This window comes from Vicia villosa, linkage group LG2, assembly GCF_029867415.1.
Source record: "Vicia villosa cultivar HV-30 ecotype Madison, WI linkage group LG2, Vvil1.0, whole genome shotgun sequence".
Lineage (NCBI taxonomy): Eukaryota > Viridiplantae > Streptophyta > Magnoliopsida > Fabales > Fabaceae > Vicia > Vicia villosa.
The window spans coordinates 165,861,295-165,933,383 of NC_081181.1; the positions used below are offsets into that span (position 1 = coordinate 165,861,295).

Genomic DNA, 72,089 nt, shown 5'->3' on the forward strand with positions numbered 1-72,089 from the left:
AAAATTTCTTTTATATGAGAAACATAATGAAGGCACGAATAGAGGGAATCAAGACATATAGAGTGATGTTGAATATTGGATGTCATATAGACCTAAAAAGTTGTCTTTATATACCTAGATGTGCTAAGAGTTTAGTTTCTACTACAAAATTGGATGAATTGAATTTTAATTTTAGGATCGAAAACAATGAATTTTCTCTATTTAGAAATATGTACTATTATGTTTCTAGTAAGCGAATCACACATAATGAGAGTTCTTCTTATTTGTGGCATCCAAGGTTAGATCATATATTCAAAGAAAGATTACCTCAATTGAATTTTGGTGACTAGAATAGATGTTTGGATTACATTGAAGGAAAACACACCAAACAAATATTAAAAAAAATTGGTCTACAAGATGCAGTGAATTCTCTGAATTGAAACACACTTATATTTGAGGTCCCTCGACGTCCCTTCTTGGGGGTGGAGAAAAGTATTTTATCACTTTCGTTGATGACTCCTCACGTTATTGTTACTTGTATTTATTGTTAGACACGTGACTCCATACACAAGAGATGGTGAATTGTGGAGGTTTGAAAAACGATAATTTAAAATAAAATCATTTTTTAGATCAGAGTTTAAAAATATTTTATTAAAACATTTGAATATGCAATGGAAAATTAAAACAGAAAAGCTAAGTAGAAAGTAAAAGAGACAAGGGAAGAGAGAACGACACCAAATATTTATATAGGTCCGGTCTTAAAGAAGTGACATACTCCTCTTCCTAAGAACTGATCTAAAGAAGTTTCTCTCTAATGAATTTGAAATGAAAAATATGAATGAGACATCATATTTGATAGGAATAGAAATATTTCATAAAAGATCATAAAGACTCTTAGGATTGTCTCAGAAAGGCTATATAAATAAAATATTAGAGAGATTTAGAAAGGATAAATGCTCCGCAAGGATAGTTCCTAAAGGGGACAATTTTAGTCAAACATAATGTCCCAAAAAAGAATTGAAACTAAAAGAAAGGAAGTTTATTCCCTATGCGTCAGTGGTTAGAAGTTTGATGTATGCCCAAACATGTACTCAATTGGATATTAGGTTTGACGGTGGTATGTTTGGACGATATCAAAGTAATCCTTGAATGAATCACTGAAAAGCTGCAAAGAAGGTTATTAGGTACTTTCAAGGCACCAAAGATTATATGTTCACATACAGAAGGTCGGATCACCTTGAAATGGTTGACGATTCAAATTCAGACTTTGCAGAATGTGTGGACTCAAAAAGTCCACATTTGGGTATGTTTTCTTCTGGAGGAAGGAGCAATATCATGGAAGAATGGAAAGAAATATATAATTGCTACTTCAACTATGGAAACATAATTTGTGGCATGCTTTGTGGCCACAATTCAACTATTTTGGTTATGGAACTTTACCTTAGAGCTTGGTATTTTTGATAGTATAGCTAAATCGTTAAGGATTTATTGTGATAATTTTGCAATTGTCTTATTCTCTAAGAATGATATGTATTTAAAATGTGATAAACACTTGAAATTGAAATACTTATCGATAAAAGTGCAGAAACAAAAATTATCATTTAAACACATTGGTACAAATTTAATGATAAAAGATCTGTTATTTCATTTTCATTCCAACTAATAAATTTAAAAGAATATAAATTTAATATTTTTCACACAATTTCTTTTAACAATTTTTAAAAATAGATTTAGTATTTTCAATTTTTTTTGGAAATATCAAAATATTAATTTTATTGTGCCTAAAAAAACATTTTTCTACCAATCGTTAGTTGGTCTAGTGGTGATTAGCGCTAGACTTGGTAGAACCACGGTTTGATCCCCGCAACTGCGATCGGGAGGGGGCTGAAATTACTTGATGCCAGAACTGACCCCCGAACTAGACTAAACCGGTGGTGATAAACCAAAAAAAAAAAAACATTTTTCTTAACTTGTATTTCATCTTCCCTCTATCATAATTCTTTACTACACGAGTCTTCTATCCAATCTCCATGTTAAGAATTTAAAATAAATATTAATTTTTTAAAAACTCTGTTGCGATGATGGTTAGGTGAGTGTATGTTGTGGGCTTAGGCTAGTTTGTTTTTTTTTTAATAATGTTTTTATAAAATGTTTTTTATTTAATTTTTAAATATTAATTGTTTTTTAAATTTAAATATTTTTTGAAATTTAATAATGTAACTATACGTTAATAAAAATATACTTAAAATCACATAATTTTTAAAAAATTATATTTAAAAAATAGTTTTTTTAATGAAAAGTTGTACAAAATAGCTTTAAATTTAAGTGAACTTTTGAATTTTTTTAAAATTAAAAAATTTTATGACAAAAGAATGAAATTCTTAAAATAACATCTATTTAAATTAATTTTTATATGAATTTTTTAAAAATATTTCATAAAGTTTTTTAAATAAAAATATATAACACTACAATTTTTTTTAAATTCTAAAACAAATTTACTCTATATTTCTTCAACATTATTAACTGATATTTTTAAATTCTCTTTTGATTCTTTTTTAACTTTTGTGAAGAAGGAGTGGGGAGATCTAAAGGTAGAAGGAAGAGGGGATTTTGTCTTGAAAGAAAAACTCCGGCTTCTTAAAGGAAGACTTAATTGGTGGAACAAAGAGGTGTTTGGTAGAATCGATTTGGAGATTGAGGAGGGCGTTAGGGATATTAATTGTGGGGATGAGTTGTTGAATGAGATGGAGGGAGATTTTCAACCCGAATTTCTTCAAAATAGGAAGGAGGCTACTAGTCGGTTTTGGACCAAGTTGAGAATTAAAGAGAATATGTTGTTACAAAAATTTAGATTGAAGTGGCTAAATGAAGGGGATTCAAATAGCGGTTTTTTCCACAAAGTTTTGAAAGATAAGAGGAGACATAATCATATTGGGCCGTTAAACACTCCGTGCGGGTCCTTGAATTCCGTGATGGAGATTAAAGATGAAGTTGTTCGTCATTTTTCTAGTAAACTCGAAGATGAGGGGAACTTTGGTATGACGTTAGAGGGGATACCGTTTGATTTTATAAGTGGGGAGAACAAAAGGTGGATTGAAAGGCCTTTTCAAGAAGAAGAGGTAAAGGAAGCTTTAGCTTGTTGTGGGGGATCCAAGAGCCCGGGGCCCGACGGTTACACTTTTCATTTCATCAAGAAATGTTGGTCTTTTCTTAGTGCCGATTTCATGCGATTCCTTGATCATTTTTATGCGGGGGGAGAGTTGTCCAAGGCGGTGGCATCTTCTTTTTTGGCTCTTATTCCGAAATCTTCTAACCCGTTAGATCTTGATGACTATAGGCCTATTTGTTTGGTGGGGTGTATGTACAAGGTGATAGCAAAAATTTTGGCGGGAAGATTGAAACTTGTTTTGGATTCTATAGTCTCTCATTGTCAAAGTGCTTTTGTTCCGGGAAGGCAATTACTCGACGACGCACTTGTTGCTAATGAAGTGGTAGATTATGCTCGAAAAGAAGTAATTCTTGTCTTCTTTTCAAAGTTGATTTTGAGAAAGCTTATGACAAGGTTTCATGGAATTTTCTCCGGTTTTGTTGGTTAAAATGGGGTTTGGAGATAAATGGAGGAAATAGATGGAGTTATTAATTTTCAATAGCAACATGTCGGTGGTGGTTAACGGTAGTCCAATCAAGGAATTTGTTGTCAAACGGGGGCTTAGACAAGGTGACCCTTTATCACCTTTTCTTTTTGTTTTGGTAGCGGAAGCACTTGCTCGGTTGGTTAGAAAATACGTGGAATTAGGGGTTTTTGAGATGTTTGATATTAATCGAAGGTGTAGTGTGGATATTCTCCAATTTGCGGATGACACTTTGTTGGTCGGAAAGGGGACGTGGAAACATGTTAAAGCGATGAAGTTAGTGTTGAGAGCTTTTGAGTTGGTGTCGGGTCTTGGAATTAATTTCCATAAAAGCAAGTTGATTGGAATTAATGTGTCGCATAACTTTTTGGAGGCCGCCGCTTGTTTTCTTTCTTGAAAAATGGAAGAAAGTAACTTTTTATTTCTTGGGATTCATATTGGTATAAATCCTAGGAAGGCTTCTTCTTGGAAGCCGCTTTTGGAGAAGGTGAAAAAGCGTTTGGCGGGTTGGAAGAATCGTTTTCTCAATCTTGGAGGTAGAATCACTCTCTTGAAATCTATATTGTGTTCTCTTTCTATCTTCACTTTATCTTTCTACAAGATGCCGGTTAAAGTGGTCAAAGAATTCAATAAGATTCAAAGCAATTTCTTATGGGGAGGGGTGGCGTAAAAAAGGAAAATTCATTGGATTAGTTGGAAGGTTGTGACTTTACCCTTTTTAAAGGGGGGTATAGCTATCAAGAATATTTTCGACTTCAATTTAGCTCTTTTAAACAAGTGGAGATGGAAGATTATTAATGGCTCTAATTCTTTGTGGTATGAGATCTTGAAAGCCCGTTACGGAGATTTATCCTTGCATATCCTATGCGGAGGCGATGCTCACGTTTTCACTTCTTCATCCTATTGGTGGCGGGATATTTTAAAGGTTGGTTTTTTTCCTTTATCTATTTCATCCATTTCTTCCGTTGATCCGTTGATTTCAAATTGTTGTTTCAAAGTGGGAAATGGTTTCAACACACCATTTTGGGAGGTGCGGTGGTTAAACAATTGTGCTTTGATGGAGTCATTTCCGAATCTTTTTTTGTTATCTTCTTTGAAAAAAGTTTCGGTAGCGGCTATGGGAAGGTGGAGTGAGGGAATTTGGAAGTGGGGGGATTTAGGTATTTCGGGGACGGTGTTTCTTGAGCCCAGAATTGCTTTGGAATATTCGGCTTTGCGCAATCTTTTGGAGAGTTTTGGGGGAATTCAAGAAGGGAAGGATTTCGTTGAGTGGTCTCTTGACTCGGAGAAAGGATTTACGGTATCTTCTTGCTATTCCATTTATGCTCAAAAGCGCATTCCCTTTGGTCCTTTGAATAGGCACGATGAGGCGTTGGAGTTGATTTGGAAGATGGAGATTCCCTTTAGGATTAAAAGTTTTGGTTGGAGGCTTTTTGTGAATAGGCTTCCCACAAAGGATCTATTGGTGTATAGAGGTATTAACTTAACTTCTACTAATTTAAAGTATGTTTTTTGTGATTCGCATTTGGAAGATAGGGACCATATCTTCTTCAAATGCGTTGTGATTAATTATGTTTGGAAGGAAATTGCTAAGTGGGTGGATTTTTCGGGTTGGAACATGGAGGATTGTATTCCTTTTTTATGGAATGGTATTCGATGGGCCGTAGAAAAGGTATTAAAAAAGGCAAATTGGGGGTGTTTTGGTTAGCCACTTCTTGGATTATTTGGTTGACAAGAAATGGTTTTTGCTTTAGGAATGAGATTTGGAATGTTAATAATATGATTTGGAATATCAAGATCTTGATATGGAGATGGTCTTCTATAGGCGATATTGCTCATCCCAATTGTTGCTTTTACGATTTTGTCAAGGACCCGGTGTCTTTTATGTCGTAATTATAATTGTAATATTGACTTTTGATGGTGTTAATCCGTTTTCTGTGTAACAAGGTTGGAGAACCCTTAGTTCTCTGGTTATTAAATTCTTGCTTAAAAAAAAAAAGTTTATAAATTGTTTTAGTGAAAAACTATATTAAGTCATTTAAGCGTCTTGGAGATTTTATAATATTAAAACTTAATGAGGGGTTAAATTTTTTATGTAGAAGATAAACCTTATCATATAATTGTTGGCACTTAAATGTTAAAAGAAATTTATTAACTTGACGACAATTAGGGATGGAAACAAAACCGATATCGCGGGTATTCACCCGAACCTGTCCTGAAGTTGACGGGGAAAACCCACTTTGATTGGGTTTGGATTCAAATTTGGATTTTCTCCGATTATAAAATATGGGGTCGGGTCGGGTAAAGGGAACACTAGTACTCACTCCGAACCCGTCCTTGAACCCGCCCCGTTTATTTCATTTTATAATTATTATATATTTTTGATAATTTAGAATAGTAAATACATAGCCAAAATTTTGATATTTTGAGTTAAATTTATTATTTAAAACATTTGAAATGTATATATGATTTTTTTTTGAAATTGTTTCATTTTATTATTTATAAAGTAATTTAATTTTGGAAAAAATAAATATTTCTATTAAAAAAATTGATTTTACTAAATAGATGATGGCAGGGCGGGGGATACCCGAACCCAACTCGAGTCCGTTTGAGTCGGGTTTGAGTTTTAATTCTTCATCCCCGTTTAAATTTGGAGTGGAGAACGGAGATTATTTTGGGATTCGGCTTTGAGTTTGGGAAGGTAATAACCGTCCCCGATCCGCCGCGTTATCATCCCTAACGACAATGTTAAAATTTGTCAAGAAAACGTGTTTTTATTTTTTTTAAACAAAATATAGGTGTTTTTTAACAGCTCAAGAAAACGTGTTGATAAATGAAAATAATAATCTAAACTTAAAATCTATGATCTTAAAAGCAATAAAGAAAAAAAGACCAATAAAGAAAATAAGATTACCACATTGCACAATGTTTGGAACTATTAATTTCGTGAGAAAGTTAGACACTTTATTGAACTAATAATATTTGGACAATATATCGTTATTATATTATTAACACTATAACTAATTACGGCAATTTGTTGTTTTGGTTATCTTTTAAAATTAAATAGTTTTTCATGAAAAAAAATGAACATGACAATCTTTACCAAAATATTTAATTTATTAAATGTAAACAAAAAAGAATGTATTTAGTCTAAAATTTGTATCAAATACATTGAACTTTTTTATGTATGTTATTTTCCATTAAAATATAATTTTATTTTATTTTAAGGAAAAGAAAGTTAAAACTTGTCAAGAAAACGTGTATTTGAAGAATGAAAATAAATTGACATCTTGAGGATAAACCAATTAATTATGTTAAACTGCATAATATTAATTACGTGTGGTGTGAAAGATAGAGAGTATTTTAAACCAAGAATATTCCAATATATAATCATCATATACTAGTAATTAATTATGTTAAACTGGTACTTTATTATTATAATAATAATTGAATAAAAAATATAATAATAATAAAGTTATTATTTTAAAGTTAGACATTTTTATGGTAAAATTTTAACAGAAGACCTTTTTGAATATTTCTAGCATATTGTAATTATTAAATTATTAAATTATAAAATTAGATTGATTAGATGGGTTAATTAACCTTTCAAAGTTTAATTATGTGACTCAATTTGACTAGATTCATTTTTAGGAAGATGGATAGCTTACTCATGTTAACTTAATCCAAAAAGCAATGAGGCAAACTGTTATGAATGAGAGGGACAAAAGAGTCACTGCAGCCAATAAGTCACATGATGAGAAAGGACAAATGGCAATTGATCCCTATTGTGAGGAGCCAAGACGTGGAATGAGGCCCAAGATTCCTAACAGAAAATACACTGAGCACTTTGTTAAATAGATCAATCATTCGCAATGATGAGGAGGAATTTAGTGGTGGAAAACCTGACTCTCTTCTCTCTCCAAGCTTCTATGCTTTTCTATCTTTCATTATATTCCTCTATACTGTTACTGCAAATGGCTTAGCCATATTTCTCATTTAAAGTTGTACTGTTGCATTGATTTTAATAGCAGTTTACAGTATCATTTCCTCTATATTAATCTCTGTTTTATCCATACACTACATTTGGTGCTTTCATTGTCCTCCCTATGGCTGAAAACACTCGTATGAAAACCATGGAAAGCTCCATTTCCGAAATCAGCAAGGCACTGCAAAGGCTTCTGGACGATTCCGACCGGCGGCATACCGAATATTCTCAACACCGTCACTTAGATCTGGCCCGTTTTGAGAGGTTAGAAAACCAACTTAGCAACCTCCATGAAAACCAGATTTCCATCAGCGGTAGCTCACACCATCCACCGCCGCCGCATACACCATTTCAGGTCCGTCACATTAAACTGGATTTCCCTCGATTTGATGGTTCTGACGTGATGAATTGGATCTTTAAGGCAGAGCAATTTTTTGATTATTATGAAACGCCGGACAATCACCGTCTTACTATCGCCGCCGTTCATATGGAAAAGCACGTTGTCCCGTGGTTTCAAATGATATCTCGCAACCAGCCTTTTCAGTCTTGGGCCTTGTTCACTAAGGCCTTAGAATTGGAATTTGGGCCATCCCCGTATGAAGCAGCCAGGCCCAACCTTTTCAAATTGACCCAACAAACCACCGTTACCGAGTACTATTCTGCATTCGCCATGTTAGCCAACAGATCTGAAGGATTGAGTCCTGAAGCCACACTTGATTGCTTCATCAGTGGGTTGAAAACCGATATCAAACGGGATGTCATCGCCCAGATGCCGTTATCTCTGTCGCGCGCTTACGCGTTAGCTAGGCTATTTGAAGACAAATATTCACCACCGGCACAAAGTAAACCTCCCTATATTCCAGCTACCAAATCCTACCACTTTCCTTCCTCCACAAATACAACCAGAAATTCTCCACCACCACCGTTATTGCCTACCCCCAAACCCACCAACCTAACCACAAAAGACCACCCTATCAAACACATCACCCATGCCGAAATGCAACTCCGCCGTGAAAAAGGGTTGTGTTACTACTGTGATGAACGATTTTCTCTTAACCATAAATGTCCCAATCGCCACTATTTCTTATTCCAACTGGAAGACGAGGAATCGGAACCACCAACTTCAACAGTAGCTACATTTGAACCGGAACCACCTCCTACGACAACTTTAGAGCATCATTTGTCTTTGAATGCATTGAATGGTTCTGCTGGGATGGGCACCATGAGATTCAAAGGGCAAATTCAGGGCATTGCAGTGACAGTGTTATTGGATAGTGGAAGTTCTGATAATTTTCTCCAACCTCGAATTGCTCACACTCTCCAACTACCGATTCAATCTACCGCGCAATTTCAAGTGATGGTTGGAAACGGAAATTCTTTGACTACTATGGGCTACATTGCAGACTTGCCAGTGACTATTCAGGGTAACACATTACACATACCTACCTACTTATTACCTATTTCTGGTGCTGATTTAGTGTTGGGTGTCCCTTGGTTAAAGACCATTGGACCACATATAGCAGATTATAATGCGATGTCATTAAAATTCTATGTCAAGGACAGTTTTGTGACTCTTTTTGGGGAGCAACCTAAGGGTCCTACTCAGGCCCAATTCCATCATATAAAACGTTTCCACCATACTGATGCTATTGAAACTGCTTTTACTCTTCAGTTTGATAAGGTTGTACCTCATGATAATGCCTTGCCAACAATTTTACCTACTGATATAGCTGCTATTTTACACCAATTTGCGGATGTCTTTGAGGAACCAAAATCCTTGCCACCTGCTAGGTTCCAGGACCATGCTATTACATTGATGGAAGGTAGTAATCCTGTGAAAGTAAGGCCCTATCGTTATCCTCATAGTCAAAAAGCTCAAATTGAAACCATGGTCACTGATATGTTAGCTCAGGGTATTATACAACCCAGCATTAGCCCTTTTTCCTCCCCTGTGTTACTTGTGAAAAAGAAAGATGGGTCTTGGCGATTTTGTACTGACTATCGGGCTTTAAATTCCATCACTGTTAAAGACAGCTTCCCCATCCCTACAGTCGACGAATTACTAGACGAATTATACGGTGCTTCCTATTTCTCTAAGCTTGATCTGCGCTCCGGTTACCACCAGATTTTAGTCAAACCGGAAGATCGCCCAAAAACGGCGTTCCGAACTCACCAAGGACTCTATGAGTGGTTAGTTATGCCGTTTGGACTCTCGAACGCACCAGCATCGTTCCAAAGTCTCATGAATCATGTATTTCACGCTCAATTACGAAAATCGGTATTAGTTTTCTTTGATGATATCCTAGTATACAGCCCTACATGGTCAACTCATTTGACTCACTTGACTGAAGTATTACAGCTTTTGCGTGATCACACCCTGTTTGCCAAGAGGTCTAAATGCTGCTTTGGCTTCACAGAGGTGGATTATTTGGGCCATACTATTTCTCATGAGGGTGTGCACATGGATAAGGATAAAGTTAAGGCTGTCCTTGACTGGCCGGTTCCACAAAATCTTAAACAACTCCGGGGTTTTTTAGGCTTATCCGGCTATTATAGAAGGTTCATCCGCAACTATGCTTCAATAGCGACACCGTTGACAGCACTGCTCAAAAAGGATTCCTTTGAGTGGAGTCCTATAGCTACTGATGCCTTTTTAGCTCTTCAAAATGCAATCACTGTCGCACCAGTTTTAGCACTACCGGATTTTTCAAAACCTTTTATTTTGGAAACTGATGCATCTGGTACGGGTATTAGGGCTATTTTGAGTCAGGACAAGCACCCCATTGCCTATTTTTCTAAGAAGCTCAGTACTTCTATGCAACATAAGTCGGCATATGTGAGAGAATTATACGCAGTGACCGAAGCCATGGCAAAGTTTCGACACTATATTTTGGGCCACAAATTCATCATTCGCACTGACCAACAAAGTCTCAAGGCTTTGACTGATCAGACCATTCAAACCCCGGAACAGCAGAAATGGTTACATAAATTCTTGGGATTCGACTTTACTATCGAATATAAGCCAGGTAAGGATAATGTGGCAGCTGATGCACTTTCTCGTTCTTTCTTTATGGCGACCTCAAGTCCTATCAATTCACTTTTGAGCACCATTACTGCTGCTGTCAACTCTGACAATTCTTTAGCTCAAGTGAAACTTCAATGTTTACAGGGTACTTGTGCTGATCCATTGTACCAAGTCAAACATGATATGTTATACTGGAACAACAAGATTGTAGTGCCTCAGATTCCTCACATTATTCAATCAATTTTACAAGAGTTTCATTCTTCCTTGTTAGGGGGACATGCTGGTATTGCCCGTACCAAGGCTAGAATTGCTTCGCAGTTCACATGGTCATCTCTCTCTCGTGATGTGAGACTATTCGTGTCGCAATGCTTGGTGTGCCAACAAGCTAAGTCTTCTAGTGCTGCGCCTGCTGGGTTATTACAACCATTATCCATTCCCTTGCAGATTTGGGATGATATTTCCATGGATTTCATTATCGGTCTTCCGGCTTCTAATGGATTCACTGTCATCATGGTGGTTGTTGATCGACTTTCGAAGTATGGTCATTTCACTCCTTTGAAAGCTGACTTTACTAGTTTGAAGGTGGCTGAAGCATTTCTGCATAATGTAGTTAAGCTACATGGCTTTCCCAAGAGCATTGTGTCGGATCGGGATAAGGTGTTCACCAGCTCTTTTTGGAAACATCTTTTTAAATTAAGTGGTACCACTTTAGCCATGAGTTCGGCGTACCACCCACAATCGGACGGACAAACAGAAGCTGTCAACAAGTGTGTCGAGATGTATTTGCGCTGTTTTGTGGGTCAATCTCCTCAAAAGTGGTCAAAGTTACTTGTTTGGGCGGAATATTGGTACAACACTGCCTATCAATGCAGCATTGGTATGAATCCATTTAAGGTTGTGTATGGTAGAGACCCTCCGATTCTCATTAAGTATGACTCTGCTGTTGCTGTACCGCCCTCCCTACAAGCCTTGTTAACAGAAAGAGATCAAACCTTACAGCTTGTTAAAACCAATCTGCATCGTGCTCAGCAGATAATGAAGAAGTATGCTGATTCCAAAAGAAGATTTGCAGAATTTCAAGTGGGTGATATGGTGTTGGTCAAGCTTCAGCCCTATAGACAACACTCCATAGCCTTGCATCAGAATCAAAAATTGGGACTTAGGTACTTTAGTCCTTTTCCTGTTATCCAGAAAGTCGGCTCTGTGGCTTATAAATTGTTGTTGCCGCCTTCGGCTAAGATTCATCCTGTGTTCCACATTGTCAATTTGAAAGCATGCAAGGGAGATCACTCGATTCAATACATGCCCTTACCTCTATTGACCACTGAAACAGGACCTATCCTACAACCAGAAGACATCCTACAATCTAGGAAATTATTGATAAATGGTAAGGAAGTTTCACAAGTTTTGGTGAAATGGTCTGGTTTATCTACCTCTGAAGCAACATGGGAAAACTGGCAGGAATTTTCCAACAATTACCCAAACTGTAACCTTGAGGACAAGGTTAGTTTTAATGGGGAGGGTAATGTTATGAATGAGAGGGACAAAAGAGTCACTGCAGCCAATAAGTCACATGATGAGAAAGGACAGATGGCAATTGATCCCTATTGTGAGGAGCCAAGACGTGGAATGAGGCCCAAGATTCCTAACAGAAAATACACTGAGCACTTTGTTAAATAGATCAATCATTGGCAATGATGAGGAGGAATTTAGTGGTGGAAAACCTGACTCTCTTCTCTCTCCAAGCTTCTATGCTTTTCTATCTTTCATTATATTCCTCTATACTGTTACTGTAAATGGCTTAGCCATATTTCTCATTTAAAGTTGTACTGTTGCATTGATTTTAATAGCAGTTTACAGTATCATTTCCTCTATATTAATCTCTGTTTTATCCATACACTACACAAACATGTTAAAAAGAATTTAAATGTTATTCTTTTTCTTTTATCAAAATTTTGAAAACACTTCGATGTTTGAAAAACACATTAAATTACACAAAGATGATTGCATGTTTTAAATTTACAGTAAATTTACATTTTGACCTAGAATAAATTAAATACATAGGACATAGTTTGTTCTCTAAAAAACACATTTTGTTACTCCTCATAATCTATCTAAAAAGAGATGTTTTTGTACTTCGTGATCCTATTGCTATAGGTTGGCTATTGAGAGCTACTTTACTTGTAAAAATATAACATCATAATTTTAGTCCATTATTCTTCGCATCTTCAGTGTTGCTCACTCACTATAGTAAAAAAAACTAATAACGTCTTCAAAATTCGGAAGTTAAATTATGGACGCATCATAAATACAACCCTAATTAGGTCTTAGACTCAGGCCAAGAAAAAGTGCTGAAACAATTCAGGGGTCGATCTTCATATTTTTTACGGAATTTAATTTTTGGAATCCACGCTGTTACCACACACCAGAAACAATTGCATAAATGAGAAGAACAACATAAATTTGTTTACGGGAGTTAACTTTCAAAATCATCTCTATTATCCCACACTAGTAACAATGGCAGAAATGTATAGAACAACATAAATTAACATAAATTTTTGTTATGACATGCATAAAATACGTAACATAGCATAGATTATCGCTAACATAAATTTAATTTAACATTACGTGTTTAGAATATCTTAGTCGATTTTGCAACTGTCGCATCCACCTCGATAGAATCTTTTGTTTCGTAACAGTGAAATGTACTCCATATAAGAGTTAAATTTCCATTCATCTTCAGCTCAAACTTTTTGAATTGTATTTTCCTTTTGTTGTCAATCGAGGGTGAACGATATTAGAGCTTCACAACTATTTAATTGTCTAGGTATCACAATATATTCTCCAATGCAAATTTCAGATCGACAAGACATGTGATATATGTGATCCTAAACTCAAGAGGGAGTCTCTCGCCGTTGAAGTAGACAAATGCGAGATACAAATATTAAGACATCATGTGGTAATTTTGTTAACAACGTGAGGGAAACCTATAATTTATACAAGTTTTAGAACAATATGAGCCTTAGACCCATTCCCGTCTCAGAGGATAGTTAGGAACTTCAATTCCAACACAACTCAATTACATTTAGAAAAACACAAGAATAAAGGGTTTGTCCGGAACTTAAATTTTGGATTAAACCTTGTTAGTAGTTATTTTGAAGAAACATTTTTGGCATAATGTTTTATTCACAAACATAAACTTTTTTCATTAACATAGAAATTTTACAACTAATATTTATATAATTAATATTGGATATACATTAAAATGTATCAAACTGTATCTATATTACATAGCTGACAATAAAAATACAACATTACATACAAAAAATGAGTCACCGCCTAAATAAATTTGTTAAATAAAAACTAAAATGCATCAAAACATGTGTCACCTCCTAAATCTATATCTATGAACGGTCTTTTCTTTGACTTTTGCTTATTTGACTCTCTTTCAATCTCGCTCAACTTGGTGAATTCTTCCATCCTATCCAAAAAGTTATACGGCCAAGTTTAAGCTTCCTTTGTAGAATTAGCCTTCCATTCCGATGATGTCAGTGGTATAGGACATCCCGATTTCAAATAAACTTGAACAAAATATTGTGATTTTGAAAGCCACTTAATACACGTAACGTGTCTAGTTGGATTTCGAGGCGGGCCATTTCGAAGTGAAAAAATGTTTCCAAGACGCCACATCTTGTCAGATCAATACACACCCTATTATATGCACTTAATATAAGAAGATCGATTTCAGAAAAGCAGATCCATTTTTCTTTCGGTGCCAGACCACTAACACAAGGAATAAGAGATTCATAAAATGCATCGAAATGATTTTTTTTTCCTATATAGCGTTATATATGATTCCTTATGTTCCTTCAAATATTTGAGAAGTTGTTGGCGAATGAGTGTATAATTCTCCTTTCGTCTACTGAGCAAAGCTGAAACAACGTCAATATATTTATGCATAAAAGCCTACATCTCTTCAATGTGTTTGATTTTTGGTAAAGTTGATGAAAGACTTTTCTAAGGCGAGTACATTTGAAAACACTTTTTAGATTTTGAAGTTGGAGAAACTAGAAAATATGTCTCAACATGTTCGAAGTATGAAGGAGACCGTTTTGTTGAATTGTCACTCTGTGTTGGTTTGACCTTCTTAGAAGAACCCTTTGTTTTTACCGGTTCGGATGGTGGCTTCAAATCTATCGTTTCTAGATAGACAGTCTTTCTTATCTGCTCTTCGATGAGTAATTTCATGTTGTCATCAACTTTAAAAAATATCTCTTGAATCACTTATTTTTTTAGTCATGATAGATATATTTGATTTACCATCCTTCATCACACCATCATCATCAAACTGTAGCTTTTCTAGTTTGTGTAAACTTGATCCATTTGTATGGATCTAACAAGTTTCATCTTCTTTGAAATGAAAAGAACACGGAAGACTGTACGTCTTCCTAAGTGTATAAATTATACTTTGAGCTATATGAACCTATTGTCTTTGATCACTTGGCTTCATGATAATTAAAATTCAACCCTGCTTGAGAAATATTGTCCATCAACTGTGAATAAAGATTGTTGTCTCTAAATCTGTGTTCTAATATTGTAATGTTGCGACTAAATGATATTTGTATTTCATTATGTTGATATTGCCCATCAGTTGTCGTATTTCTAAAGTGTCTAATATAATTGGTCCGAGCACAAACAATCTTTTTCTTCACCTAGTCTAGAATTTTACTTTCAACATATTTCAAAAAATCCAAATATTTCTCACACATCCTCCTAGAATTGTCACCAACTTTCAAAAATATCTCTTGAATCACTTCCTATTAAGTCATGATATGTATATTCGATTTACCATCCTTCATCACACCATCATCATCAAATTGTATCCTTTTCTAGTTTGCGTAAACTTGATCCATTCATATGGATCTATCAAGTTTCATCTTCTTTGAAATAAAAAGCACACAGAATATTGTACGTCTTCCTAAGTGTATAAACCATACTTTGAGCTATATGAACCCATTGTCTTTGATCACTTGGCTTCATGATAAATAAAATTCAACCCTACTCGAGATATATTGTCCATCAACTGTGAATAAAGATTGTTGTCTTTGAATTTGTATTCTAATATTGTAATGCTGCGACTAAATGATATTTGTATCTCATTATGTTGATATTGCCCATCAATTGTCGTATTTCTAAAGTGTATAATCTAATCGGTCCAAGCACAAACAATCTTTTTCTTCACCTAGTCTAGAATTGTACTTTCAACATATTTCAAGAAATCCAAATATTTCTCACATATCCTCCTAAAATGTATTACATATTCAGCATATAACTCTTTTGTAGAAGAATTATTATAACATTCCACGCATTCATAACACTTTCCAATATCACAAAAACTTTGATCATTTTCCCATCTTCACCCTTGAGTTGTTTGGTCCCTACTGCATGCTTAAGTCTTCTTCTCATATTTTTTTTTGACATATGATACCTACAAAGTAACACATATGATGTAGGAAACACAATCAAATTTAAATTCAACATGAAAATAGTCCGGAATTAAAATTCTGAAACAACTTGTAACATAATATGGAAGTAAACTTCCCGACGCAACATTAATTTTTAAACAATAAAACTATATTCTTACAATCAATGAGGAAGGAAATACATGTATATTACCTTAAATTCTAGTTTTTTTGTTCCTTTTGATGTGAAAAAATATAACAATGTGGTTTTGTGGTATAAACTTGTTTGAGAATGGAAGGAGATTTTTGTAGGGTTTTGGAAGTATGATAGTATGATCATGAAATAAAGAGTACATGCAAGGTGACGTTATAATCATTTTCCCGCTTAGTAATTCCAAACGTTAACTTATGTATTTTTCATTGATAGTTCTGAAATAAACACATTATCATGAGTTCTAAATGTGTCCAGAGGTTAGTTTGAAACTTAATCTATAGACTCACCATTCCTTCAATACGGAGATTAACTTATGTACTATTTTTTTTTTGGAAAATGAGGTGACTCAGTTATGAAGTGTTTTGGAGGCGCTTGGAAGTTAACTTCCCTATTTTTTCAAAGGCATAAGGGTGAGAACAAGTTTTTTAGGAGTTCAAGTTTTTTAGAGATGATTTACAAACAAGACATTAAGATCATTTAATTTGGGTTAGAACAGTAATTGGTACAAGAAGATGAAATTCCGTTCTTCAGGGGACAGACATCTCACGCGATGTCCTAGCACCTGATTCGACATGTTAAACCAAATCTACCGCAATGGTCATGTACAAGATGATGGAGCATAAAAGTAATAAATAACACAAAGAATTGGTAATTCAATTTAGTGAAACCGCACCTATGTTTGGATGGTTGAGTCCACAACCCAAGAAATGAAATTTACTATTAGTAGCTTAGTACAATCAATCTTACAAGCAACAACAAACTCTATGTTGTCCTATGATTTTCCTAACACTACCCAACCTCTATCAAAACTATGAGAGATGTTGAATCTTACAACTCAACTAGACAAACCTTCTATGCTAAGTTTCTGAAACATAGATGTGTACATAAAGATTCTACACCAATCCTATTAGGCCATTAATGTGGAATACAAGATACAAAATCTATCACTTTAAGATTTTTAATGTGAATGCTTGAATTTCAATGCAGGTTATGAGCTCCTTATATAGCATAATTCTTTCGGGCTTTTATTCATGGATTTGAAATTTGATTTCGTCCAGAGATAATGCATATTCTGTTTAATATTTGATTTTTTCTCCTCGAATATCTCCAATAAAAATATGATTTGGTTTGTTACAAATCAAATTTAAATCCCTTTAAATCTTATTAGATCTTCATAATTGTCCAACAAATCATATAATCATATTATTAAATCAATAAAAATAAAATCTTCAAAGAGTCTTCTGTAGAATATTCTCCCAAAATGCAACATTATGGCTTGTTGAAAAAATGCCCAAATGTCGTACCACATGATGTGACATCATGTCCAACATGTGTCCCTTATGCAGTCTCATACAACTCAAGCAATCTAGATTATCTTGAACCCTTTGAACACTTGTCCATGTTGTTGTTTTGCAAAATGCAGCCAATCCAAGTGACCATTTCACAAAGAACTTAAGAAGATAAAAGAAATAATTAAGTCCAAAAAGTAAAATGAGATATTTAATTATAAACTTTGACATAGTATGTTTTCATCTCCGATTATATAGCAGTTGTCATATGTTGTCATGTCAGATTGACGGTGAATATATTAAGAGGTAACATTATTATTATTATAACTCTTACATAAATACTAGGGTTAAAATTACTGCAATACTCTTAACACTTTTCGCAAGAGCTTTGCCTCCCGCACCCTTAGCCTTCACCCGTGCATACAATAATCATTTGGCCAAACACATGTTCCACTTTCCCATTGGGAAATATTATCCTATACTTCAACAATTATTCTCCGATCTCTATAATTTATATAAGATGATTATTATACCATTGTTTAAATAATACATGTTTGAACATTTTCATTTTGTTTCGGAGACTTTCAGTCCTATATTTTAAGTTGAGAGAATTAGAAGAAAGTTTGAGTTCCATAAGTCTTGCACATTAGTTTTCTAGTCCAAGAATTTTCCCGTGGTCTTGAAGATAGGTTGTTCGGTCTACACATTAGTCCCGAAATTCTTAGAAGTAAGTTGTCCAATCTGATCATTTTTTTAATAATTTTTCACCGAAGAACTTAGACTTAAGTTATCCGGTCCAATGCAAAAGTTTCAAAGACTGGAAATCTTACACTAGACATTTTATATAGTAAATTTTCCTTAACTGGATGTCTTTAGTATAAAACTTCTAGAATTATTAATTTTTTAGCCACCGAAGGTCTTGAGTGTGAGTCATCCAATTTTGTTTTTTTCTGTGAAAAATTGTCTAAATTTTTTTTTTGACTAGTGGGCGTAGTCGAGGGCGCTACAGTAAGGTTATTATGCCACTACTAGATAAACTACTTTTCATGAAAACGATTTCACCCCACATATCAAAAAATAGGTATAATCCCTTGATGCGCCATATTTTTTCTTAAAAAAATATACAATCTATTTTGTCAATTTTTTTATGAAAGCCAAGGGGTAAACTATTTCAGTGTACATGCTTCGAATTCCAGCAACTTCATATTATGTTTTTATTCTATTAAAAGTGGCGTCTTCATGAATATTTTATTTTTAATCTAAAAATATGCTACTTTTCACCTCGGTTTTGTTTTCCATCCAAGGTGAATTTGTTTATCTGATTTATATAGCTTTAGCTTGTAGATTTCAGTTTTACTTTGGTAAGCAACACAAGCAGGACCCTAACGAAGAGCCCTTAACAAGATAGACCTAAACAAAGAAAGCCATAAACACATATCATCTTCAATACGAAGATGATATGTGTTTAGGGCTCTCGTTTCTTCTTTTGAAATCCAAATCATTTTCTTTCACTTCTTCAGAAATATGGTATGTCAAACATCACTACTCATATTATTGTTGTTGTTGTTGTTGTTAAGATCTGAAACCCTAGAGATTTTATCTTGTTGTTGTTTAAATATATTTATGTTATAGGGTTATTGATGTTGTTGTTGTTGAGACCTGTTATTGAGACCCGAAACCCTAAAGTTTTATCTTCTTGTTATTGTTGTTGTTGTTATTGTTGTTGTTTAAACATACTTATGTTATAGGTTTATTGATGTTGTTGTTGATGATGTTGTCTTTGTTGATGTTGTTTTTATTGTTTTATTGTTGAGACCCTAAAGGTTTTATGTTTCTGTTGTTGAGACTCGTTGTTGATGTTGTTGATGTTATTGTGGTTGTTGTTTATTTGTTCTACTAACCAAAGTTATGAAAATATATATCTCATAGTTTAATTGTTGTTATTTAGTTTGAGTTTTATATTGATATTGATATTGAGTTTATGTTTTTTGTAATTCTTTGTGCAACTCTCATCTTGTTCAGTCGAGTTGAGTTTATTATGTCTAATGTCGATTGTTTGTTTCACTAATCCCTCTTTGAACATATAACATATTAAATTGATTTTGGAAAGAATCAAATGAAAAATTATGTTGTATTTGAAACATATCTTACACTGATTAATATTTTTCTAGCATTTTACAACTCATCATTTTTTTCATGTTCTTTTATAGTTAAAATCTCTCAAATACTTCTAATTTTCATTTAACTTTCTTCTATACTTGTTCATTTTTCAAAGAATCAAATTTTATTCTTTCAAGAATGAATTAGTAAAAAAGGAAGTGTTGAATAAAGAACTTGAAATATTGAAGTGATTTTAACCATTAAAGAACGTGAGATGAATGATGAGTTATAGAATGCTAGCTTGAAAAATATTAATCTGTGTAAGTTGTTCTTCAAATATAACAAAATTGTTCATATAATCATTTTTCTAACCAACTTTGAGAAGTTATATATTCAGTGGGGGTTTAGTGAAATAATAAATCCATGTTAGATTTAATAAACTAAATCGTGTTCTACTCGTCGATTTTATGACCAAACTAAAGTGACAGGTGTCATACCCGTTGGTGGAATATCAAAATCGAGGGGAATTTGTTTTCGCCAATTAAGAATTCCAAGATGGATCTCTGTGGGAATCAAACCCATGATCTTTACACATTAACCGCTGGTTGTTTTAAAACCAAAAGGTAAAAACACTTTTCATGACGCCATTCTTTACCTCGCCTGGGAAACTGAGGTAAAAGCTCTTTGTCAACTGAGGTAAAAGATCTTGTTTGTTGTAGTGTGCGTAGAGGCCTAGGATGCAACACTATGGTTATTCTGCATGGAGGCATATGATAAGGGGTTTTACAAGCTCAATAATTGATAGACGCACAACAAGAGCGCAAAGATGGATATGTGGAACAATCACATTATTTTTTAAGAGGGTCGTACGACACATATCTTCTAGTAGAGTATGAGCACTACGTTGCTCGCAAATTATGGTATGAAGAGGTAGGTAATTTTTTTAATTTTGAATAATCTTTAATTGCAATTATTATTTATATTTTATAATTGATACTTCAAATTGTTTTCAGGAGTGAGGTACGAAGAAAGAACTTAAGATTACAGCTTATGGGAGTTAGTTGATAGAATAAATTCCATACTATCTCCCTCCTATGATAGAGGGTTGGTTGAATGACTCTTATTTATCTTCACTTTAGAGTGCCAGTTTGAAGAGGATTGATACCAACCTTATAAATGCTTTTGTTAAGAGATGACATCTAGAGATATTGTCCTTTCATTATGCATTTTGGTGAAAATGACAATCACATCGGAAGACGTTTCTTGCCTTCTTCACCTTTCAATTAGGAATGATTTTCGAGATGCCCTATCAGGTATCAATGAAGAAGGTGTTTTTGCTCTTGCTATTGACCTTTTAGGAGTGGCCATATGGGAGGCTACACGAGAGGTCAATGCTTGTAAGGATCCACATTATAGGCTAGAGTGGTTGCATACTTTATTTGAGTGTCACCGAGGTCTTGATCATTTTAACTATGTTGCGAGAGCTTATATTATGATGCTACCAATTGCATTATTTTTACAGACAAGAGTTTTACTTTTGTAAAGGTAAAACATCTACATTTTTTAGGAACCTATCATTATGTGGTAGATATAAGTTAATAAATGTATGAATACGATAGTGATTAACAAATAAATTATACACTTTTCATTTGTTTGATTAACTACATGTGTCAAAGATAAGCTTTACCATAGTATTTATAGACTTTAAATAACTAAGGTACCTACACTAAAATTGTTTGCAACATTTTTTACCCTCTAACTACCGTATTACTGATGAATCGTGAGAGGAACATCCACATTGGATCAAAAAGCAACCACACAAGTGAGAGAGATACCACATATTCATCCAAAACTTTAAGATATTGAGTATATGATCCTCTCTCACTTATTCAACCTCCATTTTTCTAAGCAATGAGAGACTTCAAACCAGTGTTTTAAAAATCGGACCGGTCATTGAACCGGTGAGGGTACTGGGTCACTGGTTTATCGGTCGAACCACTGGGTCACTGGTCGAACCGCACGACCAAACCGAATAACTCAGTTGAATAGACCTGTCATTATATAGGTATAAAACCGGTCGAACCGGATGATTCAGTCTCTAAAAAAATATAACTAGCTCTTAAATTTTTTGAAAATATCATATCATAAATTCACAATTTCATAACTTAAATTCAAATTTTAAACAAAGGTATCACACATAACAAAATAGTACAAAATTACAAAGTCTAATTGCAAACAAAATCTAATTACAACATAATCTAATTGAATAGTTTATAACAAAATAACTCCAATGTATACCAAATTTAATTCAAAATATGATCCTCCTAAAAAGAAAATAAAATAAAATTCAATATGTTTATGCTATTTAAGAAAATTTATTAGCAAAGATAACAAATAGACAATAAAGTTTTTAATTTGTCACTAACGAAAAAAACTATGTGAGAATGCTATTTAAGTAATACACTACTAAATATATTAAAAAAAAAAGTTTAAAAGAAATGTTAAAAAAAAAGTTTAAAATTTTTTTTTTAAATAAAGTAAAAAAAAAAGTTTTTTAAAAAAAGAAGAAGCAATTAAACCGCCGGTTTTCCGGTTTTCCCAGTTTTCCCGGTTTTCACCGGTTCCCACCAGTTTGATGGCATACCCGATCCGACTATTGAACCAGACCGATTACCTGGGCGATTCGACCGGTCCAACCGGTCCGATCCGGTTTTTAAAACACTGCTTCCAACTCACACTTGTATCTCTACAATCTTCCCCTAAAGTGTGAGTCCATCCATTTATATGATTCTCCTCAAGCGAAATCTCTTTCATTCATATACACTTCCTCTTACCACATCACATGAACTTCAACAAGACACGTCGCATGACCATCACCTTGTCATAAAGAGTTTCGATACAAGGAATCAATCCCTTACTCGAGCTATCAATTCTGATACCACTGAGACGAGTCATGAGGACGAGCATCCACATTGAGTCAAAAACACATTGGGTCAGAACAACCACACAAGAGAGACATCACATATTCATCCAAAACCTATTCTTAGGAAAGCAGCAAAATTAAATAAATCTCTACGCGCAAAAGAAGAAAAATAAATAAAAACCAATAAAAGTACAATTCACTAATTTATTGTGGTTCAACACTTTCATACCTACATCCACAATATCTCGAACAAAAATATTTCATTATTCAAATTATAATTTTTACAAGTAGAAAATTACAAATTCCCTCATACAACTGCAATTTTTATTAGAAGAAAATTGCAAACCCTTAAAATTATAATTTTTGTAGAAAAAACTTGCAAACTCTCTCAATTACAATATTTAAAAGAAAAATTACAAATCCGCTCTACTACAATCTATAGACATAAAAATTACAACTACTAAAACATCATTACACACATAGTTAGAATTGTCATTATAAAAAATTCATACTAATTAACTCTTTATATTTACATTAACACTCTACTTATTATTTATTTCTTGTATATTCGATGTATTTTGACCTAACAATTGCATCATGTCTAGAACCAGTAATGTGTGCAACTACCTTGTAGGCTAAGTTATATGGAGAACCGCTTCAGCCATTAAGTTATACACTTCAATATTAACCATCCACGTCATCTATAATCTTAGCTTAAGTTTTAGTTCTTGTAATTTGTATTATTTGATTAAAAAATTGTACAGTATGATTTATAAACATTCTTTGAATTTAAACAAAGAAGAATATAGCAATTAAAATTGAAAATAAAATAAATAAATAATGTCTATATCTCATCAATAAAAACTTTAGATTAACTTTAAATAGTTTTTTTAATAAAAGTTTATATCATTGTATCATATATGCATGATAACAATTACTTAATTAGTCAAACTCTATATGTCACATTATATAATCACGATAATTACATTTTTAATATGTTATCTATTTTATTGATTAGTTTGTATATGATGGAATGAAATGTATTATTAATTATATAATTTACCTCAATTTCCCAAAAATTACGAAGTTGGTTGGAAATTAGCCACCTGTTTCCATGTTTTTGCTTCATCAATCCATTCATGAAATATTTCTTAATAATTAAAAGATTTGGTTAATTATGTGAATGCATGCGAGAGATTTTATGGCAACTATGATAGAAACTTAATTTAATTTTTCATCTATTTACGAATCTGTCAAATTTGCTTTACAACGATTCTTCTTTTAACAGATAAGGGTTGAATTTACGGTGACAGTAACTTATCAATTAAGCAATATATCCAGCATATTAGAATCAAATTTTAGGATTATGCTGCTCGATGTAACTTTTTAAACATGATTTAATTACTATATTAGACTAACCATGAAAAAGAAAAACCAGACTAAAATTTAATTACGTCTCATCACCTAATTATTTATTTTGTATAAATATTTCAAATAATATTATAATGCATAAGATTGTCTCAACTAATGTGAATATTATTTTTTTATTTATTATTACCCTATAGTCCGGTTTGAGGGTCAGTTATGACATTATCAAGTGGGTCTAGCTCCCTTCCAGTCGCAGTTGTGGAAGATTGAACTGTGATTCTTCTTACTAAGTTCAGCGCCAATCACCACTAAACCAACTAACAATTTATTAATAAGAACAAATTATTGGAGACTTTGATTTTTATTTAAGAGGAGAGAAATAAAATTTAACCCACCATAAAAACATACATGTCTAATCCATCCTTCAATTTTTATTAAAAAAAATATAAATATAGAGTGAACTTCACATTCTGGCTTAATCAACAAAATAATTTGAAAATTTTGGTTTAATCATAAAAGCTAGACCAATAATAAAAATAACACATAATATTTATAAGACACATATTTTCTTTAAATAGTAAATAACATAAAAAATCGTCCTCAACATGTCCTAATTAATGTCCTTCCCGATCATAACCATAAACCTTTTTTACCACATTGTCTCTGAATCCTCTTTCGTTGCATACTCCTCTCCCTTATCTCTCATAGGATGAGTTCTTCTCATTCTTTTATGTGTTTTGATGCCGAATAGTCAAAATTCCTCTCTATGCATGTCTTCAAGAATCCCGAAATTTAAATTTAATGTATATTTTCATCTACTCCTCTTTTCTTTTCCATTAATACTTTCATTGTTAGAATTTCTTATTCTCTCTATTAGGTTATCAATGAGTCAACTTTAAATTTTATTTAGTTTTTCAAATTTTGATTGTTAGGGTGTTGTCTCCTTTTTAATTGATTATTGAATATGTTGGATTTGATTTTTATTTAATGTGATTTTAATTTACCAATAATTACACATTTGATTTGAGGTTTATTCCTAATTCAGTGTGATATTGTGTTAATTGATTGAATGCTTGATTTTTTTAATTTTATTTCTTCGTCAAAACGTCAATTTTATGAATAAGTTTTATGAACCAATTTGTGCCTGTGCTTGTAGGGATGTCAATGGGATAGAGTGAGGTTGGAGGCTAATTTCCCTGTCCATATTTGTGCAATTAGACTCATTCTCCATCTCTGTCTCATTCCCGTTCTCCATCTCCACCCCGATCCTTGCCACACGGGATTTTTATCTTCATTCCATTATGAGAAAATACAAATAAACGTTGTTGGCAAGGATTGAACCCTAGACCAATAACTTACACTCATCTAACTTAAATAACACATAATAGTTGAGTTACCTCACTTAGCCATATCAAAATAGCACAATACTTACTCGTCTAATACATAATAGTTGATCTACCTCACTCACCCTTATCGAAATGGTATAATACTAATATTTCTCAATTATTTCAAATATTGATGGCTTCTTATATTTTCATACACATTCTATGTTAAATTACTACTTTTTCATAAGTATGCTTGAATATATATAAAATTCAACAATATAATTATGTTTGAAAAGATTAAAAAATATGAAAAAAACATATAAAATAAAAATTATATATACTAATTAGATTTATTATAATTATTAGGCAGGGCAAAGGATATATTCCAGGCTCGATCCCAAAGGGCTCCCATGGGCACTTTCCTCCCCGTTCATGCTCCGTGGGAAAAATATCACCCATCTTTGGGGCGCCGAATAGGGAATTCCTCGCAGGGAACTCCACTGACAAATGCTCATTAATATTTGTATGTGCTCGTGGTTGTTTTTTTCCAGTTCAACATTATTGTGTTTGCATTTATAGATATATGGTTCTAGTTCAAGCATTTTTTTCTAAGTCTTTTGAGACAGCTGCATCAAGGGAAAATACTTAATGACTAAAACTTTTTGAAAATGGTAAGTAAACAAGTGAGTTTGAAATAAAATATTTTGTTTTATGCTCTCTCAAACTTTAGGTGTATGGTTTTAAGATGTTCTTCACGTGGGTATTTGTTGAAGTTGTGGATTTAGAAGAATTGGTGTTCTTCATGTAGGTATAAATTGATAAATACTTAGGGATACTTATTAACATTTCTATTGCATTGTCATAAGTAAATTATATTTTCCTATGATGTAGTTGTAGGTAATGTCAAAAACGGTGTAACACTCTTTAATTTTCATATAGTGTAAGATCTTTAAAATTTCGAGACATATGCTAAGAGTTTAATTGCCTTTACACAAGGCCAACCTTGATAAAACACATTGTTCCATTGTGGAACGAGAGATAAGTGATGTGGTAGATAAGAAATCCTCCGATATAGTGGAATGAGGGTGAACCTCCAAAGATAACACTCCAACACTCTAATCATTATGGTCAGAGAGATGTAAATTGTAAGAGTAAAATGAATAAATATGTGCTATGGGGCAAGGCATATTTATATATGGTGAACGATTAAAATCGCTCCTGCTTTATGCGACATGGGTTGCGGGACACTATCTGATCACGTCTAACACTGGATGATGGACTAATGATTTGAATAAGATGCATGCCTTTTTGGAGAGGGTCCACTTGTTTTACGACTTCTAATGAAAGTATTTGGGATTGAGCCTTTTGAGTTGGCCGATATTGTCTGGCCTTTGACCGGTCCATAACATACACTATACAAAGTATTAGGTTTAAATATATTGAATCAATTCGTGCCCTACTACAAAAAATGTCTATCACCACAGTTGGGAGAAGGATTCCATCACGAATAATGGTGAAGGTGAGAAAAATACACAAGAAGGAGGGATTGAATTATGTATCTGATAAAATTTTGTTTCTAAGAACATCAACTTCTGAATCTGACCAAGTTCATATTCTAAGCAAGAGTAAGTAGTGTTAAGTGCCAAATTGTAGTTATTTTGTGTATGTAAATAGTGGCACTTATCAATGCTTTTTGTTAATACCGTTTGAATAATCCCCCGTTTTTGTGTAATTACGTTTACTTTACGAATACTTGTATTTTCATACACGTTTATACCGTTTGATAGCTTTGTTGTATTTTTGTAGGTATTCTTGTGTTTTCGGAGCCTTGAGGAATAAAGTGTCGAAGACACGGCTGCGAGAGCAAAGAGGAAATAATTCTGCTGTTCTGGTGCAGGGCGCTTCGCGCGCTACAGGGCGCGTCGCGCCCTCTTTGAGTTTGAAGAACTTAGTCTGGCAGAAGATTGGGCGCGTCGCGCCGGATTTGGGCGCGTCGCGCTCTAGGGCGGTTTAGTAAATTTATAAAGGGCGCATCGCGCCGAAATAGGGCGCGTCGCGCCCACTGCGAAACTCAGTTTTGTATAAATAGTTAATAACAGATTTTTTTAGGTTTTTTATCACCTCTTCTTGACAAGTTGAGCTCTGATCCTTTTTTGGTAGTTTAGAGGCTTAGGAAACACCATTGGGTGCGATGTCATGTGGATTGATCATGGATCTGACTCGATTTCATTGTACCGGTGAGATCTTTCCGGTTCATCTTCTCTCTTCCCTTTGTTTCATTCCAATGGTGGGTGTTGTATGTATATTTCTACTCTTATTGTATGTACATTTGTGGATCTTGGGATCGTTTATATATTCGCTTTACAAATCATCATTGTTGTTGTTCTTGATCTTTTTGCTTAAATGCTCTGGATTTGTGTTGTTGCAGACATGGACACCATAGATCTTGATTAGGAATGATAACTGTTAGTTTCTGGGTTGCAGACATGGATTTAGGACTAACAATCTTAGTGGGTATCAAGTATAATGCCTCCGTGTTGTTTGTGTCGGTGGAGAAATCGCTGATGTGAATAGTACAGTTGAGCTTTCGTCGGTGTTGCAGACATGGGCACCGATGTGGCATCTCGAGTGATGCCCGGTGATGTTGATGCGTATTGTGAGTGTCGAGCGATAGATCTTCAGATTTAAGTATTCGACGGGTAGAACGAAATGCAATTCCATAACTATTTCTTTTAGGCTATTGAGATTGTTTATCTGCTTTTATTTACTTTTCCCGCATTTACCTTTCCGCACCCAAATCATGAAACTTAGAACGCGAGATAGTCGAACGGCAGTTCTTCTCACCAATCTCTGTGGACACGATAAATCCCGGATGAATATTTCCAAAACTTTTGTTGCTTGCCGCTTTACCGCCACAACAAAATGGCGCCGTTGCCGGGGATTGGTTGAGATTAATCGCATTGCGATGGTTTTATGTTTTAAGTTTCGTATAGTTTTGATTAAGTGTTTGGGCAGGTCATTTTCTTTAGGTTGCGTTTGAGGCGAAAGCATTGGCGTACCGCGAGGAAGTTTCTTATCATTCGCGAAACAATAAAGGCGTCGAGCTTACGACGTTAAACGAGCGCTTGTTGGGAGGCACCCCAACGGTTTTATTTTTCTGTTTTTCTGTAATTGAGTTGTGTAGGTGTTAAGTGGTGGCTCACTGAAAAATCTGTCTTTTTAGATTGGTCTGGTTTTTCTGGTGTAGCGCGCGTCGCGCGCTCATGGGCGCGTCGCGCGCTGGGTTGCTTTTGGCCAGTGACCTCTTTTTAAGGGGTCACTCGGCTCGCCTTTTTCCCACTTACACCAAGGCTTTATAGTATAGTATTTTATCGATTTATTTTTAATTCTTTTGTTTGTGTTTAGACTCAAATTTTGGCCCGATTACTTGGAGTCGCATTTGGTAATTCTCCGATTGTGATAGATTCAACATGCCGGTTGTGCGGTAATGATTGTTCGAATTTGTACATAGCAAGGTACTCGTTTATCGCTTTCTATAGCATAGCAAGTTTTTGAGACTTTTCATTTGTACAAATTTCATACTATTCATTCTTTTTGCATAACTTGCTCATGACTTGAATCACAATTAGTTTCCCCTTTTTACCATAAATGTGAGGTGGCTTTCCATTGTGTATATATGCGAGAGACCGGTATTTCTTGTTTTAACTGGATATTATTATGTTTAATCTTTCGTATGTATTGATTTTGTGAATGCACGAAAGTGATCAAGGCACTTGTTTGATTTTGAGCACAACTACCATAAGCCAAATGTCATTTTACCTTGTGAGTGTGTGACCATTACTATCCCTTTGAGCCTTTTTGTCATTGTCCATTTTGTTTTTGAACTTGAGACATAGTTCACCCTTTTTGATGGATTTTGATTATCTTTGTTTTCTTGACCTTAACTATGATGTTTAGTTGGATTTTTACCTTGCCTTAGAAAGTAGGGAGTATTCACTTTATGTTATGGTTGAATTTAAGTTGGGGAGAAGGTGTTTGCCTCTTTATGTTGTGATTGATGTGAGGTTAAGAAAAAGAAAAAGAAAAAAAAAAAAAAGTGAGAAAGAAAGAAAAGAAAAAGAAAGAAAAAAAGAGAAAAGCTTGAAAAAGAAAAGAACAAAAAGAGTTTTGAATAAGAGTGTGCTAATAAGTTTTGTGTTTGGTGTGAAATTTGTGATGAAGAGAAAAGTTGGATTGAAATTGTATTGTTTGAAACTTTGCGGAAGTAATTACTCCCTTAGGTTTAGGCAAGTTTTTGTTTCGATTAGCTTTAGGACTTATCACTTGTTTGTTAACCGAACCACATTACAACCTTAAAAGCCCTTGTGATTCGTGTCGTTGCATTTTCAATACTATTTTTAGATGAACGCATAATTTTGTCTTTTGTTTGCAAGTTTGTCGGGTGTGTGTCAAAGTCCTCACCTTCCGGTGTTTTTCATCTATCGATGAGTTTTTGCTAGGCGTGATTCATTATTGAGCTTGTTTTGTTTTAGAATGTTTTATATGATTTTTGTACTTAGGATTCGTTTCATTTACATGTTCGTTGTAGGATAGTGGTAAGTGTTTACTTTGCTCGTACGTTTTTGTTTGAACCGTACAATTGTTTTGTTTTTCCAAATCTTGTTGATTCTTGATTCTTTGGATTTTTACTTTTGATTCTTTGAATGTTTGGCCCTGTTTGAGGACAAACAGATTCTAGTTGGGGAGAGTTGTTAAGTGCCAAATTGTAGTTATTTTGTGTATGTAAATAGTGGCACTTATCAATGCTTTTTGTTAATACCGTTTGAATAATCCCCCGTTTTTGTGTAATTACGTTTACTTTACGAATACTTGTATTTTCATACACGTTTATACCGTTTGATAGCTTTGTTGTATTTTTTAGGTATTCTTGTGTTTTCGGAGCCTTGAGGAATAAAGTGTCGAAGACACGGCTGCGAGAGCAAAGAGAAAATAATTCTGCTGTTCTGGTGTAGGGCGCTTCGCGCGCTGCAGGGCGCGTCGCGCCCTCTTTGAGTTTGAAGAACTTAGTCTGGCAGAAGATTGGGCGCGTCGCGCCGGATTTGGGCGCGTCGCGCTCTAGGGCGGTTTAGTAAATTTATAAAGGGCGCATCGCGCCGAAATAGGGCGCGTCGCGCCCACTGCGAAACTCAGTTTTGTATAAATAGTTAATAACAGATTTTTTTAGGTTTTTTATCACCTCTTCTTGACAAGTTGAGCTCTGATCCTTTTTTGGTAGTTTAGAGGCTTAGGAAACACCATTGGGTGCGATGTCATGTGGATTGATCATGGATCTGACTCGATTTCATTGTACCGGTGAGATCTTTCCGGTTCATCTTCTCTCTTCCCTTTGTTTCATTCCAATGGTGGGTGTTGTATGTATATTTCTACTCTTATTGTATGTACATTTGTGGATCTTGGGATCGTTTATATATTCGCTTTACAAATCATCATTGTTGTTGTTCTTGATCTTTTTGCTTAAATGCTCTGGATTTGTGTTGTTGCAGACATGGACACCATAGATCTTGATTAGGAATGATAACTGTTAGTTTCTGGGTTGCAGACATGGATTTAGGACTAACAATCTTAGTGGGTATCAAGTATAATGCCTCCGTGTTGTTTGTGTCGGTGGAGAAATCGCTGATGTGAATAGTACAGTTGAGCTTTCGTCGGTGTTGCAGACATGGGCACCGATGTGGCATCTCGAGTGATGCCCGGTGATGTTGATGCGTATTGTGAGTGTCGAGCGATAGATCTTCAGATTTAAGTATTCGACGGGTAGAACGAAATGCAATTCCATAACTATTTCTTTTAGGCTATTGAGATTGTTTATCTGCTTTTATTTACTTTTCCCGCATTTACCTTTCCGCACCCAAATCATGAAACTTAGAACGCGAGATAGTCGAACGGCAGTTCTTCTCACCAATCTCTGTGGACACGATAAATCCCGGATGAATATTTCCAAAACTTTTGTTGCTTGCCGCTTTACCGCCACAACAAGTAGCAGCAGAAAAATTAAATTCAAAAGCAATAAGTAAAAGCACACACATAAATTATCCTGGTTCCTTTCCAACCGAGAGTAGTTCAGTCCCCTTGTCTCACAAGAGCTTTCTCACTATAATCAGAACCTGATTACAACCTGCTTAGACAGACCAGTCAAAAACTTCCTTGCTCAATCATACCTGAAAGAGACTTCCTTATCTAGACGCACCAGTATAGGACTTCCTTGCTCAATCAAACCTAAAAGAGACTTCCTTTCCTAAACATACCAGTTCAGAAATTCCTTGCTCAATCAAACCTGAAAGATACTTCCTTGCCTAAACACTCCAATTCAGGACTTCCTTGCTCAATCAAACCTAAAAGAGACTTCCTTGCCTAAACACACCAGTTCAAGACTTTACTGATTCTAAACAAAATGTTTAGGATTACAACAAAATGTACTTGATATACAATCATAGGTACAAAGAATACAACACAATAAAATACCCGGTTACTTGAGATTTCTAAGATATACAAGAGTAAGAATTCTCTAATCTATGTGTAATACAACAACTATGTACAAAATGTTGGTGATTAAATTGATTCTAGTTCGTTGTTGTAGTTTCTTGTTGTCTGATGGTGTATCTTCCTTTGAATATGCAGTTCCTTATATAGAGGTAACGAAAGAGCCGTTGGAGGATAACTTGCACAAGTGTCTTTCTTGAAGAAGCAATTTCTAAGAAAGAGTCGTTGAGAGTTGGTACGGTTAGGATGTTCAACTTCTGAATAATCTCTTTATCCATTGTATCTTTCTCAAGCAAGGCGACCATGTGCATGCTGGAGTAGACTTAAGAAATCATGTCAAACAGCCTTGATCCTTGTGGTAGAACCCCTAGTTGACTTTTTCAATAATTCTGGAAGTTGACAAGATGGAGCTGCTTTATACAGAGTACAGACTAGAGGTGTTGTACTATGTTTCCAGATTAATAGAGGCTGAGTCATCAAACGCTGAGGTACTACGTGAAAATAAGATTCTGATCCATTAGAATATGAGTGAAATGCTTCTTCTTCATATGCTATTTAGGTCAGAACCAAGTTAATTATTAGCTTAATGATCATGCAAACTTAAACAAACATTACTATACCCTATTGTTCTTTAAGTACTTTATTATCATCAAAATCCAAAGAGTATAAATAAATTTTTTTCCAACAAATGGTTTATGGTTACGAAGGGCGTGATAATAAGTGAACCACTTTCCACCACGGGCTAAGGCCCGTGGGGAGAAACTAGATAGCGCGCTATATTTCATCACGGTTGGAAATTCCAACCGTGGTGAAATATTGTCATCCAACTTTTCACCATAGTTGAAACTTCTAATCACGGTGAAATGTCAGTCAGCCCACTTTTCACCATAATTGGAAGTTCCAACCATGGTGAAAAGTTATTCAACCTAATTTTCCATTTTTTTCAAATGCTTTGACTGGCTAATTTGAGAACTCCCATCACAATACAAAATACACTACAACGCGGAAGGGCTTTAAAAGCGCTTTTTTGGGGCTTTAAGAGCGTTTAAAAGCGCTGCCGTAGGCTACGAGAGCGCTTTTGAAAGCGCTCTGGTAGACCCCCTATAGCAGCACTTTTTCCAGAAAAGCGCTCTGGTAGGCCCCCTATAGCAGCGCTTTTTCCAGAAAAGCGCTCTCGTAGCTTGCCCTATAAGAGCGCTTTTTCAGAAGCGCTTTCGTAGGTTGCGCTTTTTTTTTATGCTTTTATTATATTAAACAAATAAAAATTAAAAAAAAATTAATATGAAACATTTTATGAATTGAATATATAAGTATTGCATATATTTATTATCAAAATACAAATAAAATATCACTAATTTTATAAGTGCTCTAGAAGCTAAGTTTACAATCAAATTCTCAAAACACAAAATACAATACAAATATATATATATATATATATATATATATATATATATATATATATATATATATATATATATATATATATATATATTGATTTGCTCTCTAAGAAAACTAGTTCTCTCCAGTCGAACGTGACTCCTAGATGGTCATAATTGACTTTCCAACAATGCGCAAATCAACTTCTAATTTATCTTCAATTGTCCACGCATGCTAAACCTACATCAGCAAGGGTAAATCACGGCATAACAGAAAAATTGGAGAGTTTAATTATAGACGAAATAGAGAAAAGGGCTACATTTGATTTTACATAACACATAATTGCATAATCAATATTTCATAACTAGCTAATTTACATATAGTGTGCATCTTGATACCGACATTATACATACAATGAGACAAAACACAATTAACACCAAAAGATTTCATAAACTATTTGCTAATAAACCATCTTTACTTTGAATTAGAAAACTAACCGTCAAAAGACTACAAAGATATAAGATTAGGAATTGAAACTCCATTCCATGTACATTCTAGTTTTTACAAAGATGGCAATTACATGTATATTCTAGTTTCTAAAAGGATACAATTTACAACAATAACAACAACAATAGCTTATATTTTCTCATAGTGAAACAAAGATACATGGTTTCTTGTGTATTACCTTTAGGAAGTCAATATGCTCATATATGAAGGTAATTGGCAGCCATCATTAACTCAAGAGTAGATTTAGGCGCAATGTGAAACTATGTCCTTTCTCCTGGAAAATTCAAGATGCCTATTAAAATATTGTTAAATCTTCTCAAGAATGGTAGAACTAATTCCAGCAAAAGTTACTTCTCCATGCTGAATTTCACAAAAGAAAAATCAAATAAACAAAAGAAAAATCACTAATTGCAATTCCGAACAAATAAAAATAAACACAAAGCAAAGGGAGATAAAGAGAGACTGTGCTTTTAGAGAATGCAAATGGGTGAGATTTTGTTGAAATCCTTGAAATAAATGGCTTAAGAACACATAACGCTATCTAAAAAATCTAACCAATCAATTTAAATCTACTAATACAAGGAAGAAAAAAATTAGATATTTTAGTAAGTCATTAACAAAATCATCAAGAACCCTGCATATTTACCTCGTCAACAAGTTCAGCATTTTCTGCCATCAATTTCTCCACTAACATATAGGCCTCTTCAATTTGAGATTTAAACTTTTCATTTTCAGAAGCACCGTCCTGTCCATCATTAAGCAAAATATTGTCAGAGGCAACATAAAGGCAAGGAAAGAAAGGTTCTTCTTCCTCCCTGCTTCAGTCATGAACACACTTGACAAATAATAATTAAAAAAATCCCTTTCTGATCATGTAAAACCATCTACGATTTCCTTATTTCAAGGATTTCAAGAAAATGCAATTTTCTATGAATGAATGTATTGCAACGAACAAAAAACCAGAAAGATCTCACCGTAAAATCATCGGACAAAAACGCAGCAACCACAAATGTTCAACATCACAACAACAATCTTCAACCCGCGCAACAGTTTCATTACCGACGTTCAGCTTTCAAACCCAGCAACATCATCTCCACAAAATCGGAGAAAGCTTCGAATCAGAGAGAAGAGGAGGACGACCGAAGATTCACGTCAGAGAAAGAGAACGAAATCGAAAAAGGGTTTGAGTCACCGGTGATTGATCGGAGAAGAAGAGGAAGACGATCAGAGGAAGAGAGAAGCCACTGGAGTTTTGTTGAAGATGAAGGGCGCCGTTCTTGTGTTGAGGAGGAAAAGAAAAGAACGTGTTTTGACCAACACAAACCCTAATCCCTTTTCCTATTTATTCTTCTTTTTATTTTTATTTTTTTTATTCTATTAGTTAATTAATTTTGTTTTAAAAATTTTAATTTTAAATTAGCTACAAGAGCGCTTTTCAAAAGCGCCTTTGTAACCAGCCTATACCAGCGCTTTTTAGAATAAAAGCGCTTTCGTATCCTACCCTTATAGCAGCGCTTTTAAAAGCACTTTCAAAACTTACCTATAGCAGCGCTTTTATAAAAGCGCTTTCTTAAGGTAGCCTATAGCAGCGCTTTTCAAAAGCGCTTTCGTAGGATCACCTATACCAGCGCTTTTTTCCCTTGTTTTTTAGTTTTGTTTTAGGCGAAACCTATAGCAGCGCTTTTTTCTAAAAGCGCTTTCGTAGCTGTGCTGCTAAAAACCAAATTTGGCGTAGTGATATTAAATATTTCTAACACAACAAAAAAACAATAACAACAAGAACAAGAACAAAAACAAGAACAAGAACTAGATTAAGAACAACAAAAACAAGAACAATAAAAACAAGAACACCACCACCAATAACAAGAACAAAGTAAAATCAATAGAATCATTAAACATAAAATCTCAACTACAAGTACAACAACAAAAAATAAAATCAATAGAATCGTTACACCTTAAATCTCAACAACAACAACAATAATAAAACCAACAACCACAACAAAAATAAAATCAATAAAAACGTCAAACATTAAATCTTAACAATAACATTAAACATTTTACCTTACTTAACAACAAAAACTAACCTTGCTAACTTGAATTCATGTTTTCCTTGCCTCGTTCAAGTTGGAGAAGAGAAGATGGAGTTCCAAAAATTGTTAATAATAGAAATGACATTTGTTGAGTTAGTTTATGAAAGAAGTGATGTTTTTAAGTTTAGTTAATTAGAGAAATAGAGTTTCGTAAATGGAAGATGAAGTTTAGATGTTGAAGATGAAGTTTGTCTAAGTTCGTCTAGGAAAAAAGTGAATGAACATGGAGTATTATATATCTTGGAAATGTATTTTATTTTTAATTTAAAAATTAAAGAAATAGAAAGGCGCCACTTTACACCACAATTGAAATTCCAACCATATGAAAAATGACTTAAAAATAAATAAAAAACAAAACTGCTAGTGGTAGAATTCAAACCTATGACCAAACGCCACTTTTCACCAAGGTTGGAATTCCAATTGTGATAAAAATGGCTTAAAATAAAATTAAAAAAATAAAATTACTGGTGTTGGAATTTGAACCCATGACCATACGTCACTTTTCACCAAGGTTGGAAACTACGACCGTGGTAAAAAGTAGCTTAAAAATGAAAATTAAAGGAATGTGCCTAATTAAATAAATTCTACCACGGTAGAGACTTTGACCAAAGTGAAATTGCATTATGAAATTTACTTTTTGCAGTAGTGGTGCTTTACATGTAAGATAAAAAGTTTCAATTTTTACACTTATCTTGAATGTTAACTTTATTCTATCCGAGACTTGAGTTTTAATTAATAAATCTTATCATGTTCACCACTATCAGACTTGATGCATGAAAATAGACAGTAAACAGTCTAAATTAAAAGTCTGTGATATCATTATTGTATCAAATTTTGGCTAAAATGCATTTCGAACCCTCCCAAATTCACAAATCGGCCCTCCACTTTTTAAAATTGTCATTTTAATACCTTAAGTTTATCCTGAATTCTTAAAATCAGGCCATTGAATTGAATCCTGAATTCAAAAAATTGATCATGTATGTTTGTCAATTATGTTATTACCTGTCTTGAATGTGAATGATAATATGATTAAAATCTTATGATAATATGTGAGGAAAAACCTAGGAGTACAACTAGGACAATGAATTAGTATTGGATAACTAGGTAGTGATAAGTGACTTAGATGGTGATGTTCGGATGCAAAAGTACCTTGTTGAATGCAGTATAGGGCAAACAACAAAAAAGATTTGGAAATATTGATCCGGGAATTATCGTCCACAAAGATGGAGAGATGCCATTCAACAGTTTCTACGGTTTTGAGCTTGGGTTTGAATGAGAAAAAAGTAAACAAAGATATAGACAGGAAAAGAATAAACACATTCTCAGAAGAGAAAGAACTTATCAGGAATGTAAATATATTCACTCTTCACAAACATACACTTACCAACCCATTATACTCAACCTACGATACTCATCTATGTTATCACGTATCTCTCACATAAACTTCCATCACTGGAGCACAAACGAGATCATCTCACAACTAAGGTTATCTCTAATGCGAAGTCGCGAGAACATCCGTATTCTCGCGTCGGCGATCTCTCGCGCGCCGCTCAAACACGAAAGCATTAAGTACGGATACCCACAGTGAATGCTAGCTCTAAATCTATCTCTAGAGTTTAGAACCAACAGATTATCATCCTAGATAAGGATTCAAGAAGTTTATCTCTAAAGCAACCCAAATCCCCAGCATAGAGCAAAAATCCAGAACAACATCAACACAGATTTGTAAAGCAAGTTAAATATAACATTATAATCGGTAAATATACATAAGATTTGAGTAACTATACAAACAAACCCAACCAAAGAGAAATACACAAAGAAGAAGAGAAATGAACCGAAAATCTCCCGGTTTGTCAGCTCCGTTCGATGCTCAATCCACCCCCAATCATCCAAATGCAACCTCCGAAGTTGTTTTCTAAGCTAATCTACCCTAAGAATGAAGGTTTGATGATTTGGGAACAATTATCCCAAAACATCACCTAAAAATTGTGTTTTTGGCCCCTTTTAACGAGCTGCTGTCTTAGCAGGTCCGCTTAGCGGCACAGAGTCCGCTTAGCGGCTGACAGCAAAAGTGAATTTTTGTTTTCGCCGTAACTTGAGAACCGTAACTCCGAATTGCGCCCGGTTCGAAGCGTTGGAAAGATTATTCAATGCTCTATATAATAATGAATGAATGGAGACCAAATTGATGATTTTGATCATCCTTATTTTGAGTCTTTGGAAGTCCGCTTGATGGTGGCTAAGCGGGCTTGCACCAAAACTGCGAAATTGAAGTCGTGCCTTTGACATTTTATTCCTCAAGGCTCCAATATGCATAACTACCTACAAAACACAGGAAAAACTATCAAATGGTATAAAAGTATATGAAAATACAACTATTCACAAAGTATACGTATTTATACACAAAACGGAGAATTATTCAAACGGTATTAACAAAAGTATCGATAAGTGCCACTATTTACATGCACAAAATAAGTACATTTTGGAACTTATCATACCTCAATGTGTACAGTGGATGAATAGTCGCTAGAATTGAATCATAGACATGAATTAATATGCTTTATATGGAACATGATGCTTTGTTATGATTTGGGTGAATGTGATCACCTAGTGATTGATGAGTATAATCATGTTGCGATGAACTAATCATGTATTCAGAAACAACCTTATTGTCGTGCCCGTTCCAAATTACGATGCTTATGAAAAGTAAGAATTTGGATACATGCACTATTGCTTTGCATCCACGAAATAGGTTAGAGTCCCATAGTTAAACCAAATGGGGTAGAGTCCCATAGTTCAACCAAATGGGTTAGAGTCCCATAGAAGACGTGAACCTCAAAGTGGGTTAGAGTCTCATGCGAGGAAAAGGATCGAAATGGGTTTGATTCCTATATGGAGCGACGATTCTTGAAGTGGGTTTGATTCCCATGGAGAATCCAAAATCCATAAGCAAGTCGAAGCGTGATTCAAGGATCAGTGACCTGTGTTAATAATCATTGATGTAGGGTTGGGCGGGGAAATATACCTTGGTATGGTTTCAGAATAGTGATTAATTTGAGTTGGTAAATTCAAGTGTACATGTTTCCATACAATGCAAAAATTCCCCTAGATGATTAAGTCTTCATCCTATTTATATGACTTAAGCTAGGAATTGATTAGAAATCCTGTAGACCTGAGTGGACACATAAGATAGGAAACTCACTGAGATTATTATCTCACCCCATTATTGTTGTTGTTTTTCAGGAAGTTCTTTGCAGGTGAAATGCAAGGGTAAGTCTTTTTTACGACCCTTGGTGGATTGATGCTTTGGATGGCGTTTCTTGTGCTGTGTAGGTAGATATTTTGAGATCATCTAGATGTTGATCTAGATCCTAGCTTTTGATTTAGGCACCTTTATATATATTGTGCCATAGTAGTACATTATTAGTTTGGGCATGTATATATAATATTTTCAATAGTCTCTTATGTATTTTCAATACCAATTACACTATGTATAATATATATTCCATGGATGTATTATATGCAGGTGTTATGATTGGTATAAAAGAAGATAGATCCTTGACCCAACCATGAAACATCATAAGTCTATCATTTATGTGTCATATGTATTTTGTCATTGTTATGGATGTTATATTTATAGCATTGAGCCTAGTTAACTTAATTTTACATGTATGAAATTTAAGAGCATGGGTGATAGACACAAAGTTCCTAGAAGGCGCATTACTCATAATATGGAATCGGAACCAATAGTTGAAGATAATGGGACTTAATGGCCACCATAGTTCATGCAGTTTATGCAGCATGTGATGCAACACATAAATGGTGGTTTTCAACCATTAGCCGCTCAACAAGCTTCAACGGGTGGTAGCTTTCGAGATTTCTTTTAGATGAATCCTCCTGAATTAATAGGTGGCCTAGATCCATTAGTGGCTCATGATTAGTTGTTCAATGTGGAAAGAGTGTTTTAGGTTGTGTCATTTAGTGAAGAGAACAAGGTGGTTTTTGCTTCGCACATGATGAAGGCTTCTTCCACTAAATGGTGGGAAAATGCTTCTATTCTCATGACCAATCAAGGAACTAAAAGGGATTGGGAACACTTTAATACTACCATTGGAACCATTGGAAGTTCCGGTGTGGAAATGGGATAATATTTCTATGGACTTTGTAGTTGGGTTACCATGTACTATGGGTGGTTACGGTTCGATATGGGTAATTATGGATCGACCAACTAAGTCAGCCCATTTTCTACCCGTAAAGACTACTTACAAGGATATTCATCTTGCACTGTTGTTTATTGTAGAGATTGTGAGGTTGCATGGTATTCCCACTAGTATCGTGTATGATAGAGATCAGAAGTTTCCTTATAAATTTTGGGAAACCTTTCATCAAGCCATGGGATCAGAGTTATGTTTAAGTACGTCTTATCATCCTTAGACGGACGCTTAGACCGAGAGGATGATTCAAATATCGGAGAATATGTTAAGAGCATGTGTGCTTGAAAGTGTAGGAAATTGGAAAGATCTCTTACTATTGGTTGAATTTGCATATAATAATTACCATGCAAGCATTGGTATGGCTCAATATGAAGCTTTGTATGGAAGGAGATGCACAACACCTTTTTGTTAGACGAAAGCTGGTGAAGAAGGAATCTTAGGGTCTAAAATTATCCAAGAGACCGCTGAAAAGATAAAAATGATTCAAGAGAAAATGGACAAGGCTCAAGACTATCAGAAGAGTTATGCAGACAATAGACAAAGACCATTAGAATTCAAAGAAGGTGATCATGTATTCTTGAAAGTTATTCCAAAGTTAAGATTGAAATGACCTTTTAAGTCACGAAAGTTAAGTCCGAGACATGTGGGACCTTATCAAATCATTGGAAGAATAAGAGAAGTAGTGTACAAATTAGCTTTACCACCATCTATAGCCGGGAGGCAAGATGTTTTTCATGTATCACAGCTTCATAAATTCATTCCTGATTCTATTCAACTTGTTCTTCTAAATGCCATTGAAATGGGATCAAAGATGAGATCTCTAGGGGATTTGCATGAAGGCATTTGGATTCAGAACCTAAATCTTTCCTCTGAGTCGCTTTCAAAATCGGGAATGACTTAATTTAATGGTATCACTAGCATTCTTGAAGTGGTTTTTCCAATTCTAGAGCTCTCTGACTCTTTCTTATGGTGGCGTGATCCAAAAGCCTTTTATGTGAAAGTAGCTTACTCAAGGCTGCATCACCTTTCATATTCTATTCATCTTATTCCTCATTCCTTATCTTTTGCCTTGCAGATCAATTGAAAAGCTAAGGTTCCTAGTAATGTTCAGGTCTTTGTGTGGAGGCTCGTTCTGAATAGGGTTCTAATTTGATCAAAGCTTAGTAAGCGCAGAGTAGTTAGTGGCCCTTATGAACCGTGTTGCCCTTTTTGTTTTCATCATGAAGAAACTACTGCCCATCTTCTTTTGTTATGTCCCGTTTCTGCTCGCATTTGGCTCTTTGGTGTTGGCTTGGATCGATTTTGATGGGTTCCCCACTTCTGCTCCAGTTTTAGACCACTTTTTAAATTTTGACATTCTAGTATCAGGTAGAATCAAAAGGATTTTAAAATGTTAGTTTAGTTTTCGGTTGCTTGAAGTTTATGATTAACTAGGAACACTACTCTTTTTGAAGGAGATTTAATTAATGAGAAGGAATTAGTTTATTTAGTTAAAATTCGTTCTTGAGATTGATTTGAGGCTAGATGTAATGGTTCTTTCCACTCTAGCTTGTTAAATTGGCTTCACAACTCATTATTGTATATTAGTTATGTGGCTGTAGATTAATGTTGGTTTGTTTTATTTTTCTTCCTCCTTGTATTGGGTTGCGTATCCTTTATACTCTCTTTAATATATTTCTTTTGATTATAAAAAAAATTATGGTTGATTCGGCTAGATAGATTTACAAGTAGAAATATTGAAAATTCATTATCCAAATCAATTAAATTAATTTTTTTTGAATTAGTTCATTTTTTGTCTGAACTAAAAAAAAATCAGTTTAAACATTTTGATTTAGTTTAAATTTCGGTTTGATTTGAATTTGTCCTATGTGACTGCTTTGTGGTATAAAAGAGTTAAATTGAATTCTTCTTTCCCTCGATAGGTCCTTTTAGAGGGTCATTTGACTGTTTACTTAAGTATACTCTTTTTCCAAGCCGCTTAAGTGGGAAAACCTTCGTTATCAAAAGAATAATAACTTATTAGAAAACTATTTATTTATTTCACTATTTAAAAATACCAACACTTTGTTTTTATTTGCCACGGAACATGGAGAAACATAATAAAATTGTCACAAAAGGACCCTCAAAAGAATTGAGAACTACATTAACATTATAATATAATAAATTAGTGGGTCCTTCTAATATTTTACCAAACCACAATCCAAAATAGAATTAAATAATTGTAGAAAATAAAAAGAATAATTATGTTAGAAAGCTGGCTTGTCATTTTGTGCTTGTCTTTGATTTGTTGAAGATTGAATCAACTGTTTATGAGCATCATCAAAGTGTGAAAATGGAATAATATCCAAAAAAAATATAATATAATATTTTAGAAAGCTACTAATTCTGTAGTCTCTTCTGATCCTTAATTATGTCATTAATTCACATAAAAAGTATACTATAAATATTAGATGTTGAAGTAAAGAATTTTATCCATACTTTAGCTTGACTTGAACACTAACATCTTCTTTTGAAAGTTGTTCATCAGAAGCATAAATAACTTTTTTTCATAACTTTTATATCATCAAAGTTATACACTATCTTCATTAGAGGCAAAAGCTTTGGAACATATACAACTTCTTGGAGTAAGAAAATTTGCATAAACTGTAAGTTAGCACAACTTGAAACTTCTTTAAGAGCTTTTAGCTTCCATAATTGTTTTTGAGAATAGCATATTTAAAATGGGTTTTGTTTGGTTTTTCAAAATTTGAAAAAAACAACTTACTTTTATTTGCATGAATTTTGATTCTGGGTTTCATATGAGATTTCACGCCTATATACATTTAATATATTAATTTTTTTTAAAATTAAGGTCAGTCGATTCTGATTTTAAATTCATTATCTAGTATCGAAAAAAATTTCAAATATTAATTATTTGATTTTAATCCAACAATTTTAAGTCTATGATATGTGTCAGGATCCACTAATTTCTTAATGTATTATTAACTATTTAAAATTTTAATTTTTCTTCTTAAAACTAGTATGGTCGCTAATAATTATAATTTGTAGATGTTAAGCTATTTAATTTTCTTTAGAATATAGTATAGTATAATTTTAAAATCTCTTAACTTAATGATAGTGATATGTCAAACAAAACTTAATGATAATTATGCCATAATATTTTATTGCATATATATTTTATTGTTAACAATGTGAACACTAGAAATCTTAGATAACAAAAAAAAATATCTGATTTTTAAATTACAAACAATGTGAACACGAGAAATCTTAGATGACAAAAAAAAATGTCTCCATGCATGTGAAAAGAGAATAAATAAGAATATTATACTATATTAATGAATAACTAATAATGTCTCACATTTAATTGTTACTTATACTAAGCTCAAACTTGTTGCAGATGGAAGAAAGAACTGAGATGGATAATATTAAGGTTGATGATTTGATGCCTGGTTTTCGTTTTCATCCTACAGATGAAGAACTTGTTGCTTTTTATCTCAAGAGAAAAATTCAACAAAAATCTCTTCCTATTGAACTTATTAAGCAAGTTGATATTTACAAATTTGATCCATGGGATCTTCCAAGTAAGAACTCTTATAACACACATTCGCTCATTCTTTTTTGTTTCTAGCTTTCTCTTCTTTTTAAATAAAACCCATTTTTCTTTTTCTAATGTTCTAAAGAATCAAGATAAAAAGTTTAAAACTTAAAGGTTATTTATGCATTTATTTATATTTATAATTAATATGAATAAATTTATAAATTAATAACTTAAAAAAAACATAATAAATTTAAAACTTAAGGTTATATTTTATTAAAAAATAACTATATATTTTAAAAGTTATATTTATTAATGATTGAATTAAAATACTTTAGCTTTTATTAAATATTTATTTTTTTTATTTTTGATCCTTACTAAGATTTGTTTATTTTTATCTCTACATTTTTATGAAAGTATGGAGCACCCTATTTTTATAAAAAAAAATAAGGATGAAAATAGATGATTTTATGAGGACTAATCTATAAACTTTATAATTTTGTAGAAATTATAAATATATTAAACTTTTAATATATTTTAATAAGATGGAAAATTTATATGATAGAGAAGATAAAATGAGAAGATAAATTATAAATATATTAAATTTTCAACATTCTATTTTTTTTCTGTGGTGACAAAAAAGTTGACTTATTTTTTTCTTATTTTTGTGTACAAGAAGAGTTGGCAAGTAGTGGTGAGAAAGAATGGTATTTCTATTGTCCAAGAGACAGAAAATATAGAAACAGTTCAAGGCCTAATAGGGTTACAAGAGCTGGATTTTGGAAGGCCACAGGAACTGATAGACCTATTTACTCATCAGATGGAAAATGCATTGGTTTGAAGAAATCACTTGTTTTCTACAAAGGTAGAGCTGCCAAAGGAACCAAAACTGATTGGATGATGCATGAGTTTAGGTTACCTTCCATTTCAGATTCATCAACCTCTCCTCCCAAAAAATTCTCAGACAAAAGTTTCTCTCCAAATGTAAGTACTTTAGTAGTATTTTCATACTATTTATACCTATGTAATTTTTATCTGAGTCAAGTATGCGAAATCGTAATAACTATCAGAAACTCACGCATACAATTAACTATATATAACTAACTGAAATATGTGGTTATGGTTCACATACAATTAAGTTGCGTGATTAGGATTTACACCTGAGAACTGTATTAATATTCGTTAGTTGAACTAGGTCTTACCGCCACTACTTTTACTTTTTTATGTTCTACATTCAAATTTTGATTAGTCCTATACTAAACTAAGTGTTTTATGAATTTTCAGGATTCATGGGCAATTTGTAGGATTTTCAAGAAAACAAATTCTCTTTCCATGGTGCAAAAAGCTTTATCTCATCCTTGGATCTCTCAATTACCAGGAAACTTGGTATCTGAATTACTCACACAAACTACAAACATCAATCAATTCTATTCAGAAAATAATATCTCGTGTACAACAACAGAACAAGGATCATCAGCACCAACAAACTTAGAAATGTAAGTTACTATTTAAAATGTTTTTAATAGTTTTTCTGAATAAAATAATATATTTGTCTATATATAGATCAGATACATCTATTACTTAATATAAATATAAAAAATAATTTATAATAGCGACAGAAAAATGTAAAATTTCTATGAGTGTTGCTGATCATCAACATTTAATTTTGTACGTAGCAACAAGCATGAGCTACAACAAGTCACCAACACCAACAACAATTTCCCAGCTCCCAATTTTCCAACATACAAACCTATCAACAACATTAACACAATTTCCAAATCCTCACAAATTCAAGTTCCTAATGGAGACATTATTGATAATCTAATGTTCTACAATCTTGAAGCCAATGGTTCAACAAAGTGCACAATTGATAATGATTGTTCAATTCTTTCAAACACAAACTATATTGGTTTTGAGGACACAAATAATCAATATAATGGATTCTCAATAAGTCTACCTCAAGATATGCAACCAAACATTCAAGATCAAATGGAGCTTAATAATCAATGGGAAAATCTAGGAAGAACAATAGAATTTCCCTTCAATTTGTCTCCAAATTTTGATAGTTTGAGGACTAGTGGTATATGGGACATACCACCTAGTACTAGTGAAATTTCCACAACCTATGTCACTAGTAAATGTTACACTTAGGATATGTTTGGATTTATGTGTCAAATTAATTAGGTGGTTATAGAAAGCTATATAGTTATAGTGTGGTTAATTATCAATTTTTAACAATTAGTATATTTACCAATAAAATCATTACCATTTTAATTGGTTGTGATTTTACTTGTAAATGTACATGTTTTATTGTTTGTTTGTATGTATAATAGGGTATTGCATTGTATAAGACATGGTCATGTATAGAGAAAAATATATTAAAAAAAAGATAGGGTTTTTGTATATAATAATCTTTAAATTTTTATGTAACCTTGTAACATGATAGTAGCATATATACTATTCTTTAAAATTATTTTGTTTGCTTGTTTTATTATGTATATAGTTATATATCTTATTTCACTTCCATTGCCAAATCCTAATAACTTAGAATCCAAGAAAGCTTTCAAATATAGTATAGATTTTTTCCTTCAATTTTATCAAATTTCTTGAGTTTGAATATATCTCTAGGAATGTAATAATATTAAAACTCTTTTAAAAAAATAATATTATATTTTAATTAATAAATTAGGAATTTGTTGTAACCTTGTTATTTGGATCATATAGCTGTAAAGGTTGAAAAAAGTTAAAACAAAGCACAACATGATTTTTGTTTAAAGACTAGACTTATATTTTGGATGTAACTAATAAAGTTGATAATTAAAAATTAATTAAAATTAATAAAAGTTAGCTTTCATGGTTTTAGATAAGCAATACTATTAGCTATAGCACATAATTAAATACAAGAGTGGAAATTTGTTACGTGTAAGAATGAATTTATCACAGCAGACAAATGAGACATTTTGTTCACTTTCACATTATAGATTGTGAAAAATGAAAAATCTAATTTTTGGGCTCTAGCATGAAATTCAGAGACTATAGTCCAAATTCATTTGCATGTGGCGACGTGAAAATTAAATACAATATTTCATAAATTCGAAGAGGCAAAGATGAAAGAATGTTACGTAGAAAATTTTCATTCTTAGTGTATGAACAAACTAAAAATGCATGTCACATATCAAAGATACAATAAATATATGTGTACCATGTTCTCCAAATTATAATTAAACTGTTATTAAAAACAAGTTCGATTGATAATAGATTAAATATATACATGTATATGAAAACACATGAACTATGAACACATTCAACTCACCTTAATCTATTGTTGCTTGGTTATATTTATTTATTTATTTTAGATCTTCATATTTTACAAAAGTAATTTGTTTTTAATTTCTTCAAAGGATATTCGAGTGTGTTTTTTTTATATAGAGAATATAAAATATTTAAATTTATTTTATTATTTTCTTCATATTTATTTAGTCACTTTATGCTTATAAACTTGTTGCATGTTACTTTTATCTCTTTCATTATTTTTGTAAGCCGTACGGTTATTCAAAAAGTTGCTTTCCATACCTCCTTTTTATTTCATTTTGATCTTTTACAAGTCTAATTTGATATAATTAATTGAGTCTAGTTTGATAGAGTTAATTTGAAAAAAGTCAATCAAATATACATGTTTAACACATTATAACATATAATTTAGTGTTTTAATTAGAATATATTTCTATAATAATGATTATACAAAAATAGAAAGCAAACGGACAATAAACCGTCCCACTACTTCTTTTTTGATGGTAAAACTAAATAGTCATACATGTATGGATATAATTAAAGAATCTACAAGTTAATTTTAGAAATAATTGGATCCAGGGCGGTTTTATCGCCCAACAAGTCTGGGAACGCGCCCGGGCTCAACCCCCTACTTTCTTTGTATTCTCCTCAATCTAATAGTCGATTTTTAGAGAAAAATCATGGGCAAAATTAGTAAAAACAGGGTGTGAAAATTAAAACAGATAAATAACCAATGGTCCAGCCTAAATAATTATTTTTGTCCAGGCTACATAAAATTCCTGGCTTCGCCACTAATTGGATCCATTAAATTTTTTTTCGTTGGTGGTAATCTTTAAGATTAGGAGACAAACAACGAATATTGATGATTTGTGTGATTCTTCTTTAACCGGTACTCTTAATGCCTTGAATATTTTTCAAATAGGGAGACAAGATAAACGGTTTGTGTATGATATATTATAGACCATAGCCTATTTATAGAATGATGACCAATTAAAGTTTCATGATTCCAAAATGCGTGTTCCTGACATTCATTCATATTTGAGCATATATTAAATTAATTAATTTTTAAATGAAATTTAATTAGCCTTTTAGATTTATTTGATCACTTAATTGTTTAAGGCACTTAATTTGATAAAATATCTATTATAATTAAAATATATATGCCCACATAATAATTATTGGAATAAAAAATATTTCAACAATCTCCCACCTGGGCGATATATCTTAATAATCATATCATAGTTACTTAGGTGCGCATTCAAATGCTATTTATCCTTAAATATCAACTTTACAATCTAGTCCACCCCATACATCAATAATGAGACCACCACTGATGTCGTCACTGACGTATAACGTGAAGGAACCATGACGACCACCACATCAATGTACTTGATGACATATATCGATATGGATGAGTGGAATGGAAATTTCATGCAATGTGATCTCTAAATCGTGCATATTTCCAACTGGTCCTACTGAAGCTTTAGTGAGATCAAATTGAAGTTCCTTATGTGCAATTCAAAATTAAAATTATTTGCACAAAACAAAAAAAAACCAGATATTCTTATAACAATAGTACCTCATAAGTTTTTTTTCTATAGAAAATTAAACATAACATAAAATTTATACCAAAACAAAACTAAAGTATAGAACATAAAAAAAGAAAATGCTCCCACTAATCTAAGACAATCTCAAAACAAGACCCATATTAGCAACATGCCCATGAAAAGCCTTAGGTGTCAAACCTTTGGTTAGTGAATCAACTAGCATTAAGTCTGTCCATATATGTTATATCAAAAATTTGTTTTTCCTGGACCCTTTCTTTCACAATAAGATACTTGATATCAATAAATTTTGATTTTGTAGAACTCATATTATTGTTAGAGTAGAACACAACTGCACTATTGTCACAATAAACCTTCAAGGGCCTTTCGATGCTCCAAACGATGTGTAGGCCCGTGAAAAAGTTCCGTAGCAAAATTACATTATTTGATGCCTTAAAGCAATCCACAAACTCTGCTGCCATAGTGTAAGGAGCCACTAAAGTCTATTTTGAAGACTTCTAGGAGACGGTTCCTCAAGGGAAATGGAATATGTTTGCAGATGTAGAACATTTTCTATTCGGGCATCCTGCAAAAATGGAGTTTGAATACCCAATGATCTCTAAGTTATCTGACTTCGAATAAGTGAACACATAGTCTCTAGTTCCTTTCAAGTAACGCTTTACTATTATCTAGTGTTGCAAACCTGGGTTTCTTTGATATAAGCCTAGAACTCCTACACTAAATGTTAAGTCGGAACATGTGAAAACTTGAGCATAGATAAGATTCCCCACACCTAAAGCATATGGAACCTTATGCATCTCTTCTTTTAAAAGATGTGTATGAGGCACAGTTGGGACTTAACTTGTCTTTTTTAGCAATGGGTGTGACTTCTTGTTTGATATCATTCATGGAAAATCTATCCAGAGTTGTATCAATATCCTTTGTGACAATTCTAAAATGCCTCGAGATTGATCTTTAAGTATTTGAATTCCTAAGACAAAGGAGGCGTTCCCAAGTTATTTCTTCTCAAATTTCTTTGTGAGAAATCTCTTAGTTTCATGTAATAAGCTTATATTATTTCTTTCCAAAAGGATATAATCTACATATAGTACCAAGAAAATGAATTTACTCCCACTAAAGTTTTGGAACACATAATTATCAATTAGATTAGCCTCAAAACCAAATGAAGATATAACTTGATGAAGTTTATAATAGCATTGACGAGAAGTCTGCTTAAGGTCATAAATGAATTTCTTGTGTTTGCAAACCATATACTCTGGGTTTCTTGTTACAAATTTTTCTGGTTGCACCATATATATTGTCTCTTTAATGTTTCTATTTAGAAACAGAGTCTTTACTCTAAATCAAAATGAATTACTAATTCCATCATGATCCTAAGACAATCTTTTGAAGAAACTAGAGAGAAAGTCTTGTTATAATCAATGTCTTCCTTTTGATTAAAGCCTTTGGTGACAACACGAGCTTTATATCTCTCAATGTTACCCTTTGAATCCCTTTTAGTTTTAAATATCCATTTATAACCAATGAGTTTCTTTCCTTAAGGTAATTTAACGAGATCCCAAACATCATTGTCGACCATCTACTTCATCTACTCCTTCATGGCATTAACCCACTTAAGAGAATTTGGACTCCACAAAGCTTCAGCAATGGATGTAGGAGTGATGACAATAGGAAAACTAAAGACATTTGAAAAGATTGATTGACCATGATCGCTCACAAAAACATATTTCCAAAATGCTTTAACCAGATTGGGATAGATTAATCCATGCAATATTGAAAAGTACCCAGGCCATCCTTGAGCAAAAATTCTTAGAGACAAATTGAAACCTGCAACCTTTAGGATAAAAAAGTCTGTAAGAACTTCATGAATGACCTCTTGGAGATCCTCATTCCCAGCAAATTTTTTTGAACACATGAAGAAAACCAATTTTTAGAAAGAATTTTAAAATGATAATACAATGAAGGATGAAGAGTGAGATGAAACAAGAGAATTATATATAGGAGAGAAGGAGACATGACTAACAAGAGAATTGATTTACTTCATAAACCAATCATACTTGAGACTTACAAAGCCGTTAATGTCTGAGCTTGGAACTAGAGAGAATAAGGGACAGCCAACATTGCATGATATAAATGAGTTGTATGCATGATATATATTTTGTGTGTGAATGTTAAGTTATGTGTGAGAATGTATTGTGTAATGCTGTATGTAATAACCTGTAGAATATGTATGTGTTTTATACTCTACCTAGCAGTATGTACCGCTTACTTTATTAATGTAATTTCACACCCCTTTGTTGTTGTTATGGTCTATGCTCCTCTTCGGAGTCTAGATAAGCAGGTAATCTAAGTAGCAGCTTAGAGTGGAGGATGGGGCGAGGTTGTTCTTCTTTTATTTCTTGTTTGGCATTCTTAGTATTTGCGTTACTCTTATCAATAACACTGGGCAAGAAGAACGATTATTTTCCTTGATTTGATTATGTTAATTTGAGAGTTGAATGTTGTACTCTCGTTGTGATGATACCTATGTTATTTTATGGAGATTTTTACTATGCTTTATTTGAGTTTAATAAATTGATTTATGAGACATATATGAGTTGCGAAACATGTTTAATTTTATAATTCTGATGCAATAGTACCCTAAGTGAAGATGAAAGATGGTAGTATGCGTTTATGTGTTGATTATCGACGGCTGAATAAAGTTACTATTAAGAACAAGTATCCGCTTTCAAGGATTGACGATTTGATGGATCAATTATAGGTGCTTGTGTCTTCAGCAAGATTGATATGAGGTCAGGATATCATCAGATGCGTATGAAGTCTAGAGATATTCTGAATATTGCATTTAGAACGAGGTACGTTCATGATGAATATTCAGTAATGTCATTTGGTGTGTCTAACGCTCTCGGTGTGTTCATGAAGTATATGAACAGGATTTTTCATCTGTATTTGGATAAGTTTGTAGTGGTGTTTATTGATGATATTCTGATTTATTCAAATACTGATGAAGAGCATGTTGAACATCCATGGGCCGTGTTAAAACTTTTGTAGGAGAAGCAATTATATGCTAAGTTGTCAAAGTGCGAGTTTTGGTTAATAGAAGTGAGTTTTCTCGATCATGTGATTTCTAGTGGAGGTATTGATGTTGATCCTTCAAAGTTTGAGGTTTTGTTGCAGTGGGAGACTCCAAAGTCTGTCACTGAGATCCAAAGTTTTCTTGGGTTAGCTGGTTATTATCGTATATTCATTGAGGTCTTTTCTAAGTTGGCTTTTTCGTTAACTCAGCTAACTAGGAAGGGCCAGGCTTATGTTTGGGATGTGAAGTGTGAAGAGAGTTTCCAAAAGCTTAAGAGGAGGTTGACGTTAGCTCCAGTGTTGGTTTTGTCGAGTCCAACTGAATCTTTTGTCGTGTGTTGTGATACTTCTAAGATGGATTTATGAGGTGTGTTGATGCAGAATGGGCAAGTTGTGGCTTATGTTTTAAGGCAACTTAAAGATCATGAGAAGAATTATCCTACACATGACTTAGAGTTGACTGTCGTTGTGTTCGCACTTAAGATTTGGAGGCATTATTTGTTTGGCTCTAGGTTTAAAGTGTTCGCTGATCATAAGAGCTTAAAATACCTATTCGATCATAATGAGTTAAATATGAGACAGAGGAGATGACTCAAATTGTTGAAGGATTATGATTTTGGTTTGACTTACTATCCTAATAAAGCCAATGTCGTAGCTGATGTGTTGAGTCGAAAGACGTTGCATATGTCGACTATGATGGTTAGAGAGTTAGAGTTGATCGAAAAATTTAGAAATTTAAGTTTGGTTTGTAAAGTTACGCTGCAGAGTGTAAAATTGGATATGTTGAAGCTTATTGTTGGTGTTTTTAGGGAGATTAAAGAAAGTCAAAGGGCTCATTTGAGACTAGTTGATCGATTAGCTTTAATTAATCAATTAAGGTCAAGGAGTTACTGAATGAGGCCTCATTAATATGGTAAGAATGTAATTATGATATTACCGTATATTGATACTGTTTATAATGTTTGTGACTATAATATATAGGGGTGGAAATAAGCTAGGTTAGGCTAGGCTTTAGAAGTCGTGAGCCTGACCTACGATAAACTTAAAAGGCCTAAGTCTGGCCTATGGTCTATCATAGTTTCAGTTTTTAGGCCTGGTCTTTTTAAAAGTCTACCCTGCCCTGATAGCCTATTTAAAAGTCTATATCTCATTAAAGTTTTCGATTAATCCATATTACTTAAAAAGCCTTATAGGCCGACCTATATATGCATATATAAGTCGGTCTATTTAGCCTTTGTTCTAATATATATGCATACATAGGCTAGCCTATTTAGCCTTCTCTTTTCTAATATATATGCATATATGGGCCAACCTATTTAGCATATCTCTAATATATATGAAAATATAGGTTAGCCTATGAGGCTTCATAGGTTTTTTTAATAGCCTAAATCTGACCTATTTAATAAAATAGATTTTTGAAAAAACCTAAGTCTGACCTTTTTATTTAATAAGCCTCGCCTGACCTTAAATAGACTAGGTTATAGGTCTCTGTAGGCGGACCTGGCCTATTCCCACCTCTAATAATATAATATGTTGAGAGGTGAAACCGTGAAACACTCATACTCACTTGATTGATTTCATGTATGAATTAGTTTGATTGTTTGTGTTTGTTTAATAAATATTCTCAAAAACAAATTATATTTGGAATCTAATTCCAAAACTACTGTTGTTGTATTTACTCTGTTATTGATTTGTTCTTAAGTTGTGTAGCTGAACTTGATTTGTTCTTGAATCCAACTGACTGGTTGGTTGCAGACTTTTGTGCTTTTGGGATTGCAACTTTCTTATTTTGTTTGTTGTGATTTTGGCTTTGAAAAATAATTAGGACTAAGAAATTGTTTACTAAGTTATCGTCTATATGTAATAGATGCATTTATCTTTATCAAGTTTAATGCACTTGCATTTTAATATTGTATTAAGTAATTGTGGCTCAAGTTTAAACATGCATAATGATAATAAATAGGTTACCGTTTAATAATCCAAAACCAGTCATAAACTTAATATACGAAGTGATTCTTCTGACGTGGGAAAAACCACCTAATTAAGTAACTTATAAATGAGTTGTGGCGGTCATAACATCATATCGAGGGGCAAACCTTCTTTTACTCTGTGGCGACCGACATGAAGGCTGTGACGAGCGTCACAGTCTTCTGTCATGAAGTTTTCTGCTACTTCTACTACAATGTGATTTTCCATCCGTTTCTTTGTCATTTCTTCCTATTTTCTCATGCAAGCCTTGTGGAATATAAATACATGAAAACATACTTAAAATACCAATATAATGCAACATAATCAACTGAACACGGTAACATAACTTATGCTAATCGAGCCGAATATGCGATGTATTTTCGTGTTATCATCTGACAGTGAGATCCAAAGTTTTCTTGGGTTAGTTGGTTATTATCGTATATTCATTGAGGGTTTTTCCAAGTTGCCTTTGTCTTTAACTCAACTAACTAGGAAGGGCCAGACTTATGTTTGGGATGTGAAGTGTGAAGAGAATTTCCAAAAGCTTAAGAGGAGATTGACTTTAGCTCTAGTGTTGATTTTGCCGAGTCCATCTGAATCTTTTGTAGTGTATTGCGATGCTTATAAGATGAGTTTATAATGTGTGTTGATGGAGAATGGGCAAGTTGCGGCTTATGGTTTAAGGAAACTTAAAGATCATGAGAAGAATTATCCTACACATGTCTTAGAGTTGACTGTCGTTGTGTTCGCGCTTAAGATTTGGAGGCATTATTTGTTTGGCTTTAGGTTTAAAGTGTTCAGTGATCATAAGAGCTTGAAGTACCAATTCAATAATAATGAGTTAAATGTGAGACAGAGGAGATGACTTAAATTGTTGAAGGATTATGATTTTGGTTTGAATTACCATCCTAGTAAAACCAATATCGTAGCTGATGCGTTGAGTTAAAAGACGTTGCATATGTCGACATTGATGGTTAAAGAGTTGGAGTTGATAGAAAAATTTAGAGATTTGAGTTTGGTTTGTGAAGTTATGTCGCAAAGTGTAAAACTGGATATGTAGAAGCTTATTATTGGTGTTCTCTAGAAGATTAAAGAAGGTCAAAGGACTCATTTGAGAAGAGGATCGATTAGCTTTAATCAATTAAGGTCAAGGAGTTAATGAATGATGCCTCATTCATACGGTAAGACTGTGATTATGATATTACCATATATTGATACTGTTTGTGACTATAATATAATATGTTGAGAGGTGAAACATTCATACTCTCTTAATTTCTGGAATGAATTAGTACGATTGTGGGCCCGTTTGTTTTACTTTTTTTTTTAAAAATGATTTTTATAGTGTTACATAATTTTGTTAAAATTTTTTTAAAAAAAACTTTTTACAAAAGTTTCAAATAAAAATTTGGTTTGAATAGTTATTCTTCAAATATGATTTTAGGTATTTCATATATTTATGGAAAAAATTGGACATCAAAATTTTAAAAAATCACTCAATTTTAAAGCTATTTCAAATATATTTTCCTAAAAATCATTTTTGAAATACAACTTTTTGAAAAGATTGCAATTTTGATTATATTTTAGTATTCAATAATGTATGTTTATGTTATAGGATGTCAAAATTAGTGTTTTATTTTAGAAAAAATTAATATAAAAAACTTGTAATATTAAGAAAAATAGTTTTGAAAAATCTATTTTAAAAAATATAAAGAAAAAATTTATTTTTTTAAAATTGAAACAAACATAACCTATGTGTTTGTTTAATAAATAATCTCAGAAACAAATAATATTTGGAACCTAATTCCAAAACTACTGTTGTTGTTTTTACTCTGTTATTGATTTGTTCTTAAGTTGTGTAGCTGAACTTGATTTGTTCTTGAATCCAACTGATTGGTTGGTTGCTGACTTTTGTGCTTTTGAGATTGCAACTTTCTTATTTTGTTTGTTGTGATTTTGCCTTTGAAAAATAATTAGAACTAAGAAATTGTTTACTAAGTTATCGTCTATATGTAATAGATGCATTTATCTTTATCAAGTTTAATGCACTTGCATTTTAATATTGTATTAAGTAATTGTGTTTGTTGTGATTTTGCCTTTGAAAAATAATTAGAACTAAGAAATTGTTTACTAAGTTATCGTCTATATGTAATAGATGCATTTATCTTTATCAAGTTTAATGCACTTGCATTTTAATATTGTATTAAGTAATTGTGGCTCAAGTTTAAACATGCATAATGATAATAAATAGGTTACCGTTTAATAATCCAAAATCACTCATAATTTTTTACTCCTAAAAAAAATGTTTCTTTTTGAAAGTCAGAACTACCTAGGGATTCAATGGGGCGGGGCGGGGCGGGGGCGGGGGATACATTCCCGTCATAATCCCCGCCATCGAATCTATTCCCCATCCCCGCTTCGGGTCCCCACTACGGGGGATTTTGTCCCCCATCCCCGTCCCCGCGGATCCCCGCGGGTCTCCACGGATCCCCACGCGGAGATCCATAGACATGATTATTAATTTTTAAACCAAATTAACAGTAAAAGCTTCAAAAAGTAACCACGAGAAATTTATAAATTATTCTTTTACGATAAATATATTCTTTTAACAATATTTAATCTATAATATTGAGTGTCATGACCACCAAAATTTCAAACTTAAAATAAACTCGAAATAATCATTTAGCTTTCACTCTTTTACTAACACTGCATATATATTTTAAATTTGTATATAAGATTAATTATATGAAATGACAAATAGACTTACATAATAATTTAAATAATAATTTAAAGTTATATATATATATATATATATATATATATATATATATATATATATAATAAATTAAGGACATTTGGCTATTTTATGCGGGGCGGAGGATATTTACGCCACCCCCGTCCCCGAAGCCCTTCGGGGAGACTTTGTTCCCCATCCCCGTCCCCGCGGGGGGAAAATTCCCCGTCTTTGGGGCCCCAAACGGAGAATCCCCACGGAAATCCCCGCTAATGGAGGCAAGTTGACATCCCTAGAACTACCTAAAATTATGTCTGTAATGAGCATAGATAGAATCATTAATTAGTTAAAAAGATTATACAGAAATAACACACAATAAGTTGCACTAGCTGTTACCCAGGGCCGGTTTCCAACTTTTTAGAAGTCTGTAGCAAACAAATAAATGGACCCTAAAAAAAAACAAACCCTAAAAAATGAAAAACAAACGTAGAAGTAGGCATAAATCATGTATTGTCCCTGATATGCAGGTTTAACGTTTTACTTGCCTCAAAAATGAAAAACAAACGTAGAAGTAGGCGTAAATCATGTATTGTCTCTAATATGCAGATTTACCTGAGTGATAAAAAGTTTATTTTTATGATCTAAAACATAATAAATCATAGCACGAGTGATAATGAATTCGATTTCATCATAAAAATTTGATAAGAATGAGTTAATTGTATGATAGACTTTTAAATATTTAACTAAAATAAATTAAAATAAAATTATAAAAGTTACAGCATTAAATTTTATTATAAATTTTAATTGGTTATATACAAATTATTTTATAATTAAAATTTAAAAAATATTAATTGTCACCAAAAATTATATTAGAAATTCATTTTGCAAACCTATGTAATTAGGTTGTATAATTAACTATAGTTTATCTTTTTAAAATGATGACTTTATATATTCTTTCTAAATGAGGGAGTTAACTTTACATATTCTTTTTAAATGAATCATAATCAGTTATAGATAAAGAGAGTTATGAAAGCATTTAGTGTTCAATGTAAAAAATTTAATTAATTAAAATTTTGAAGACATTGTTAGGAACCAAGATAAGAATGCTTCTAAAGCAAGATATGAGCCGCTGGGCTATAACAAACATGTTGTGGTATAATTTGACTAAACATATACATAATATATTATTTTAGTAATATAATTTGTTAACTACACCTCTTTTTGAGGCTTCCATTTTTTTAGGCCCCGGGCTGTGGGCCTGCTTGCCTTGGCCCAGGGCCGGCCCTGCTACTATCCCTTTTTAGATGACAAAATTAATTCCTTTAAAAATTACATTCATTATTCTAGGTGACACAACATTGTTATGCATAAATTTTTATCTGAAAAAAAGATCAACTGTTTCTGGTGCTAAAAAACCAAACGTGTCAAAGACAAAAGGTATAAAAACATGTTAGTTGTCGGAACATACTTTCTAATGCTTAGCCACTTTATTGGAAGCGGCTCTAAGAGCTCTGTGTCCCACAGTTAACCCTCCATAATAATAAAAAGCTTGATAAGTCATTGTGAAGAAGCATCTTCAAAAACAAATTATGTTGAATGGCTCTATTAGGCTACAAAGATTCCAATGCCTCTTTCTTCATCACTTAAAGTATGAAAATCCCAAGCAACAATAAGAATCAGAGATGCCGAGAAAATGGGAGAAACAGCTAGAAAGCTCTAGCATCCCTAATTACATATGTGTTAGGTTGTGGAGTTTTAGCCATCGGTTTTTGCACTTCTGCGTGTTATTTGAATTGAAACATAGAACATGTAGATTCATACTTTTTGCAGTTCTATGTAGATTCATATCTATGCATGTTATCGCTATCTTTAGAGTTGCACATGGTTTCATTTTTTTAACAAGAAAAACGTTTCTTTAATTTGATGGTGCACCACACTAATTGGAAAGTTAATTTATTAGAATACATTTTAACTTTTGTAAAATGTATGCTTGTATATGTATGTCAACTTAACTAGTCATTACTGCTATGAAATAAGAGGCCGACTGGCTGAGCCTTTTTTATCTTAACACCTTTATTGATTTGTTTTTCAAGTTTTAGTTTATAATCTTTCTGTCATTTTTTTAAAAATTCAACTCGTCTTTCATATGGTAAGTATGAAGCACGGGCATCCCTCTAGGATTAGGCGTGTCGCAGTGTCCGACATTTGTATGACATCCGTACGACACGTGTCGGAAAAGTCAAACAAGTGTCGAAAAAGTCAGACAAGTATCCCTTAAAACGTGGTGTTTTTCTTTGCTTCGACGCTCATTTAATCAGTCCTACACTCATATGGCACTCATACCATAATGTCGGACAACTTAGACAAGTGTTTTAAGGAAAAAATTGTTTTTTCATTTACTTCAACACACATTTACATATTTCTTCCACAAATCTCACCCATCTAAAAAGGTTAAACATATAGTAAAGCAATCTTATAAGTGAAAAATTAAAGACATTAATTTTGATTAGAATATTTTTATTTATTTTAATAAAATATGAATAAATGAAACTCCAATATTATCTTATATTTGACAGTGTCGGTGTCCTATGTTTTTGACATTATCGATGTCGGAGTGTCTGTGTCCTGTCGTGTCGCAGTTGTCCGTGTCAGAGAGTCATTGCTTCATAACACCTCTATTACTTGTACGTATAATGGTCCCTTTATTCACTTTTCTCTAATTTTCACTTCAGCTGAAACTGGTTTTGAAACTCATAAATTTGCATCTACTTCAGTTGTTCTTGTACATACAAATTTCTAATGTAATAAATGCTGCACAAATGATTTACAAGTTTGGGCTAGTTCACTCCGCAAACGCCACTGGTACGAAGCTCTAAACTTTATGTTGGAAATTTGCAATTCGTAAATTTCAAATAGTTGCCTCTAAGTCCATGTTTAATACAAATAATTAACAAAATCTAGAATATGCAATGCAGACAAATATGAAATGGAAAAATGCATCCCCAAGTGACTTGCTATGATATTTTGTAAGAATCAATTACATAGTGCTTTGTCGTTTCAATTAACATTTCCTTATCATCATCCACATTCATTTCAGCCTCTTTAATGCACCATATATTTTTACACACAGTATATTAGAATCAGAAATAAACATTGTGATAATCAAGTTAGTCACTTCTCATTGTTTTTTCTCACTTTCCAGGAGCAAAGTTTGTGGCATATGCCCATGCATTGTTGTTAACTGGATCAGCAAGGTGGTCAGCAAGATTTTCTATAGGTCCTTTTCCTGTTACAATTGCTTGAACAAAGAATCCAAACATTGAGAACATGGCTAACCTACCATTCTTCAGTTCTTTCACCTTCAACTCTGCAAATGCTTCTGGATCTTCGGCAAGACCTAATGGATCAAAGCTGCCACCTGGGTACAATGGGTCAACCACCTCACCAAGAGGTCCACCAGCAATGCGGTAACCTTCAACAGCTCCCATTAAGATTACTTGAGTTGCCCATATGGCCAGAATGCTCTGTGCATGGACAAGACTTGGGTTACCCAAGTAGTCAAGTCCACCCTCACTGAAGATTTGTGATCCAGCCTTGAACCACACGGCCTCGCCGAATTTGACACCGTTGCGAGCCAAGAGCTCGGGGAAGACACATCCTAAGGCTCCCAACATAGCCCACCTGCTGTGGATGACCTCTAGTTCACGGTTTTTAGAAAAGGTCTCAGGATCAGCTGAAAGTCCAGCAGTGTCCCAACCGTAATCTCCGGGAAACTCACCAGTGAGGTAGGATGGTGCTTCACCGGAGAATGGACCCAAGTATTTGGCACGGTCTGGTCCATACCATGGGCTACCAGAAGAAACCTTCTTTGTGGCTGTTTTTCTCATTGTAACTCTTCCCACCCCAAAGTCCTGACCGGACGGGGAAAGCTTGATTGCCTTTCCAACCAATGATGAAGAAGATAAAGACATTGTTGAAGCGGCCATTCTAGTATTTTAGTGCTTACTTAGTTAACAAATGAGTATTTGTATTGGCAATGTTGAGGATGGTTTTATTGAATATGATGAGTTATGAGTGTTATTTATATGTTGCTTCGATGATAAAAATGAATGGTACATATCTTATGAAATCTATGTCTAAGTTTCTATTGGCTTGTGGCATTTCATTTGTTTCTTCAACCACACATTCTTTACAAGCTATTTTTTTTTTTTCAAACATATAAAATATCATAAAAATACTTGTTCCATCCAATAAGAAATATCATAAAAATACTTGTTCCATCCAATAAGAGTTTCCCAATTATGATTTCTGGATAGGAAAATCAATAATGTTTAAATTCATGTATCAAAGAAGAGGGGCCACAGTGCACACTGGTCCCATTTCAAGTTAATTTGTGGTGTGTTTCAACAATTGGACAAACCATATTTCGATTATTGTTCAATGGATAACACATCTTTATCCTAATTATTTTAAGTCATTTTACCATATTCTACAGATTAATTTTAGAGGCAGTGCATAATAGACATACAAGGAACCATCCCAACCTTACTCTCTCTTTTGTCATGAGCACAAATATAGTTGCTGTAGTACTTGTCATGTGAAAAGGATATCTCTATGATTTTGCTTCACTGTTTTGTGAAATATTTCTTGTAAAAAAAATTAAAAAAATATAAAAATATAAAAATTAGTTAAAATAAACTCACTTTTTTTATTGATGTTTTGTTAAATAAAACTAGGGTGACAAACGGAATGCCCGTTTCGTTTAGGGCCGTTCCGCAAAAGTCCGCAAAAAATAGGGCGAGGCGGAACGGGCATATTTGAGAGTGCGGGTCTAAAATCTTGTCCCGCCATGCAAAAAAGTGAGGGCGGAGCGAATAAAGCCGGCATGCAATGGATCTTTTAAGTCTAAAAATAATAAAATATATTGTATGAAAAAACTCATGCACGCAAAAGCCTACAAAAAACGGGGCGGGACGGAACAGACATATTAAAAGAAGCATGTCTAAAATCTTGTCTGATCCCGCGAAAAAGTGCATGCAGGCAAAACCGGATAAAACGGGGCAAAACGGGCATGTCCGATGTTCAGTTTTGCCACCCTAAAACTCATGTATATGAGTATTTATAGTTAATTATTCATCAGACTTTAATTTAATTACAAATATTTAAATTAACGATCATCTATATATTGATACATCCACTATTTTTCTGCTTATTCACTATAACAAATGTATCTGGCTTTCCAATGAACACTACAAAGTAAATCACATAACTTGAAATGTTTTGGACACAATACGCGAGACTAATTTCTCATACCAAGAGTTAAGATAACAAACTGTTTTTTCTATGGAGTTGAACTTCTATCGAATTGGGGTCTTTAGAAATTTAATTCGAATTCTTTTTCTTAGATGAATCATGTTAATATCAACTCCCTCAACAATCAAGTTCATCACATAAGCATTGCAAAGAAATATATGTTCAGATTTCAATATTTGATTACATCTTTGGGACATTGGAATACAATCACTCTTTTAAATGACACGCCACTCTTTTCCTCCTCATTCTCTTATATTTGAAATCAACTCTAAAGAACGCCAACTTACCCTCTCAAAAATTTGGATTCAACATTTTTTTAATCATCTCTAATTTCTACTCTTTTTCATTCAAATTAAACTTCTTAATCAATTTCTACTCCTTCTCATTTAAACTAGGAACCAACATCTCTCACATTTGAAGACTATTTGGTAGATTATCTCTCATCCTCACTGTGAACTCACTACCTAGCAGCCATGAATGACAAGCTGAGAAGCTTGAATAGAGAAAGAGAAAGGCAAAAAAACTTTATTACACAACTGAACTTACAACAATGCATAGAGCCAAGTATATATAGCAATGCTGAGTTAGTTACAACTCAACTAACTACTATAACTAACTTAACTAACTATGCTTATGGCAGTTGCTAATACAATAAAAGTGATTACTCTAAGCTTTCTTTACTATGCTTAACATCCCCCCTCAAGCTGGAATAGATGTTCAGCATTCCAAGCTTGCTCTGTAAGGTATTAAAAGGTCCAACATGCAGAGATTTTGTTAAAATATCTGCTACTTGATCTTTTGAAGCAATAGGGAGCAAGTGTAGGATTCCTGCCTGTACTTTATCCCGCACAACATGACAATCAATCTCTATGTGCTTTGTCCTCTCATGAAACACAGGATTAGCAGCTATGTGAAGGGCAGACTTATTGTCACAATAGATCAGAAATGGACCAGAATGTTTAATGTTGAAATCTTGCAGCAAGTACAAAATCCATTGACCTTCACAAGTAGCTTGTGCCAATGCTCGATACTCTGCTTCGGAAGATGACCTGGATACAACTGTTTGCTTCTTACTCTTCCAACTAATCAAGGAATCTCCAAGAAAAAAGCAAATTCCAGTTGTTGATCTCCTTGTATCTGGACATGCTCCCCAATCCGAATCTGAAAATCCTTTGAGTGTGAGAGTGGATGATGAGCTAAAAAACAAACCATTTCCAGGATTGCTTTTGAGATACTTTAGAACATGAATACCAGCAAGCATGTGTGCATCAGTAGGATTACTCAGGAATTGGCTAAGTTTACTAACTGTGTAGGAAATTTCAGGTCTAGAGTGAGTGAGGTACAACAGTCTACCAATCAGTCTCCTATATGCAGTAGGATCTGAAAGAGACTTGCCAGATTCTTGATGTAATTGGAGATGAGGCTGCATAGGGGTATTACAAGGTTTGGCACCAGTCAGGCCTGCATCTTGTAACAAATCCAATGTATACTTTCTTTGACAAAGAGAAATTCCTTCTTTGGATCTACTTACTTCAAAGCCAAGAAAGTATTTGAGGGCACCTAAATCCTTGATGCTGAACTTGTTATGTAGAAGGGTCTTAATGTTAGTGATCTCATCAACATCAGTCCCTCCTAAGACCAAATCATCTACATAGACAAGAATGATAGTGAAGTGAGGACCATTGGATTTGCTGTACAAGGAATAATCTGACTTGGATTGGATGTAACCCGAGTGTAAGAGAGTCTCAGTCAGTTTTGTGTTCCATTGTCTACTTGCTTGCTTCAAACCATAGAGAGATTTTTGAAGCTTGCAAACAAGATTAGGATGAGGTAGTGTGAGACCAGGGGGAGGCTGCATATATACTTCTTCATTGAGATCACCATGAAGGAATGCTGTGTTCACATCAAGTTGAAACAAGGGCCATTGATGAACAGCTGCTATGGCAAGAAAAACTCTGATGGTGGTCATTTTAACAACAGGACTGAATGTGTCCATGTAGTCCAAACCTTCAGTTTGGGTGAAACCCTTAGCAACCAATCGTGCTTTATACCTTTCTACAGAGCCATCAGCATGTTGCTTGAGTTTGAAAACCCATCGACATCCAATAGCTCTTTTATGTTCAGGTAGAGGAACAAGTGACCAAGTATTAGTCTGTGTGAGAGATTGTAACTCAGATTGGATGGCATCACTCCAATGCTGGTTACCTATAGCTTCCTCATAAGTATGAGGCTCAGGAATGGAGGAAAGATGCAAAATATATTGATTGTGAGCAGGAGATGTATGATGATAAGAAAGAAAATCAGAAAGGGGATACTTACTTTGGGAAGAAGATTGAGCATTGGCTGAATTGTTGAATTGGACTGTGTTCTCAATCAGATTGCAGTGAAAATCCTGAAGGTAAGTTGGAGCTTTGGTAGGTCTGGTAGATTTCCTAAGAGGGATAATGGGATCAGAAGCTTGTATAGGGAGATTAGGAGATGTGTTATGGGATGGAGAAGAGGATGGATGAGCAGAATTATTAGAAAAAGACTCATTAGTGGAAATATTGGGAGATGGAGAAATATTAGATGAAGGAGCAGACTCATGAATGAAAGGAAAGTCAAAATGTTCAGGTGAAGATTGAATAGATGGAGGAGAAGATGTAGGAGGATGTGGTAGATAAGGAAATAAATGTTCAAAAAAGATAACATCTCTGGACAGAAATATTTCTTTAGATTTTAGATCAAAAAGAATATGGCCTTTGACTCCAAGTTTGACACCTAAATAGAGACACTTTCTGGATCTAGAATCAAGTTTATGTCTATGGGCTGGTAAAGTAGTAGCATAACATAAGGAACCAAAAACTCTAAGGGATTTTATGTTGGGCAGGCTGGTATATAAGATTTCAAAAGGTGACTTGTTTTGTAAGAAAGGTGTGGGGAGTCTGTTGATAATATGAATGGCATGACTGACTGCATAAGACCAAAATATTTTGGGAAGATGGGATTGGAAAAGAAGGGCTCTAGTGATGGCAAGTATGTGTTGATGCTTTCTCTCAACTATGCCATTTTGTTGAGGGGTACCAACACATGATGTGTGATGAAGAATGCCATGAGTTTGGTAGTAATCATGCATGAGAAACTCACTGCCATTGTCTGATCTTATGCATTTGATGGATTTGTTATGCTGAGTAAGGGCCATGGATACAAAATTTTTGATCAAATTTCTGGTTTCAGTTTTGTGTTTCATAAGAAAGATCCAAGTAAAACGACTCTTGTCATCTACAATAGTAAGGAAATATTTGTGGCCATTTATAGAAGGGATGGAGATTGGTCCCCAAATGTCCATATGGACCAAATCAAAGACTGCATTAGACACATGAGTACTATCAGGAAAAGGTAATCTTTTCTGCTTGGCATAAAAGCAAATGTCACAAGGAACATTAGAAGAATCAACATTGATAAAAGGAAAAGATTTCTTTATTTCAATTAACTTGGCATTGGAAATATGTCCAAGTCGTAAATGCCAAAGATTACATGCATTGGTAGGGCTAAGGTTTACAAAGTTATGTGGAGGTGCTAGAGAGTTAAGTGCTAGAGAGTGATGTGGAAAGTTGGGAATGACTGCAAGTGGCTGAGTGAGAATATACAGTCCTCCTCGCAATTCAGCTATACCAATCCTCTTCTTGGAGTAAGTGTTCTGTATGAAACAAGTAGAATTGTCAAAAAGCAGTTGGCAATCTAAATGTGAAGTGAGTTTAGGTACAGAAATGAGATTAAAAGTAAAGTGTGGCATATAGAGGACATTGGTCAGCACAAAATTATCATCAAATTGAATGGTGCCAGCATAATGAGTAGACACTAAAGTTCCATTTGGCAACTTTACAGTGATTTCAGGAATGCGTGTAATGCAAGAAAAAAGTCTTTTGGAAAAGCAAACATGATCAGTAGCTCCTGTATCTAGAATGAATGATTCATTCAAGTCCTGAGAAGGAATAGTACAGATAATACCTGAGCTAGAGTTAGGTTGAGTAACAACATGATTCACACTGTGAGAGGAGGAGGATTGCTGAAGCAAAGCCAAAAGAGCTTTGTGTTGAGCAGGTGTGAATCCATAAGTGCCCGATGCTGTGTCATTAACTTGGTCGTCAGGAAGATCATGTGGAGCTTCATCTTCAGGTTCTTGTTCAACTGAAACATTGTTGATATGGTTTTGTTGCTGCCAATGGGGAGGGTAACCATGCTTTTTGAAGCATGTGTCAATAGTATGATTAGTCATGCCACAATGAGTGCATACCCTCATTCCTCTACCACGACCATTAGAGAATCTACCACCTCTTAAACCACGACCTCTAGTATGATTATGACCTCTGCCTTGAGATTGAGTAGCAGGAAAAGCTAAGACTTTTGATTCATCAATCGGAACGATCAACTGTCTTTCTTGTTGCACGAGTAAAGAGTAAACTTTGCAAATATTGGGAAGAGGATCCATTAACATGATTTGTGATCTAACAGCAGAATAGGTATCATTTAATCCTTTCAAGAATCTAATAACTTGGTTAGAATCATGGTAGCTACGCATCTTGTCAATAGCTATGCATGTAGAGGCACAATCACAAACAGGTATGGGGCGAAAATTATCTAGCTCTTGCCACAACATTTTCAATTTTGTGTAATAGGAAGATATAGAAGAATCACCTTGCCGAAGGGTGCAAATTTCTTCTTGAATCTCTGAGATTCTGAAAACATCTCCATGATAAAAACGATCTTTGAGTTCTTTCCATATGCTTGAAGCTGTCTCCATCCATAGCACGCTTTGAGAAATTTCTGATTCCACAGAATTGTTCAGCCAAGACATAATCATCGTGTTGCAACGATCCCAAGCAAGAGAGTCACGATCTTCATCAGGTGGTCGAGGTAAGGCACCATTGATGAAGTGAAGTTTGTTCTTGGACCGCAATGCCATTGTCATTGATCTAGACCAAGAATGATAATTGCTGGCATTCAAAAGAGGAGAAACAAGAACGAGAGCCGGATTCTCGTTGGGATGCATGAAGTAAGGATTAAGAGTGTCATTTTGATACCCTTTGTTGCCATGGTTGATCGGAGAGGAAGAAGAGCCATCAGAAGACATGATGCAAAAGAAGAAGAGGAAAGAAGATCGGGAAGAAGAAAGGAACTGAGTTGTGAATAAGATCGCAGCGGAAAAACGCAATAATGGGGTAGCCACAGGTCGATGATACCATGTGAACTCACTACCTAGCAGCCATGAATGACAAGCTGAGAAGCTTGAATAGAGAAAGAGAAAGGCAAAAAAACTTTATTACACAACTGAACTTACAACAATGCATAGAGCCAAGTATATATAGCAATGCTGAGTTAGTTACAACTCAACTAACTACTATAACTAACTTAACTAACTATGCTTATGGCAGTTGCTAATACAATAAAAGTGATTACTCTAAGCTTTCTTTACTATGCTTAACACTCACATTCCTTTTCCTAATTTTGAAGCATGCAATTTCTTCATATATATTCTAACTAAGCTACATTATGTTTCATCCAATAAAAATGTAATATCTTTTTTCTCCTAGTTAGATTTGGTTTGAATTTGAGACATTTGGAGGTTAGGGTTATGTTGTTGGTAAGAGATCTGATGCATGGAATCTAAATTTTAAAATACAAACTATTGTTAGGGTCAAATCAGTATGTAAAAATAAAAATCATTTCTTTAATTATTGAAAATAATGTTTGTCATTCTGTTTAAGTAGGCTTTAGAAGGTCTGAGTCTGGTCCACGATAAATTTAAAAGGCCTAAGCATGGCCCATGGTCTATCATAGACTTGGTTTTTTCACTTGGCCTGGCCTTTTTAAAAGTATGGTCTGACATGAAAGCCTATTTAAACGTTTGTATCTCATTAAAGTTTTCAAGTAATCCATATTACTTAAGAAGTCTTATAGGTTGGCCTATATATGCATATATAAGCCGACCTATTTAGCTTTTGTTCTAATATATATATACATACATAGACTAACATATTTGACCTCTTTTTTAAATACATATGCATACATGGGCCAACCTATTTAGCATATCTCTAATATATATATGAAAATATAGGCCGCTCTATAAGGTTTCATAGGTTTTTTTAATTGCCTAAGCCTAACCTATTTAGTAAAATAGGTTTTCAAAAGGCCTAAGTCTGGCCTCTTTATTAAACAGGCTTGGTCTGGTCTAGTCTTAAGTAGGCTAGGCTATAGGTCCCTGTAGGCCGGCCTGACCTATTTTCACCCTTAATTTTGATTTTGATATGCTTTGTCTTGTGTAATATAGAAAAATGACTAATGAACAACCATGGTATAGATTGGTTATCTTAACATGCTTCAATGCATAGAGAGAAAGTTAAATCTTCATGTCTAGTTGAAGAATCATCTCGTGATGTTGAGGGATCGTATTCCCATAGTCATGGATCTCCGATTCATGACGATGCACCTACTTCTTTCATACATGGTCCTGGTGTTGAGAGGGTCACTTTACAGACGATATTATCTGTTAGTTACCAAATTGTGTTAATATCTTGGGTAATTTTTGGTAATTTTCAAGTCTTTTTGTGATTAATAATAGTATTTTATTATCATTTTATATATTTATATTCTTATATTTATATTATTGTCAAATAGTGCTTATCTTTGCAATTTGTGTTGGATTTTATAGTTTTTGCTAGATCAATGGAAGCTTGGGCCATGGAAAATGAATGGAAGATATTCCAAGACCAAAAACCAAGGATTGCTGGAAAAAGGTACCGCGCTAAGCGGGGTATAGGCGCGCTAAGCGCGGTTTTGAAGAAAAGAAGGAAGTTCTGGCAGAAACTTTCGCGCTAAGCCCGGTATGGAGCCCGCTTAGCGCGGTTGGGCGGTTTAACCATTTTGGGATAGCGCGCTTAGCCGGCTGTACCGCACTAAGCGCGGTCTGCGTAATTCAGTTTGGTTGTTTAAGGGCCAGAAGTGTTATTAGGAGGAGTGATATAATCCTAAGACCAAAAAGAGCATATTCTACTGTAGATGCTTGTTGATCTTCATCCTTTCCTTCTTGAGCAAGCTACCATTTTCATGGATAGCTAATTCTCTTTTGTATCAAGATAAGATGTAATCTTCCTAGCCTTTTGTATGTATGTCTTGTGAACATATTGTGTATGAACAAGTGATGATCAATATAGATGGTTTAGTTTGTTTATTAAAGCTTTTCTATGGTATAAGTGTTTGAGACATCAATGTTTGTATCTAGACCTAACTTTATCATCTATCAAACTATAAGTTGCAGACATGGATTTAGAGTTTGATGTTTACTTAGTATCGGTTTTAAAACGTTATTTGTATTGTTTAAACGGTGGAGAAATCGTCGGTCAAACAATATGGTAAATCTAACTATATCGTTGCGGACACGGACGATATAGACGTCGATACGTAATTATATTGATCGTTAACAAGTTCATATACATATATTTGTAGGAAGACATACAGATTTAGGTCGATGAAATCGAATCTTGATACATTTTCTTTAACTTAGAACTTTCATTAATTTACTCTTTGCTACTAATATTGTTGAATGATCTTTTGCAAACCCAAAACTAAAGTAACATTAACTCAAGACAAAATAGGCTATAGAACGGCGGTGATATCGCAATAATCCCTGTGGATACGATATAAACGAAAAGTACACCACAATACTCTTTCAACAAAATGGCGCCGTTGCTGGGGATTATTGTTTAGATATTGCAAGCATTGCAATAGTTTGTTTTGTATTGAGTCTTATAATTAATCTCTTGTTTCTAAATTTATTTTCCTTGTGTTTGTTAATTTGCTTGGTTAGTTTTTCAGATTACAGTTTATGCAAGGACGTGTACCTGCAGATCAACTCCTTTTTGATCCTGAGATTGAAAGGACTGCGCGTAAAGAGAATAGCAAAACTCGTAGGAGGAGACTACTAGCTAGGGAAAGCAGACAACAACAAGAAGAATCTTCTTCTTCAACTCCGGTTGAAAACTTGGTTGAGGAAGAAATGGCTGCGGATCCTAATGTTCCAGCGGAGGGCCTTGTGCTAATAGCCCTCGTCTCAATGCACAATTTGCTCGTGATCAAGCCAATGGAAGAAACTCCGAAATGAAAACGGGGTTACTTCAATTATTATACCAAAATCCGTTCACAGGGGCAGATCACGAGGATCCGTTTACTCATCTAACAAAGTTCTACGAGATCGCCGAAACAATTGGTGCTCCGGAAGCCGAAGAAGACCAGGTGTTCAGGAGACTCTTTCCTCATTCCTTAATTGGAAAAGCTAAGGAATGGTACCTTGATCAACCAAATAATGTCATGACAAATTGGAACGAGTTAGAAGAGAAATTTCAGGATCGGTTCTTTCCTCACAATAGGTTCATGGAAGCGAAAACTTCTATAGCGGTGTTCTCTCAACTTCCGAATGAATCTCTCAATGAAGCATGGGAAAGGTTCAAGTCCATGGTTAGAAAATGCAAAGGTCATGGGTTTGATGAATTGTCTCAAATCCATATCTTTAGAAATGGACTCCAACCTCAACCAAAAACTCTTTTAGATGCTACCGCGGGTGGTTCGTTGATGTCAAAAACTGCTGCAGAAGCGATTGCTATCATTGATAGAATGGATTTGAATGACCATCAAGGGCAACATAACCGTAGTGCATTGCAAAGAAAGCCGGGAGTTCTTGAATTGAATACTAGTGATGCAATACTTGCTCAAAACAAGTTATTGACACAACAAGTAGAATTTCTCACTCAACAAATGTCAAAACTTCCTCAACAAATCAAAGAGATAAGTGGGATCCCTTCTAAAAATCAACAGGTGATGTGTTGTGAATTATGTAGGCGTGACCATCAAACGGGTTTTTGTCCTCCACCGGGCGAAGAGGCGAATTATGTGTCTAATCCTAATCAAGGCTATGGTGGGAGACAACAACAATTTTACAACAATAACCAAGGTTACCAACAAAGAGGTAATCAAGGTTATCAAGGATGAAGGCCGGATGCGGGTCCATCAAATCGTCCAAGTCCTTATCAAGGTGGTTACAACCAACAACTTCAACAACCTCAACAAACAAAGCTTTCAATAGAGGACACTCTTAGCCAATTCATGCAATTGCAAATTGCGAGCCAAAAGAGTACGGATGCCGCCATAAAGAACCTTGAAACTCAAGTTGGGCAATTGTCAAAGCAACTTGCCGATCAAAATAAAGGTCCTTTTCCGGCTACTACACAAGAAAATCCTCGTGAGCATTGTAAGTCAATTCTAACTCGTAGCGGTAGAAATATTGATATGGGTGTGGGAGAGATAGTTGAGGAAGAAATTGTTGAAAGTAAAAAAGATAGGGTGATTGAAGTAAAAAAAAATGTTGAGGGTGATTTAGTTGAAAATGAGAAAGAGAAAGAATTAGTGGAAAAAGAAACTCTTAAGAAAGTAGTAGAAAAAGAAAAAAAAAATTGAGTGTGAGTGAGAAGGGGAAGATGAAAGAAAACTCAATTCATGTGAAGAAACTACCTTACCCTCCCGGTCCGTCAAAGAAAGAGGATGCGAAGCACTATGCTCGGTTCTTGGACATCTTTAGCAAGTTGCAAATCAATGTTCCTTTTTCCGAGGCATTAGAGCAAATGCCGATGTACTCTAAATTTATCAAAGACATCATCACTAAGAAGAGAAGATTCTTGGATCCGGAGGTAGTAACGGTGAGCTCTTGTTGTAATGCGTTAATTCAACGCACTACACCGATTAAATCAAATGATCCCGGACGGGTAACCTTGCCGGTGTCTATTGGAAATGTTCAAATAGGCAAAGGGTTGGTGGATACCGGTTCTAGCATTAATTTGATCCCATTGTCTATGGTGAGAAGGTTAGGAATTAATGACTTGAAGCCGACTAGAATGACACTATCATTAGCAGATAAGTCCACAACTCATCCTCATGGAGTTGCGGAAGACTTGCTTGTCAAGGTTGACAAATTTTGGTTTCCTGTTGATTTTGTCGTCATAGACATGGAAGAAGATCCTGATATACCTTTGATCTTAGGAAGGCCTTTTATGAAGATGGCCCGAATGATGATAGACATTGATGATGGCTTAATGAAATTAAGGTACCAAGATGAAGAATTATGTCTTGATCTCTTTGAAGCAATCAAGCATCCGAGTGATGATGATGATTGCTTTACAATCGATGCTACAGAAAAAGCCATAATGAAAGTGGAGAATCAAATGCACTTGTCGAATCCTCTTGAGAAAACTTTAATGGAAGCTCTTGAAGTGCTCACCAAAGATCAAGAGAAAGAAATTGAAGATTGCTTGAGAAATCTAGAGGCTTGTGATGAGATGAATCCATTTGAAACTCAAATTGAAGAATTGATAGATGAGCCTAAAGTTGAAGAGCAAAAGGTGGAGTTGAATGTGTTACCGTCTCACTTGAAATACGGGTTTCTCAGTGACAATTCTACTAGGCCGGTTATCATTAATTGTGGTTTGTCTAGCAATGAAGAGCATCGATTGAAGGAAGTATTGATAAAGAATCAAGAAGCAATAGGATGGGTTT

The 72,089-nt window shown here is 34.0% G+C and overlaps 3 protein-coding genes across 4 annotated transcripts; 2 read left to right on the forward strand and 1 right to left on the reverse strand.

Moving 5' to 3' along the window:
* Nucleotides 1–42,519: 42,519 nt before the first annotated feature.
* On the forward strand, nucleotides 42,520–46,018 carry LOC131647333 (protein FEZ). 2 transcript variants are annotated; one of them, XM_058917236.1, is made up of 5 exons: nucleotides 42,520–42,675; nucleotides 43,428–43,611; nucleotides 44,242–44,549; nucleotides 44,850–45,061; nucleotides 45,242–46,018. In XM_058917236.1, the coding sequence occupies exons 2-5, from the start codon at nucleotides 43,428–43,430 to the stop codon at nucleotides 45,714–45,716; spliced, it is 1,179 nt and encodes a 392-aa protein (XP_058773219.1). In that variant the 5' UTR covers nucleotides 42,520–42,675; the 3' UTR covers nucleotides 45,717–46,018. The 2 variants fall into 2 exon arrangements, with proteins under 2 accessions (XP_058773219.1, XP_058773220.1); XM_058917237.1 differs by having other exon boundaries at nucleotides 44,245–44,549.
* A 4,481-nt stretch (nucleotides 46,019–50,499) lies between these two features.
* On the forward strand, nucleotides 50,500–51,862 carry LOC131650565 (uncharacterized mitochondrial protein AtMg00860-like). The gene is made up of 3 exons (XM_058920271.1): nucleotides 50,500–50,561; nucleotides 50,645–50,762; nucleotides 51,473–51,862. The coding sequence occupies exons 1-3, from the start codon at nucleotides 50,500–50,502 to the stop codon at nucleotides 51,860–51,862; spliced, it is 570 nt and encodes a 189-aa protein (XP_058776254.1).
* A 7,320-nt stretch (nucleotides 51,863–59,182) lies between these two features.
* On the reverse strand, nucleotides 59,183–60,261 carry LOC131652846 (chlorophyll a-b binding protein of LHCII type 1-like). Its single transcript, XM_058922825.1, has one exon. The coding sequence runs from the start codon at nucleotides 60,179–60,181 to the stop codon at nucleotides 59,387–59,389; it is 795 nt and encodes a 264-aa protein (XP_058778808.1). The 5' UTR covers nucleotides 60,182–60,261; the 3' UTR covers nucleotides 59,183–59,386.
* Nucleotides 60,262–72,089: the final 11,828 nt, after the last annotated feature.

Bases quoted from the DNA above. Each gene is read 5' to 3' on its own strand.
- LOC131647333 (XM_058917236.1), top strand. From the start codon at position 43,428: ATGGAAGAAAGAACTGAGATGGATAATATTAAGGTTGATGATTTGATG. The intron at 44,550-44,849 runs GTAAGTACTTTA...ATGAATTTTCAG, and splicing joins ACAAAAGTTTCTCTCCAAAT to GATTCATGGGCAATTTGTAG. The intron at 45,062-45,241 runs GTAAGTTACTAT...TTTTGTACGTAG, and splicing joins GCACCAACAAACTTAGAAAT to CAACAAGCATGAGCTACAAC.
- LOC131650565 (XM_058920271.1), top strand. From the start codon at position 50,500: ATGTCTGAGCTTGGAACTAGAGAGAATAAGGGACAGCCAACATTGCAT. The intron at 50,562-50,644 runs GTATGCATGATA...AATAACCTGTAG, and splicing joins TTGCATGATATAAATGAGTT to AATATGTATGTGTTTTATAC. The intron at 50,763-51,472 runs GTAATCTAAGTA...AAACTTTTGTAG, and splicing joins TTCGGAGTCTAGATAAGCAG to GAGAAGCAATTATATGCTAA.
- LOC131652846 (XM_058922825.1), bottom strand. From the start codon at position 60,181: ATGGCCGCTTCAACAATGTCTTTATCTTCTTCATCATTGGTTGGAAAG.